The sequence below is a fragment of the Haliotis rubra genome, unplaced genomic scaffold, assembly GCF_003918875.1.
Source record: "Haliotis rubra isolate DU_JTF1 unplaced genomic scaffold, ASM391887v1 Scf123, whole genome shotgun sequence".
NCBI lineage: Eukaryota > Metazoa > Mollusca > Gastropoda > Lepetellida > Haliotidae > Haliotis > Haliotis rubra.
In genome coordinates this window covers 1381126-1453214 of record NW_025765148.1, presented here as the reverse complement: position 1 = coordinate 1453214, position 72089 = coordinate 1381126, and the positions used below count along the sequence as shown (strand labels likewise).

General features: G+C 40.7%; 3 protein-coding genes across 3 annotated transcripts; 2 read left to right on the top strand and 1 right to left on the bottom strand.

Moving 5' to 3' along the window:
- Nucleotides 1-22450: 22450 nt before the first annotated feature.
- On the bottom strand, nt 22451-51901 carry LOC124266076. The gene is given in 12 exon segments (XM_046700893.1): nt 22451-22721; nt 23342-23579; nt 27054-27185; nt 30293-30404; nt 30406-30436; nt 31622-31778; nt 33574-33588; nt 37562-37710; nt 40206-40351; nt 40521-40624; nt 40966-41176; nt 51413-51901. Coding segments are annotated over 12 exon segments (1443 nt in total). The 5' UTR covers nt 51425-51901; the 3' UTR covers nt 22451-22585.
- A 632-nt stretch (nt 51902-52533) lies between these two features.
- Nucleotides 52534-55761, top strand: LOC124266075 (bolA-like protein 2). Its single transcript, XM_046700892.1, has 3 exons — nt 52534-52674; nt 53988-54082; nt 55289-55761. Exons 1-3 carry the CDS (start codon nt 52612-52614, stop codon nt 55389-55391), a joined length of 261 nt encoding a protein of 86 aa, XP_046556848.1. The 5' UTR covers nt 52534-52611; the 3' UTR covers nt 55392-55761.
- Nucleotides 55762-55819: 58 nt separating this feature from the next.
- Nucleotides 55820-57442, top strand: LOC124266113 (tigger transposable element-derived protein 3-like). The gene has a single exon (XM_046700926.1). It carries the CDS (start codon nt 55820-55822, stop codon nt 57440-57442), a length of 1623 nt encoding a protein of 540 aa, XP_046556882.1.
- The last annotated feature ends 14647 nt before the right edge of the window (nt 57443-72089 follow it).

The following is a 72089-nucleotide window of genomic DNA, read 5'->3' as shown; positions in this document are numbered from 1 at the left end:
AGTACCTAGTTCTTCTGGGGGAGAATCTCTACTCTGTCAAGTCTGTTGGCAAATTAAATAACCCTCTCTTACTCGGTTTGCGCTCCACTCGTCTTTCACTGTTACCAATAACCTACCATTTGCAAGATGGCGTAATGAGGTTACAGGATGGCACAGCCACTGCAGGATGCCTAAACCTATGACGTAGTTTTTATGACAGTATGGCCATTTTGGAAGACTAAGACTTCTTGGCATATCGAAATTAGGGATGCACTTTGATTTGAAGAGGAAACACAATCAATTTTAAGTGTTACATAATGTCAGTGGCTGCAGCCATGTGATAGTCATGTGACGGTCATGTGCACACGCACACTTCCAATATGGATTCCCTGCAGTGCTTAGCCATTGAATGATTGCCCAACCAAAACCACATGAAGCATCATAAAATCTCCCACCTTGCCTCTGCATTGTCAGTCTGAAGATTGTGAGGTTATGGGACGTTATGGTGCTTAGTTTTAAGTCATGCATAATGTGATATCACCTTCTGAAGAGAATAGTGAGTGAGTTGGGTTTTACACCGATTTTAGCATTATTCCTGCAATATCAAGACAGGGGACACCAGAAATGGGTTTCACACATTGTACCCATGTGGGTCTAAAAAGAAGAACTGTTGAACTTAAGCAGAGGTAGTGCCAGTTTATGTGACTGAAGGCAAGATGCTCAGGCATTGGTCAGGTAGGGGAGGTAACTGGTATGGCATGACAGATGTCACATAGCATGGATATTGACGACAGTGCTGTACAAGTTCTACCAGTCCAACCCTGCTGTGTAACACTGATTTATGTCTGGCAGGATAATGAGAAAATAGCAGCTCACATCGCTCTGATAGCAGCACGGTCGGGCTGGCTCCGTGACAAGACGAGAAGTGCTGGATGTCTGGTAATGACCTTTTTGACCTAACAATATCTTTAGGAAGAGCGTGATATAAATTGATCATCTTGAACACATGATGACTGCAAATCAAGTGAAAATATTTTCAAACATAAACATTTTAAGAGAACAGTTCTGATATTTTGACCTTGACCCTGTCATGATTATTCACAGACAGCTGTCATACAGCTGGGATACACCTGAATGTATTGTTAAGCTGCTGACTAAGATTTTTGGAAAACAGAATATGTCTCTATTTTGTAATGGTAATGAGTCAGATTGACCTGTCAGCACTATTATAGTCAGTTGAAAGAGAGTGTGCTTGAAGGTAATTAGTGAGATTTTCTTCTGCCATCTCTGTACACTTGTATCGATATTTGCACCACACTGAGTGCATGATACCATGTTGTGAATTCTGTACATCATCCCCTCTTGCCGAAGCAGCAGTACGGGGAAAACAACCATCTCGAGGTCGCACTCCCAGATGCAAGCCCCAAAGCTTTTGAAATGGTGCTGTCCTACATCTACACTGACAGGATCCACCCCACAAAGAAAGGTACGTCGAGGATGTTCAGTCAGATGATCACTGTGTGTGTATGCATTTTAATGTTGATAATATAGTAGACAACAAATGAGTGAGTTTAGTTTTACGCCGCACACAGCAATATTCCAGCTATCCCAGCTATCCAGCTAATTGTCCGATCCCGTTAGTCGCCTCTTACGACAAGCATGGGATATTGAAGATCAATATTCTAACCCGGACCTTCACGGGTTGTAAAACAAATTGTTTCTGACAGTTTTTAATTCACTGATATGTTTATTGATATATGCCTTTAGAGAAAGTTATTGTTTTCTTCCTATGTGTGACTTTTCATTGTTTTACCCACAGGCCAGGAGCCACACAGTAATGAAGTGATTCTCAGCATGATGGACGTGTACAGACTCGCACTGCAGGTGAGTCATCTCACATATAAAGTGTGTCTGTATGTCTGGGGTGTCTGTTGGTGTGTGTGGGGGCGGTGGGGTAGCCTAGTGGTTAAAGCGTTGGCTCGTCACGCCGAAGGCCCGGGTTCGATTCCCCACATGGGCACAATGTGTTAAGCCCATTTCTGGTGTCCCCCGCCGTGATATTGCTGGAATATTGCTAAAAGCGGCATAAAACTAAACTCAGTCAGTCAGTTGGTGTGTGTGTGTCTGTATGTCTGGGGTGTCTGTTGGTGTGTGTGTGTCTGTATGTCTGGGGTGTCTGTTGGTGTGTGTGTCTGTATGTCTCGGGTGTCTGTTGGTGTGTGTGTCTGTATGTCTTTGGTGTGTGTCTGTATGTCTGGGGTGTCTGTTGGTGTGTGTGTCTGTATGTCTTTGGTGTGTGTCTGTATGTCTCGGGTGTCTGTTGGTGTGTGTGTCTCTATGTCTGGGGTGTCTGTTAGTGTGTGTGTCTGTATGTCTTTGGCGTTTGTGTCTGTATGTCTGGGGTGTCTGTTGGTGTGTTTGTCTGTATGTCTTTGGTGTGTGTCTGTATGTCTGGGGTGTCTGTTGGTGTGTGTGTCTGTTGGTGTGTGTGTCTGTATGTCTTTGGTGTGTGTCTGTATGTCTGGGGTGTCTGTTGGTGTGTGTGTTTCTATGTCTGGGGTGTCTGTTGGTGTGTGTGTCTGTATGTCTTTGGTGTGTGTCTATGTCTGGGGTGTCTGTTGGTGTGTGTGTGTCTGTATGTCTGGGGTGTCTGTGTGTGTGTGTGTCTGTTGGTGTGTGTGTCTGTATGTCTTTGGAGTGTGTCTGTATGTCTGGGGTGTCTGTTGGTGTGTGTGTCTGTATGTCTTTGGTGTGTGTCTATGTCTGGGGTGTCTGTTGGTGTGTGTGTCTGTATGTCTTTGGTGTGTGTCTGTATGTCTGGGGTGTCTGTTGGTGTGTGTGTTTCTATGTCTGGGGTGTCTGTTGGTGTGTGTGTCTGTATGTCTTTGGTGTGTGTCTATGTCTGGGGTGTCTGTTGGTGTGTGTGTGTCTGTATGTCTGGGGTGTCTGTGTGTGTGTGTGTGTCTGTTGGTGTGTGTGTCTGTATGCCTTTGGAGTGTGTCTGTATGTCTGGGGTGTCTGTTGGTGTGTGTGTCTGTATGTCTTTGGTGTGTGTCTGTATGTCTGGGGTGTCTGTTGGTGTGTGTGTCTGTATGTCTGGGGTGTCTGTGTGTGTGTGTCTGTATGTCTGTGTGTGTCTGTATGTCTTTGGAGTGTGTGTATGTCTGGGGTGTCTGTTGGTGTGTGTCTGTATGTCTTTGGTGTGTGTCTGTATGTCTGGGGTGTCTGTTGGTGTGTGTGTCTGTATGTCTGTTGGTGTGTGTGTCTGTATGTCTTTGGTGTGTGTCTGTATGTCTGGGGTGTCTGTTGGTGTGTGTGTCTGTATGTCTGGGGAGTCTGTTGGTGTGTGTGTCTGTATGTCTGGGGTGTCTGTTGGTGTGTGTGTTTGGACTGTCTGTGGGTGGGTGTGTCTGTGTGCCTTGGTCTGGGGCTCTCTGTGCATGTGGGTGGGAGGGTAGGTGGGTCTGGGTCTGGGTCACTCCTTGGGACCCCTCTGGAATCCATATGGGATCTCACTTGTGGAAAGTTAAAGATAATTAGTTCTCTGGCAAATATTACCAAATAGCATAAAGGCCAAGCAGAGGATGACATCATGCTTAATATAAAAGTTGATTCAGGTAGTTGCAGCGTGTCCTCTCCGTGAGGTTGTGGAGTCATGTGATACTGTCACTGTTTGGTCTGGAGTGCTGACATATAGCTGTTACACTAAAGACAGTTGTTGTGTTTGTGTCCCCAGTTCCACATGAGTCGCCTGGAGCAGCTGTGTGTCCACTATCTGGAGGCTTGTATCGGACACAGAAACGTCCTTGTAGCCCTGAGGAATGCTGCCAAACTTAATCTGGATTTCCTCAAGGTAAGACACAGGGGTAGGGATGTCACTGGGCCATTAGCCTGATGCTAGTAAACATCTAGTTGGTCTAGTTGTATTATCCTAAAATTAGGTTTCAAAACTCTCAATGGTTTCCACCTAAGCATCAGATCAATTTAGCAAAGTACACTACTTTCACTCTAAGCTCGTCATATAAACACTATCAGAGGTTTATTGTCGAGGGAGGTGTCGGACGTTTATGGTGGAGGTGTTTGTGTTCCAGGAATACTATCTGAAGTTCATTGTTGAGGTGTTTGTTTAAACAGGGGAACTGTGTGTATTGTTGAGGTCTTTGTGTTCCAGGGATAGTCCCGCTGTGATATTGCTGGAATATTGCTAAAAGTAGTGTAAAATCACACTCACTCACTCCAGGAATACTGTCTGAGGAGCTGTTTATGGGGTTCCAGAAATGTCTGATGCTTACTGATGAGGTCTTTGTGTTCCAGGAATACTGTCTGAGGTTCATCGTTAAGGAGAGCAACTACAACCAGATCGTGATGAGCAAGGAGTTTGAGACCCTGGACCAGCCTCTGATGGTGGAGATCATAACGTCGACGTCAACAACCGCACCAGCGGATGCTGGAGACCTACCAGGATCCTGTCATCAGTGAGTTCTGTCTGAACACATCATCTGGATGTGTTGTCATTTCTGAAGTCCACTGTTCTAGATCCTAGCCTAGGGGACAATTCTGTGTCTTCTTCTTCTTCTTCTCCTGTATCTGGTTTGTGCTTCTCATCATTGGCTGTCTGTCTAAAACACCTCTTCCCGAAACCACTGGGTCAGGGAGGCTGTAACTTCACATTCCCCTTCCAGCCATTAATGACCCGCTAGTTGTTTAAAGTGGATTATATCTGATTATATGGATATGCATCCTGCAGCAACAATAATGAGAGGATTATTTATGGCCATTTTTGTTCAAATTGTAATGAATTTAGTGTTTGTTTAGTTAGTTTGGGTGTGATTCATCACGTAAGTTCTGTTTTGAGGAACATTTAATATTTTGAATTTGTTTTTAACTATGCTAGTAATATCCTCTAAGAATGCACATTTGACTATGTAAGCTGGTCAGACTGAAGGAAATGATGTATCTTTCTCTGTACTTCCCTTATGCTCCTTCACTCACTCACTCACTCACCCATACATCCAGCCACTCGCTCGCTTGCTCACTCACTCAACACTCACCGACTCACTGACTCATGCTCACTGACTCACTGACTCACACACACACAGCCACTCACTCACTCACTCACTCACTCACCCAGCCACTCACTCATGCTCCCTCACTTCCTCACTTCCACACACACCCAACCACTCACTCACTCACTCGGACCGTTACGGTGACTGTTTCAGCCAACTCCCTAGAGAAGGACATGGATGTCTTCCTGAAGTCTGCAGGCCAGGAGTTCTGTGACATCACCCTGATGCTGGACGGCACCCCCATCAGGTCACACAAGGCCATCCTGGCGGCACGCTGCAGCTACTTCGAGGCCATGTTCCGCTCCTTCATGCCGGAGAACAACACCGTCACAGTGAGTGCAGACACTACGGTCAAATACCCCCGACATTTGCTGCTGCTCATAGATCACCTCATGTCGGACTACTGCTGCATGTTTAGACATAGTTGTCTTAATAGGTGTATCACTAGCCTGACCACCCAATCGATTTAGTCAGTTGTGAAGGCCAGATTAGGTTTTCCTACTTGGAGTCACTTGACCATGCACTGGTGTTTCTGGTCAAGACACCGCGAAGATCTGGGTTAGAATTTGTCTTCAGTAACCCATGCTTGTCGTAAGAGGCGACTAACGGGATCAGGTGGTCAGACTTGCTGACTAGGTTGACACATGTCATTGTATCCCAATTGCGTAGATCAATGCTCATGCCGTTGATCACTGGATTGTCTGGTCCAGACTCGATTGTTTACAGACCCCCGCGATATAGCTGGAATATTGCGGCGTTAAACAACAAACCGACCAACCAAATCTAGTTAAGACTAACAAGCACCTGTGATAGGTCACCTGTGAGAGGGCACCTGTGATAACCTGTGATAGGGCATCTGTGATAGGGCACCTGTGATAGGTCACCTGCATGAAACAACCAACGTTTACTAAGTTATGTGTTTGATGATGATAATGACACCTGTGCCAGCAGGTATACACCTATTGACAGTAGCATAACAATTGTTTGTCCGTGCAGATCATCATTGGTGAGATGGTACCGTCCCGCCAGGCGTTCGACAGCCTCCTCCGCTACATCTACTACGGCGAGGTGTCCATGCCGCCAGAAGACTCCCTCTACCTCTTCCCTGCCCCCTACTTCTACGGCTTCACAAACAACAGGTTACAGGTAGGCAACTCCTGTTATGTCGTGCCTCACGCTATTAGGCATGTCCACCAAACTGTTGTTAGAGTATTTGACGTTTCCTAAGGTAGATATTTTTAAAATGCTAATGACTGAATTCTGGTTGAAAAAGGAAAGGAATCTGGTTGCATAAGGTATACTAATTAACCACTGCACCAAACTCACACTTTAGGGATGAGAAGTCATATAGTGAAATCACTTACCGTGTTAATAGTTTGTATGAAAGTGTGATTGACAGTAGTGCCAGGACTTAGTTTGGGGGCATTGTAAGGGGCCTTAGGGTTCAAGTGGGCTGGATCTTCATGTAGAACCTGAGTTGTATTTTTATACAATGTGAGAATGATATTTTATGTTGCCTGCCTTGGCTAAAATATTCATCACAGCTGAGTGAAATCATGCTGTGTATTCACTCTTTTTGTTTAAAAGCATAGACTTTGTGTCCTTTGTCAAGCATTATGAAACTATGGTTCATGATGGAGGTAGGGGGAAAGCATTATGAAACTATGGTTCATGATGGAGGTAGGGGGAAAGCATTATGAAACTATGGTTCATGATGGAGGTAGGGAGAAAGCATTATGAAACTATGGTTAGGGGGAAAGCATTATGAAACTATGGTTCATGATGGAGGTAGGAAAGCATTATGAAACTATGGTTAGGGAAGCATTATGAAACTATGGTTCATGATGGAGGTAGGGGAAAGCATTATGAAACTATGGTTAGGGGGAAAGCATTATGAAACTATGGTTCATGATGGAGGTAGGGGGAAAGCATTGTGAAACTATGGTTCATGATGGAGGTAGGGGGAAAGCATTATGAAACTATGGTTCATGATGGAGGTAGGGGGAAAGCATTATGAAACTATGGTTCATGATGGAGGTAGAGGGAAATCATATTTGTGGTCATCAACATATTTGTGACATTTTTGTTTTTGTTTGCAGGCATTTTGCAAACACAACTTAGAGATGAATGTCTCCTTCCAAAATGTGATCCAGGTAAGTCATGTCACTAATTACGAAAATTTGATCAGGTGAGATCCCCCTAGTTTAGATTCTTACACTGGTGACTCTTAAATATTCCCATTGGGATTCCAAGTTTCAGGCCATCCAAGGCAATATATGTTCCTTGTATTATCAGGTGACTTTATGGATAGGCGTTGATTGACTCAGTTGAAAATTGAAAAGTTTTGTAAGTCCACTTCAGCAACCATGCTCGTTTTAAGACTAAAATGATTTGGTTGCCCGACTCACTGATTTTGGTCATCGTATCTCGCCTGAGTAGATAGTTGCTTATGTTGTCAATCACTGGATTGTCTGACCCAGATTCGATTTATTTACAGATGACTATTATGTAGCTGGAATACTGCTGATAATAGCATTAAAAATGAAAAAGCTGACTGTGTGATTTCACCAAGACAGCGTGATTAATAAGTTGAAAGTATCGGAATTCATAGTTAATGACCCGGTTCAGACTTTTCATCAGTGACTGAAACCGACTCCTCTTTAAGTGAATGATAATGTATCTAGCGTTTAGGGTTTGAATATATACACATTCTTTCTGGTTCCAGATCTTAGAGGCAGCAGACAAGATCCAGGCAATGGATATGAGAAAACACGCTCTCAATATCATAGTGCATTACTTCCCAAAGGTAAGCTGCTCTCAATATCATAGAGCATTACTTCCCAAAGGTAAGCAGCTCTCAGAACACAGTACAGTACTTCCGTAAAGTATATTACCCGTACTTCTCTCTGGTGGGCTTCAGGCGCTCGCCATTCTTCATTGTACTTCATATTTTCTAGTACCCGTGTAGGTCCGGGTTAGAATGAGCCTTCAGTAACCCATGCTTGTCTCCCGTGAAGGTCCGGGTTAGAATGAGCCTTCAGTAACCCATGCTTGTCTCCCGTGAAGGTCCGGGTTAGAATGAGCCTTCAGTAACCCATGCTTGTCGTAAGAGACGACTAACGGGATCGGGTGGTCAGGCTCGCTGGCTAGGTTGACACATGTCATCGGTTCCCAATTGCGCAGATCGATGCTAATGCTGTTAATCACAGTATTGTCTGATCCAGACTCGATTATTTTCAGACCGCCGCCATAAAGCTGGAATATTGCTGATTGCGGCAGAAAACTAAACTCACTCACTCATATTTTCTAGTGGAACAGCATCCTCCCGTTCCGGTTTTTGCTGGATTTTACCTGAACTAGTGTGTGTTGGTTTCAGGTTGCTCGGCTGCCACAGATGCGCCGACTCAGCAAAGAATTATTACTGGACATCGTTGACGCCCTAGCAGACGACATGAGCGAATCGCGGCTCTGCCAAGATATGTCAAGTGCCAGTCTTAGTGAATCCAGTAGCACTTTATGACTATGGTAGGATTATGGAGCACAATGGCAGTATCTGACTGGCACAGATTGGTCCCAGACGTTTCCCAGCACATTATGACTGTTGTAATGTTGGTGGAGCTGATTGGTTCAGACATTTATAGTATGGCTGTAGTGGAACCGATTGGTTCAGACATTCCTGGTCTCAGTTTCCAGAAGCACTTACTGACTAGTATAATGATGGTGGAACCGATTAGATTCAGACATTCCTGGTCTCAGTTTCCAGAAGCACTTACTGACTAGTATAATGATGGTGGAACCGATTAGATTCAGACATTCCTGGTCTCAGTTTCCAGAAGCACTTACTGACTAGTATAATGATGGTGGAACCGATTGGTTCAGACATTCCTGGTCTCAGTTTCCAGAAGCACTTACTGACTAGTATAATGATGGTGGAACCGATTGGTTCAGACATTTCTGGTCTCAGTTTCCAGAAGCACTTACTGACTAGTATAATGATGGTGGAACCGATTGGTTCAGACATTCCTGGTCTCAGTTTCCAGAAGCACTTACTGACTAGTATAATGATGGTGGAACCGATTGGTTCAGACATTTCTGGTCTCAGTTTCCAGAAGCACTTACTGACTAGTATAATGATGGTGGAACCGATTGGTTCAGACTTTTCTGGTCTCAGTTTCCAGAAGCACTTACTGACTAGTATAATGATGGTGGAACCGATTGGTTCAGACATTCCTGGTCTCAGTTTCCAGAAGCACTTACTGACTAGTATAATGATGGTGGAACCGATTGGTTCAGACATTTCTGGTCTCAGTTTCCAGAAGCACTTACTGACTAGTATAATGATGGTGGAACCCGATTGGTTCAGACTTTTCTGGTCTCAGTTTCCAGAAGCACTTACTGACTAGTATAATGATGGTGGAACCGATTGGTTCAGACATTCCTGGTCTCAGTTTCCAGAAGCACTTACTGACTAGTATAATGATGGTGGAACCGATTGGTTCAGACATTTCTGGTCTCAGTTTCCAGAAGCACTTACTGACTAGTATAATGATGGTGGAACCGATTGGTTCAGACATTCCTGGTCTCAGTTTCCAGAAGCACTTACTGACTAGTATAATGATGGTGGAACCGATTGGTTCAGACATTCCTGGTCTCAGTTTCCAGAAGCACTTACTGACTAGTATAATGATGGTGGAACCGATTGGTTCAGACATTCCTGGTCTCAGTTTCCAGAAGCACTTACTGACTAGTATAATGATGGTGGAACCGATTGGTTCAGACATTTCTGGTCTCAGTAAATCAAGAAGCAGATTATGACTGGCATAACTGAAGTTTTCCAGGGCCAGAACAGGATGAAGAACTGGATATTGGGTAAACAGGATGTACTCCAGTCAGTACGGGGATCACGACCAGGTCAAGTGCTGTCAGATAACTTGTCTTCAATGAGAAATAGTGTGGGCTCCAAGAACAGACTTTGAAGAACAATGGGCACCTCTCAGCTGCATCGTTAGTCACAGTAGCTGAAAACAGCTGCATCGTTAGTCACAGTAGCTGAAAACAGCTGCATCGTTACTCACAGTAGCTGAAATCAGCTGCACAAGCATGGGCATGTCCCCCTAATAAACCTCAGGTGTTACAAGTGCTGGACAAGTCAGCAGCCCCTACACATTACTAAACATGTGTGATAATGTGGACGGTGCTGTGTGTTGTCGCTCACATGTGACAAAAGTACTGAAGTGACGTATGGAGAAATTGTGAGTTGTATACAGGACATACAGGAAGTGATGTGGTACTGAGTGCTGCAAGATAAGGATGACTTACAGGAAGTGATGTGGTACTGAGTACTGCAAGATAAGGATGACATACAGGAAGTGATGTGGTACTGAGTGCTGCAAGATAAGGATGACATACAGGATGTGATGTGGCACTGAGTACAGCAAGATAAGGATGACATACAGGAAGTGATGTGGTACTGAGTGCTGCAAGATAAGGATGACATACAGACTTACAGGGAAGTGATGTGGTACTGAGTACAGCAAGATAAGGATGACATACAGGAAGTGATGTGGTACTGAGTACTGCAAGATAAGGATGACATACAGGAAGTGATGTGGTACTGAGTGCTGCAAGATAAGGATGACTTACAGGAAGTGATGTGGTACTGAGTACAGCAAGATAAGGATGACATACAGGAAGTGATGTGGTACTGAGTACTGCAAGATAAGGATGACATACAGGAAGTGATGTGGTACTGAGTACTGCAAGATAAGGATGACATACAGGAAGTGATGTGGTACTGAGTACTGCAAGATAAGGATGACATACAGGAAGTGATGTGGTACTGAGTACTGCAAGATAAGGATGACATACAGGAAGTGATGTGGTACTGAGTGCTGCAAGATAAGGATGACATACAGGAAGTGATGTGGTACTGAGTGCTGCAAGATAAGGATGACTTGACAGGATAAGTGATGTGGATGTGGTACTGAGTACAGCAAGATAAGGATGACATACAGGAAGTGATGTGGTACTGAGTACAGCAAGATAAGGATGACATACAGGAAGTGATGTGGCACTGAGTACAGCAAGATAAGGATGACATACAGGATGTGATGTGGTACTGAGTGCTGCAAGATAAGGATGACATACAGGAAGTGATGTGGTACTGAGTGCTGCAAGATAAGGATGACATACAGGAAGTGATGTGGTACTGAGTGCTGCAAGATAAGGATGACTTACAGGAAGTGATGTGGTACTGAGTACTGCAAGATAAGGATGACATACAGGATGTGATGTGGTACTGAGTACTGCAAGATAAGGATGACATACAGGAAGTGATGTGGTACTGAGTGCTGCAAGATAAGGATGACTTACAGGAAGTGATGTGGTACTGAGTACAGCAAGATAAGGATGACATACAGGAAGTGATGTGGTACTGAGTACAGCAAGATAAGGATGACATACAGGAAGTGATGTGGCACTGAGTACAGCAAGATAAGGATGACATACAGGATGTGATGTGGTACTGAGTGCTGCAAGATAAGGATGACATAAAGGAAGTGATATGGTTCTGAGTACTGCAAGATAAGGATGACATAAAGGAAGTGATGTGGTACTGAGTGCTGCAAGATAAGGATGACTTACAGGAAGTGATGTGGTACTGAATACTGCAAGATAAGGATGACATACAGGAAGTGATGTGGTACTGAGTGCTGCAAGATAAGGATGTGTGAACAAGGTGTGTTTATGTAGGACGTACAGGAAGTGATGTGGTACTGAGTACTGCAAGATAAGGATGACATACAGGAAGTGATGTGGTACTGAGTACTGCAAGATAAGGATGACATACAGGAAGTGATGTGGTACTGAGTGCTGCAAGATAAGGATGTGTGAACAAGGTGTGTTTATGTAAGACGTACAGGAAGTGATGTACGGAGGGCAAGATAAGGAGGAGTTAGACATGTGTTTATACAGGACAAACGGGAAGTGACGTGGTAATTAGGATAAGGAGACAAGGACAATCTACATGTTGTACAGGCATGTAATCATTTCTCGTAGGATTTTGTGGACTTCGCACTTACTCACCCTTCCCCCCAGTATGAGGGACCAACCACCATTTTCATTGAAATTTGGGATTATTGTTGAAGTCGTGATACAGACACTTTTATATCTTTCATGACTTACATCAGTAGCAATAGACAAAGATGTTGGAAGCCGAGTATATTCCATGTTTCACAGGAATTGTTTTCAGGGAGAAGAAATGAGAAGAGATATATATTGTCCACACTGATAGAATGGATACACTGTTATTCAAGGATCTCTGAAAACTCTTGCGAGGAAAGTTTCTGTTACTGCATGCACTGTTGTCAGGAACCAGAGTATTAATGGCAAATGGAACGTGACTACCCTTTCTATGGCTAGTGGGAGACAATATTCCCCTGCAGACTGTTAACAAGGGCGTGGTTCAATTCACACGACAGTGTAGACTCACACTGTTGTGTATTAGATGACTCACCGTGGTTTGGATCTCACCTCCATCCAGAGGAAACACTGCATGGTCAGTGCTTCATGGGTGACCAGTCACTGGACACACAGACGGAGTTGTGCCCCGCTGTGCCTCTGAAGTCTGAAGTAACTCAAGTGAGGAAGTTATTTAGTGCAGTGGTGACGTGATTTCTGATCATCACAGGGAATACATTAAAGAGTATAATACAGTCAAACACTGCCAAACAGTCAAACTTTGATGTGTCAAACTTACAGTTGTCTTGTCCCCATGATTTTCATATTTTGTCAGAAAAAGTGCATCGTTTGAGTCAGCCCTTAATCTCCTACACGTTTTAGTAACTTTTACTGAACTTTGAATCTCATGGTTGCTTTAACTTGTTGCTTGCAATGATTTCTTTTCCTTTTTGGAAGAAGTAGTGCTGACGTGATGTTACATTTGGACAAAAGAGTTTGAGTCTAATAACTTCTGTATATTTGGCATTTTGTGTCCAAGCACTTCCAAGACACATTGAAAATACTTTCCCAGCCTGTTGCGGCATTAACAGCTGATTGTTGAATGTTTGTCAGAGTTCTGTACGTGATAATGTAATATCCTCATGTTCATAGATCTTTTACAACCACATGTTCATATATTTCACAAAAACATACATGTGGCTTACCATGGTTACTGAGAAAATGACATGTTGAAATATTGGATATCTGTGATATTTATGTGATACATCAATGTCTCGGTGAAGTTTGTGTGATTAAAGTGTAGGGTTTTATTTCCTAGATAGTTCAGTTCAGAAAGTCAGCATTTCTTGGCAAATTTAGATTACCATTTTGAAACAATAGTTATTAGATTCACCCTGTACCAAAAGCATCTGTATGATAGAGCTGATGGGGAATAATGGGTGTTGGCAAGACTTATTATGTGTTAAAACTTAGAAGACCTCTGTTCGAGCATTATCATGATATTTCTGATTGTTTTTTTATTTATAAAGTTCAAAATATATTTTCAAAAACTGAGTGAGTTAAGATTATAGGAATATTCTGAGAATCATTATGACATCCCCAAATGGTGACAAAATGTAAATAATTACTTGAGATATCTTGCAAGTAGTAATGTTGAATACTGACAAATTTGGATAACAACTTCTTTTATTTCGTAAGTGCAACGTTTAAATACCGATTCTTGTATCGATGTCAAGCAGGAATGACAACGGTACAAGAATCGGTATCGTAACTTCGCACTCACGAAATAACAGAAGTTGATATCCATAACATCTGTCAATATTGTACGTCCCAACTTCTAAACTGCCACTCAAAGAAGTGATGTTAACTTGCACATATTCAGCGTCATGTAGGGCTGGTGGGGTAGCCTAGTTGTTAAAGCATTCACTCGTCTAGCCAAGGACCTGGGTTCGATCCCCAAAAAGGTACAATGTGTGAGGCCTATTTCTTGATGTCCCCGGACGTGATATTGCTGGAATATTGCTAAAAGCGGCGTAAAACCCAACTCACTCACTCAGCTTCATGTGAGAATGCAGGAATAGTTGACAGTCCAAGATGTTCCTTGCCTTAACAGTATGAGGTATCTCAGTGTACTTGAGAAGTTTAGTGGTACCCAGCCTGTAGAAGAGGTCACTCTGTTCAAGATACAGTATTACTGTTTTCAGGATCACATTGATACAGCTGTTAACGCCCAAAATTTATTGCCGGTCAATAAACTGATGTTACATACTCTTCATTGTTTGGTGGTTGTTTTGTTTTAAGCATCAGGTCACATGACACCTTGACAGCAGAGTTGAGAAAAGATCTCATTTGTACATGTCAGTGAAAGGTCAGATGTTGGTTGGTTGTTTATTTAATGCCACACTCAGCGATATTCCAGCTATATGTCAGCGGTCTGACAGTAAGAATGGACCAGACAGTTCAGTGATCAACAGCATGAGCATTGATCTACGCAATTGGGAAACGATGACATGTGTCATCCAAGTCAGCGAGCCTGACCACCTGATCTCGTTAGTCGCCTTTTACGACAAGCATGGGTTGCTTTAGACCAATTCTAACCCAGATCTTCATGGGTCGAAAGGGTAAAAAGTCAAGGATGATTCTTATATACAGACTTTTGTGTGAATTTCCTTGTCAATTTCACAACAGTTGACAAAGCCAAAGTGTATACCTTGGTTTACCCTCGCTGAGATCCTGTCAACACCATACCATGATCATGGGTTTTACCACAATATCAGCTCACTTCAGTGTGTATATTGTTTACTTAAGAATAACACAGCTTCATTTGGCAGGTACAATTTCTGGAAAAAAATTGTCATCTTGTATAAAAAAACAAAAACTAAGTGATACTGCTTCTGGTACACAAACAGGAACATCAGCAATATTCCAGCTACATCATATAGGCCTGTTAGGGACCGTTCATAATTTATGGCTAGGGGGGTGATGATGATTTTAAGGGGGGTCACCCATTTTGTTCTGGCAAGCTAGGGGGTAATTAATTTTGTACACACGTACTAGGCGGGGGGGCATCAATTTTGTACATAAAATTATGCTTAGAAATTATGGGTAGGGGAGGGGGGTCATTGATTTTGTACATGACATGCAGGGGGGTCACTTATTTTGAACATAAATTTTATGGGGGGTCATTCACATTGTACATGCTTCTCCACAAAAATCATCATCATCCCCCCTAGAGGACGTATCTTTTGGTGGAGATAGCGTCATGGTGTGGGGCTGCTGTTCTTTTTGATTGTAAACTGGATTTGCTAATCATACATGGGAATCTTAATTGACAGTTGTACGAAAATGAAATCCTGAATCAACATGTGGTCTCTCATTTTGACAACCATGTTATTGCCAGTTGCCCAATATTCATAGACGACAATGCCCGACCCCAATGTGCATGCACAGTTTGTCAGTTCCTTCAAGACAACGCCCGACCCCGACGTGCACGCACAGTTTGCCAGTTCCTTCAAGACAATGCCCGACCCCGAAGTGCACGCACAGTTTGCCAGTTCCTTCAAGACAATGCAAGTGAAACAATACCATGGCCATCTCGGAGCCCAGACCTGAATCCCCTAGGGCATGTATGGGACATCATGGGATGCAAGACAAACTGAGAGATCCTCACATGAACAATCTGCAAGATATATCTCAGTCTTTGTCCTCGTAACCTTCGCCACTTCTCCACCATTCAGAAGATACATCGAGAGCATGAGACTAAGTGTCAGAGACACCATTGCTGCCAGAGGGGGATACATAAGATACTGAAGAGACTACACTTTGTAAAACTGTAATGTGTCTAATGTTTGTTTGTTGCAGAAGAATTCTGCTGCCGCCATGTTAAGCCTCTGGAGGACATTACTTTTGTGTCATTTGAATCAGTGGGTGTTATGGTCATTAAATGATGCCGCTTAAAAAATTGTTGTGTCAGTTCTTTAGCAACAAATGTCCCATAAAATGCTCAAGAAAGACAAGGTCTAGGTAGATAACCCATTGTAGACACGTAGCTTATGAAAATGTTTTTCATAGTAACCTGTATGTAACGCAACCTTTTTATATAGTAGGTGGTGCATGACTTTTGCTGAGGTGTATATTCTGGAAGAAGTGTCAACATAATGAAATATCTAGACAAGTATAAATACAAAAACAGATGGGTACGAATTCATGGTGACTTAACAAGATGCAAAGAAAAGTATACTTTGTGTTCCCAACATATGCCATGTATATAACACGTAGGAAGTAAGAAGGATATATCTGATGAAAATAAAGAGTTGCAGGTATCAGTTTCTGTTTGTGTTAACAGATACATACATGCCGTGATATTCAGACAGATAAATACACTCTCCTACAATGCCTTCCCTAAACTGTACAAAACTAAAAGTAAAATTGGTGAGTGTGATTGAAAAATGTGAACTTTACCAAACGGTGCCTATTTTGAGTTGGTAGAATGTCATTAAAGGAAAATCATAAGAATAGGTTAGGACAGGCATAGTGTACGTTTTAACTTTCTTAACCTAATTTTTAGCGCTATAATACTGTTATCTCACAAACAAACTATGTCAAAAGACTCAAAAATATTGTTTGATATTTGTGTTCTAACTAATGACAAAAATATCAGATAATCAAGTACAAAACCTAAAACATATTTTTTTGTAATTTCAAAGTAAAGAATATCTTCTTATACATCCTCATTTCTCAGTTTGGCACTGTTTGGTGTATTTAAATACAATATTATAGGAATTAATTTTGTGTATCATGGAAAGATAGAGAGTATCTAGGCTATCACAGTAGAGTAGTGTATTGCACATCTACAAGCAACTTGTTTCCATAGGCAGGAAATGTTTGTGATTCTGCATCTGACAAAACATGAACACGGGTTATAGTTCTATGGATATACAAGTTCTTTATTACGATAGATGTGACAGTTCGGTGTAGATGCCTACACCATTGTCAAGCAGGTTATACTAACTTGGCAATCATGTATCCCTCATGGGCTGCTGTGTTCTCTACATCTTAATATATGGTTCTCCATAGCGAGGATGGTCAGGGCTGTGCTTCTACTAAAATAGGGTGCTTAATCACAGGCCCTCGCCTCTTTGCAAGGATTTAAGATTAAAAAAACCCTGTGATGACTCCTGACTCGAAATGCTTCACAGTACAATAAATCATGATTTATTGTACTGTGAAGCATTTCGAGTCAGGGGTCATCTCAAATTTTTTTCTCTAATTTTTAATCCCTGTAAAGATATGAGGGCCTGTGTGCTTGATACAGTAAATAGATTTCATATGAAACTTGAGAGGAGAAAACCAGATATTCTGAACATAAATAGATACATACCGGTACTTGTTCCTACATTTGTGTCCATATTTTTACATGTATAAAATCCAACATTTTCTGTTGTAAACCATCGACAAACAATTATCCCCAACAGGTCAGGTATGAATATGTACAGTGTTACACGTGATTCGGTTGTCAGATGGCGGCACAGATGTCACCTCCTGTTTCATATTTCCACCTTTGGTTATTACATTAACGAGGAAGACCAATACGTGTATTTACAAAACATATGACAATGTTCGGTCGTTGCAGCATATGCTAAGTTAGGTCACAGTTACATATCACAACACAGAGGATAGGTCACTTATAGAGGGGGGGGAAATCAGGGGAGACTTGCTCCAAAATATGACACTCTCTAGAAGAGGGTTACAAAACAATACACATCTACACATACATGGAAAAATGGAAATTTTATGATTTTATACTAAAAGACTTGGACTGTGTTATTGATATGTACAAAGACATTGGGAAGGTAAACTAAGATATGACAAGCCTTAGGGCAGGGACATTCAGTACATTGATAGTGGATGAAAAGCACCACCTATCCCACGTACATGTACCTGTCAACAGAGTCATCCATATACAATCAGGTAAACAAAAACACAACACACAAATAAATTGAACACAAGACTTCCATAAAATATTGAAATTACATAGCTACAACCTTTCTCACACTTAGGCATTCCCCAAATCTTGTTTTCCATACACTTATATATACCATTAGTCTTCTTCAGTCAATTAAAGAAAGTATAATAAGAACAAATGAGGTAGACTTTAATTACACCATATCCTACCCTGTCACTCCTTTCTTCACACCCTCTATGATGCATACACATACACTAGACAATGTTGTGTGATACAGGATATTGATTCAAACTCGTACCGACCGCATGTTTATAATTCATATAATTGTTACTGATCTCTGACTTTTGTACAGTACATTACAAAGACTGGCTGCCATGTTATAATTCATACGACACATAGAATACCTGCAAGATTGCTGATATGGCTCACACACCACACACATAAAATAGCTGCAAGATTGCTGATACGGCTCACACACTGGTTTTGTCATTGGCCAGGTGACATCATCAGTACGACTTGCACAGCTAAAACACCTTGTACCCAGCACTCCTGTCTACCCTATGTTGTAAATCCATTACACATACAATATTGGCTATAGAACAATCCAACATTAGTGGACTAAGCAAGTTCTCACGCACTGACTGGATCCCTTGTTCAAATAATTGTACCACTGATATACAACATTAACATATCACAGTGCACAGATAATCAATATGATGTTTAAAGGGCGGGTTAGCCGAGTGGTTAAAACGTTCGTTCGTCTTGCCAGAAACCCGAGTTTGATTCCTCACATTGGTACAATGTGTGAAGCCCATTTCTGGTGTCCCCCACCACGGTTTTGATGGAATATTGCTAAAAGCAGCGTAAACCTAAAACTCACTCACTGTGTCAAGGGCACCATCTGAGAGAGCTATCTTAGCACTAATACCAACACAGCTGTACATCTTAACATACACTCACTGTGTCAAGGGCACCATCTGAGAGAGCTATCTTAGCGCTTATACCAACACAGGTGTACATCTTAACATACACTCACTGTGTCAAGGGCACCATCTGAGAGAGCTATCTTAGCGCTAATACCAACACAGGTGTACATCTTAACATACACTCACTGTGTCAAGGGCACCATCTGAGAGAGCTATCTTAGCGCTAATACCAACACAGGTGTACATCTTAACATACACTCACTGTGTCAAGGGCACCATCTGAGAGAGCTATCTTAGCGCTAATACCAACATAGGTGTACATTTTAACATACACTCACGGTGTCAAGGGCACCATCTGAGAGAGCTATCTTAGCACTAATACCAACACAGGTGTACATCTTAACATACACTTATGAAAGGTGTTCTGTAGAATGGAACTCTGGGTTTCCACAAAGTTACAGACCAGAGAGGTGTACACTAGGTGTACACTGGGATAGGGTACAGGAGGGAAGCCTTCATCAGACCAGAGAGGTGTACACTAGGTGTACACTAGGTGTACATTAGGATAGGGTACAGGAGGGAAGCCTTCATCAGTACTGAGACCAGAAAAACAGAATTCTAAGCGTGTAACAATTATTTTTATCTGATCTCCCATTAGAGCATGCCAATTGGTTACAGAATTTGTGCATCTTATAAGCTGGGGTATGTGTTTCATCCGACATAACCACGGAAGACTTCATTTACTGGTCTGTTTGTGGAATAAGTTTCAGTTAGTAGTATAGACGTTCCAATCACATTATCAGATTCCAAGAACTCTGTTAAGGCTTTACATTATACTGTAGCACATGTGTGTACATGGGTATACTGGCTGTATACACACTATACATGGGTATACTGGCTGTATACACACTATACATGGGTATACTGGCTGTATACACACTATACATGGATATACTAGATGTATACACACTATACATGGGTATACTGGCTGTATACACACTATACATGGGTATACTGGCTGTATACACACTATACATGGGTATACTGGCTGTATACACACTATACATGGGTATACTGGCTGTATACACACTATACATGGGTATACTGGCTGTATACACTACATGGGTATACTGGCTGTATACACACTATACATGGGTATACTGGCTGTATACACACTACATGGGTATACTGGCTGTATACACACTATACATGGGTATACTGGCTGTATACACACTATACATGGGTATACTGGCTGTATACACACTATACATGGGTATACTGGCTGTATACACACTATACATGGGTATACTGGCTGTATACACACTATACATGGGTATACTGGCTGTATACACACTATACATGGGTATACTGGCTGTATACACACTATACATGGGTATACTGGCTGTATACACACTATACATGGATATACTAGATGTATACACACTATACATGGGTATACTGGCTGTATACACACTATACATGGGTATACTGGCTGTATACACACTATACATGGATATACTAGATGTATACACACTATACATGGGTATACTCGCTGTATACACACTATACATGGGTATACTGGCTGTATACACACTATACATGGATATACTAGATGTATACACACTATACATGGATATACTAGATGTATACACACTATACATGGGTATACTGGCTGTATACACACTATACATGGGTATACTGGCTGTATACACATTGTACATGTAATGGTTAAATATACACAATGTACTGTACATGAACAGATACACAATATTGAATATGTACAAATATACTAGAATGAAAGAGATTAAACACACACACAAACAGGCAGACACACAGGCTGATATACAGACAAAGTACAAGCTCAGTCTTCAGAAAGAGATTAAACACGCACACAAGCAGGCAGACACACAGGTTAATATACAGACGAAGTACAAGTTCAGTCTTCAGAAAGAGATTAAACACACACACAAGCAGGCAGACACACAGACAGGCTGATATACAGACAAAGTACAAGCTCAGTCTTCATCTACAATAAGGACAACTTCCGTAGTAGAGAGTCCGTCAAGTGCCACGATCAGCACATGTCCAGAAGGTCTACCAACAGAACTTGTAGTGGGCCTTCATAATTCACGTACATCGTGACTGTCTACTGGAGAATGATTGTCTCACAACAACATACTACTAAGCAAATTCAGGACAAATTTGTTGACCACTTTATCATGGGACTGTTGGCTTCCCACAAAGGAGAAACAATCCATTTCTGTGAGCTTTGATGTTAGTCACAGATGTGTTTCACAGAAATTATCTTCCAATGTAACAGAATGCTCAACTCCTTATAAGGCAACCAGGGTCACGTGATTATTTTCCATCAAAGGAGGTAGGTGATCTTCTACCCCTGCTGATGTCGTCCACAGGTGCATCTGTCAGGTCCTCATCTATTTTTGTTCATATCACACAGCAAGACATCACAAGCGTCTCTCATTGCCAGAATAGTTATTGAGATGGTACAGATCTGTCAATCACTGGAAGAGTTATAAAATCTTGTCCATCTTAATTCATCTTCTCATGTATCCACCATGGAACACACAACTGATGTTTCTCCGAAAAGTTACCTGTTTTTCCAAACAGTTTACAAATTTTCACCGGTCATAAAATGATGACAAAAACATGTGTACCATTGACACACATCGCATCCAACATAAGAAAGAGCTTCTGAAAATCACTTCCTAAAGTGGCATATAGAAGCTGGCATGGTGAAGAGGAACACTTGTTATGGAGAGACAACTTCTTTATTGCAGCGGATGCGACGTTATTGGCATCATTTGCTTGATAACGGTGCTAGGATCTACACCGAAACATCACATCCACTGCAGTAAAGAAGTTGTCTATCCATAAAAAGTGTTCCTCTTCTGAAAATCGTTTTTTCCCCTTTTTTAATAAATAAACATTTGACTTGCAGGACAATATATTACACAAGGTTTGACGATGACACAAGATGACCTACACTGCCAACACTACCACAGAGTCCTATAACATTTTGAAGAACATTCAAATTCTGTCATGTTCAAATATATTTCTATCTACTGATAAAGACAACTCACAAAAAAAACAATGTTAACCAAAAGATCAAAAACATCTGGCTGACTTCGAGATACCTGAGAAACAGTGTGTAACATCACACAGAGGAACTCAACTTAGGGAAGAGAATGTCTTGGAATCTTTCATCTTTCATCGGCCAGTCTCAGGGAAACACTACCAGGAACTACTTGGCACTAAATCAGCTGTGTGGTCCAGCTGCTCGGAATGACATTCACAATACTCACTGCCTATTACATGATGGCTGATGCAAGTTTCAGAACAGGCCATCTAAAGTAGGCAAACTCTCGGTAGATTTGGGTACCCTGTACTGGGGTGGTCAACTCTAAATAAAGTAAATAAGGAGGCACCCAGGCACCCATGGTGGTAGATAAAGAAGTACCCTGGTACAAAGGGCATGCAAAGGTATTCTTCATACATTTCTCTTCTAATTCAAACTTGAATTATCACAGATTCATGACTACAGGTAAAAATATATTTCAATCATCACATTCAATTTTAAACATAAACATGGTGTACCAAAAAATAAGGTTGTGTTGGGTTGCACTGACATGGTTGCTATGGTTACGAACTGGAACTAGTCCAAAAAGTCATGACTATTCTGCTGTCAACTGTCGGATCTCTTCGGCCAGGACGGAGGTTACATGCATTGCCTTGTCCACCTCGCTCCCGCCAATCTGCTGCAGCGTCACGGATGCCGCTTCTCTCACGTGGGATATGACGTCGTTCCTCCTGGAGGTGAGGACAGCAGTTTTAAACATTACACTAATGAAGCCATGTTTATCTCACAATTCTGAGAACATACAAGAAGAGAGTGATGTTGAAAATGACTCTTGTAATGTATGTGCGGAAAAAGTAACACTGGAAATGACAGACATTGGTTATCAAATACACTGACTGACTGACTGGTTTTACGCCGCTTTTAGCAATATTCCAGCAACATCACGGGGGGGGGGGAAGACACCAGAAATGAGCTTCACACATTGTACCCATGTGGGGAATTGAACCCGGGTATTCAGCGTGACGAGCCAACGCTTTAACCACTAGGCTACCCCACCGCCCCTATCAAATACACAATAACATAATCTGAAAACACATCATGTTTATCTCCTAAAATAAGTAATTCTCTTGCCATTATCTCACACCTCTCCTGTAATCCCGGCTAATAATCATTCCTGAACACCCCTGCATAATATGGGGGGACTATTCTGCACAAAGCAAACTTGTGGTTAGCACGCGCTGCTTTCCATTGCTGATGTGTTATTATTGTAACAAATCATAAGTGAGCTTTCTCCACTTTTGAACTATTCTCCCACAATCCATGTTGTCTTTGTTGTTATCTACCAACTCACCACATGTGCAGCAATTTCTTGACGGCGGACTGCGCCTGTAGGTGTCCGAGAGCAAGGCACCCTGCTTCCCTCACCAGCCGGTCTTTGTCATTGAGGATCTTCAGCAAGTGCTTCACGGTTTGACTGTCATTGGCCTCTGTCCGGGCCAGCGACACGGCAGCAACAGCTCGCACATTGGCGTCAGTGTCCGTCAACAAATCTCTCAGAGCATCGATGACGGCGAGACTTCGGAATCGGCCTGGAAACATGCAGGGATGAGAATGGGCATGAGTGAAAAAAAAGGAAAATGAGCCGGAGGTCTTGGGGGCCGCAGGTTTAGACAATTCACAACAATAACCCCAGCCCAATCAAATCCGCGGAAAATTCTCATCCCTGAATATGTCATGGCAGTATTATTTGTCTTCTCCGATTCAAGAATGGTTTGAAGACAAACCAATTTATGTACCAAAACAATCATTCCCACCAACATTCAAAACAAACTTACGAGCACTCAAACTTGTGACCAGTTGACCTTCAAAATCCAGTATAAGCTGGACAGAGACTTGAAAATTGAAAGCATATGTTCTCTTACCATTGTAAAACTTACTGTACATACTGCCCAAATAAAAATTACACTGTTCACAAGTATTTCAATGTGTGAAGGACCTTGCCCTTTGACCTATCTGTCTTTGACAATGCAGTTTCTGGAAACCATGACCTTGATTGATTACTTTTTGACAGGTCATTTTAGAAGTGAATGACCTTCAAATAGACCATGACTTTAGACACAACTATGGCATGTGACAGTTAGAACTAGTAACTTGTTTCCGATCACAAGAAGTCTGAAAATGCTTTGAGTCTTCATTTATTAACCAGAAACGATAGTGGTAATCACCTTCATAAGATAAGTGACACAATTAAGATGAATACATAGATTCAAGTCCTAACTACTCAAGTATACACAATGTATTATGAAAATCAACAACTGCAGCAGTAGAGCTTCAGTTTGAGCAACAACCACAAGCAGTTCACCCACTTCAAATGGCTTAATATGTCCATGATCTAGATTCTCATATACATCCCATATTCCTCTGAGTTACAGCCCTCATGGGTGCAATATGTGATGCCGATTTCTGGTGTCCCCCGCGGTGATATTGCTGGAATATTGCTAAAAGCGGCATAAAACCACACTCACTCACTCACTCACTCTGATTTACAGTCTGAACAAACTTATGAGATTCACTGAAGCTTCCACTCTGACCAAAGACTTAGCCAGATTCTCGATGGCTTCCACACTCACCACGAACTAAGCTAGATTCCTAGTGGATTCATCTCCAACCAAGGACTTACAGAGAATCAATATATGGCCTGGCTTGCTCAGGACTTGCTACGATTCCCAGTGACTTCATCTCTAACCAAGGACTTACAGAGAATCAATATATGGCCTGGCTTGCTCAGGACTTGCTACGATTCCCAGTGGTTTCATCTCTAACCAAGGACTTACAGAGAATCAATATATGGCCTGGCTTGCTCAGGACTTGCTACGATTCCCAGTGGTTTCATCTCTAACCAAGGACTTACAGAGAATCAATATATGGCCTGGCTTGCTCAGGACTTGCTCTACGATTCCCAGTGGTTTCATCTCTAACCAAGGACTTACAGAGAATCAATATATGGCCTGGCTTGCTCAGGACTTGCTACGATTCCCAGTGGTTTCATCTCTAACCAAGGACTTACAGAGAATCAATATATGGCCTGGCTTGCTCAGGACTTGCTACGATTCCCAGTGGTTTCATCTCTAACCAAGGACTTACAGAGAATCAATATATGGCCTGGCTTGCTCAGGACTTGCCACGATTCCCAGTGACTTCATCTCTAACCAAGGACTTACAGAGAATCAATATATGGCCTGGCTTGCTCAGGACTTGCCACGATTCCCAGTGACTTCATCTCTAACCAAGGACTTACAGAGAATCAATATATGGCCTGGCTTGCTCAGGACTTGCCACGATTCCCAGTGGCTTCATCTCTAACCAAGGACTTACAGAGAATCAATATATGGCCTGGCTTGCTCAGGACTTGCCACGATTCCCAGTGACTTCATCTCTAACCAAGGACTTACAGAGAATCAATATATGGCCTCGCTTGCTCAGGACTTGCCCCGATTCCCAGTGGCTTCATCTCTAACCAAGGACTTACAGAGAATCAATATATGGCCTTGCTCAGGACTTGCCACGATTCCTTGGCTTCATCTCTAACCAAGGACTTACAGAGAATCAATATATGGCCTGGCTTGCTCAGGACTTGCCACGATTCCCAGTGACTTCATCTCTAACCAAGGACTTACAGAGAATCAATATATGGCCTGGCTTGCTCAGGACTTGCCACGATTCCCAGTGACTTCATCTCTAACCAAGGACTTACAGAGAATCAATATATGGCCTGGCTTGCTCAGGACTTGCCACGATTCCCAGTGACTTCATCTCTAACCAAGGACTTACAGAGAATCAATATATGGCCTGGCTTGCTCAGGACTTGCCACGATTCCCAGTGACTTCATCTCTAACCAAGGACTTACAGAGAATCAATATATGGCCTGGCTTGCTCAGGACTTGCCACGATTCCCAGTGACTTCATCTCTAACCAAGGACTTACAGAGAATCAATATATGGCCTGGCTTGCTCAGGACTTGCCACGATTCCCAGTGACTTCATCTCTAACCAAGGACTTACAGAGAATCAATATATGGCCTGGCTTGCTCAGGACTTGCCACGATTCCCAGTGACTTCATCTCTAACCAAGGACTTACAGAGAATCAATATATGGCCTGGCTTGCTCAGGACTTGCCACGATTCCCAGTGACTTCATCTCTAACCAAGGACTTACAGAGAATCAATATATGGCCTGGCTTGCTCAGGACTTGCCACGATTCCCAGTGACTTCATCTCTAACCAAGGACTTACAGAGAATCAATATATGGCCTGGCTTGCTCAGGACTTGCCACGATTCCCAGTGACTTCATCTCTAACCAAGGACTTACATAGAATCAATATATGGCCTGGCTTGCTCAGGACTTGCCACGATTCCCAGTGACTTCATCTCTAACCAAGGACTTACAGAGAATCAATATATGGCCTGGCTTGCTCAGGACTTGCCACGATTCCCAGTGACTTCATCTCTAACCAAGGACTTACAGAGAATCAATATATGGCCTGGCTTGCTCAGGACTTGCCACGATTCCCAGTGGCTTCATCTCTAACCAAGGACTTACAGAGAATCAATATATGGCCTGGCTTGCTCAGGACTTGCCACGATTCCCAGCGGCTTCATCTCTAACCAAGGACTTACAGAGAATCAATATATGGCCTGGCTTGCTCAGGACTTGCCACGATTCCCAGTGACTTCATCTCTAACCAAGGACTTACAGAGAATCAATATATGGCCTGGCTTGCTCAGGACTTACCACGATTCCCAGCGGTTTCATCTCCAAATAATGACTTACAGAGATTCAATATATGGCCTGGCTTGCTCAGGACTTGTCACGATTCCCAGTGACTTCATCTCTAACCAAGGACTTACAGAGAATCAATATATGGCCTCGCTTGCTCAGGACTTACCACGATTCCCAGTGACTTCATCTCTAACCAAGGACCTTTCCAGATTCCCTATCACTTCCACTCTAGGAAGGTTTGACCTGTATTCCCTACGACATCCCCTCTAACAATTGACTCACCCAGATTCTCAATGGCTTCCACTCTGACAGAGGAGTCCATGTCAAACACTTCCTTCATGGCGTAGCTCTCCCTCGCCTGTTCCTCCACCCGCTTCCACAGGGGAAACTCCTCCCCATCCACAGTGCAGAACTCTGTCGACATATACAGGGGAACATTCTGTCAACACCAAAGTTACAGTCTAAAGATGCTACAATAACCATTCATCAAGCTAAATCTCCCAATCAGGAAAAAAAAATTCTGAATTCCAATTAGACATTAAAGGACAGAAGACCAGTTTAACATTCACTAAAGCAAATTATGTATGTTTCATGAAATAAATTGTAAATATGTGCATGTGAGTTTGATCTTGAAGGTTCATACCACATGTTCTCATTGTAAATATGTGCATGTGAGTTTGATCTTGAAGGTTCATACCACATGTCCTCATTGTAAATATGTGCATGTGAGTTTGATCTTGAAGGTTCATACCACATCCTCATTGTAAATATGTGCATGTGAGTTTGATCTTGAAGGTTCATACCACATGTTCTCATTGTAAATATGTGCATGTGAGATTGATCTTGAAGGTTCATACCACATGTCCTCATTGTAAATATGTGCATGTGAGATTGATCTTGAAGGTTCATACCACGTCCTCATTGTAAATATGTGCATGTGAGTTCGATCTTGAAGGTTCATACCACATGTCCTCATTGTAAATATGTGCATGTGAGTTCGATCTTGAAGGTTCATACCACAAGTCCTCAGTGTGAAGCTTCATGAAAGTACAGATTTCTGATTACTCTGGACTACTGTCTGAACCTCATTATAACCTTGGACTCCGACATGACTCCACGGTGTAAGTGTGATGTCATCTGAAGTCCAAGACGTTTCACTGTAGAGCTCTCACAAGTTCAAAATTTGGGACTCGAGTACTCGAGGCGTCAGACCCGACTCAGACCCGAGTAACCGACAATTTTGATGTTTATCTAAAACCAACATGTATATGTGAATCTAAACGTTCTTGAATAGAGCAATTGATATTCAATGTCAATAGAAGTATATATTAACTTTTTATTATTGCAAACAGAATGTGAAGGCAGCGTAAGTGTCACTGTGTCACAGTTCTACGCGATCAATAATGCGATTAATATTCATGAGCTGGGCCTGTGATATCTTATTACGCCTGTAAATGCTGTAATATGATTGGATGTGTCCGGGAAAAGAAACCAATCAATGTACTTCTCTTTTCTTTGGTTTTAAGTTTGACTACGCTTTCAAGATTATCTAAGATTAATATGTCATTGCAGTTATGACATATTAGCAACTTTTTAAACATTAACCTAGACGACAAGTCACATAATCAGTTAACCTTAATTATGGTTACCTCGTAGGGATGGGAATAACTCGAAAATCACTTGCCCTGATATTTTTTCCACTATATTGGCCATTTTCTTGTTGATTTTTTAAATAAACAACATTATTAACATTGGAAAGTCAACTGGACACCGGTACAGTGTGATGTACAAATTTGCTTGCACGACAGAAAAAAAACACTGGACTCGGACATCGGGCAATGGGTTATTTCCATCCCTGCTAAAGTATGCACGAGTGCTTGGATATGTGTGCTATATAAATATCCAATAATAATGATAATGGTTAAATTGCGGCAAAAAGCGAGCACAAGCAGGAAGACATTAGACAAGCATTCATTGATTGGTGCTGCACTGGATGTCTTGTAAACATCGATCGACTATGGAACTTAAAGAATAAAATATGTAAAACACGACTGATGTTTATTTGTGTCTCCTTATGATGAAAACGTTTTGGTTTCAAACTAAAGCATTTATTGAGTAACACTACACTGAACTTCTCCTTCTGAAACTCGGCTGAAATGGTATTTATTGTGATTAAAACTTCAACTATTTCAGGATTTAGGTCTCCAAGTGTGAATGTTATTTTTGAATGCGTATGTATGTGTTGATTGTTGAATATGTAACACTGAAATACGCTGGATAAGAACGGCTGAATATCTTTGTAGAAAACAAGTTGAACAACAAGAGTGAAGACTAATTGTATCAAATTATTTGTATAATAAAATTAATGCAAGAAGGCAAGAACACAAGGCGAAGTTTCAAAGAACATAGCTTATTATTGAAACACGATTTCTTTCATTTTTGCTTTTAGAAATTGTCGTTAAAAGTGACATAACTTTATCTTGAAACAACAAGTCAATAACACAACTTCTTGAAATTAAAATATGAATATGAGGTTTTTTTGCCACTAAATCAAGATCAAAATGCGTCCAGTCATTGCATTTTTTCTCACGATCATCCATCGTTGTGAGACGTTTAGAGTTATCTCCCCTGCGAGTCCTCGAGACCATTGAATTGGACTCGAGTCCTGCTTTACCCGACTCGGCCCCGAATACTCGAGTACTCGTGAGATCCCTATTTCACTGACATTACAAAATTCATGACACTTCACGCAAACATGACTTCTGTTTTGGCTACATTCACACATCAATAGTCTCACATGACAGAATGAATGATAGGAGTTTCCTAAAACTAATAAAAAATATTTACGTTTTCACAATTAGTAACATTTGATCAATAAAATAGGAAAATGTAAGCTTCATGCAGGTATACATGAAACATACATGAAACTACCATTTCAAAACCTGATTGAAGGCTTATAGAATCAAATGTCATAGTAATTCAAACAGACCAGATATGTTGTTCACAATTCTGTCACTAATGACGTGAAGCATTTATACTATAATAATACTTGGTGTTACTTGGAAGACTTCTTTGAGTGGCATTTTAGAAGTTGGGAAGTACAATATAGAACAAACTTTATGGATAACAACTTCTTTTTATTCGTGAGTGCGACGTTTCGATAAAGATTCTTGTACTGTTGTCAAGCATAAACTCTGCTGTATAAACATCTCATTATTATTTGTACATCATTGGCTTCCAAGCCTGTCCTTTGTCTACTCTCTGGCTTCATCAGCTTTCTGCCTAGCCAATTATGTTAATTATGTTGTTTTCTTTGTTACATTGTTACATCCAGTACATATATACTTCCCCCTTCTTCATGTTCCATTATGCTTGACAACGGTAAAAGAATCTGCATCGAAACGTCGCACTCACGAATAAAAAGAAGTTGTTATCCATAAAGTTTGTTCTATATTGTTACTTGGAAGCTGGCTCAGTCCTATGTCCTGTATAGGTCGACATCTACAATACGACTTCCCTACCTATGAAGGAGGTTTTGCTGAGCATGCCGTCGTCATCAACCTCCATCTCCCGCCTCAGGATGCTGACCAACCACGTCTGGTCGTTGGAGCTGAATGTCTGTTCCAGGGGGGTGCTTGTACAGCGACATGAAGTTATCCACAAATCTGGCAGAATATGTAAACATTCAATAGTTATAGTTTCTTGTTTTGAACATTGAACTAGAATTGGTCTTCAGTAACCCATGCTTGTCATAATAGGCAACTAACAGGATCGGGTGGTCAGGCTCGCTTGGTTGACAGATGTCATCTTATCCCAATTGCGTAGATCCATTCTTGTGCTTTTGATCACTGGATTGTCTCGTTCAGACTCGATTATTTACAAACCGCTGCCATATAGCTGGAATATTGCTGAGTGCGGCGTTAAACAACAACCAACAACATTGAACTCTCTATATGATGATAGCCTGTTGATAAACAAACCTTGACCGGACAATCCAGTGATCAATACTAGCCTGATAAAGCAGTTGATCAGGTGATGCTAACTGGAGCAGGAGCTGATATGGAAAATATGCAGTGTATGAAATAAGCCAAAACACCTGCCAGACATCAGGGCTGGTACCTTCAAAATGGTAACATTACGAAATGGATTTAACCAGACGAGATACCGAGATATTGTGAATTTACTCAGATGTATGGAACATCTGTAAATTTAGACCGTCCGTCAGAAATCTAGCCCGTCTGACTCTCAGGCGGTCGGATGGGCCTTATTTCATACACTGAAATATGGTAAGTTTTATTAAGTCGCTGAAACAATGAAGAAGGGTTTATAATGGTACTAATAACATCTGTCTGGCTACTGAATACAGGTGAGTGAGTGAGTGAGGGAGTGAAGGAGGGAAGGAGGGAAGGAGAAAGATACCTTATTTCCTTCAGTCTGGCCAGCTTATATAGTCAAATGTGCATTTTGAGAACATATTAAGAGCATGGTAAAAACCTGGTAAAAAAGTTCTAAATTTTCAGTGTCACCAAAACCATAACTTACATGATGAATGCCACTCACAACTAACTAAACAAACACTGAACATTACAATTTGAAAAGAAATGAATTAGTAATGGCCATAAAAAAAATTCCCAGCATTGTTGCTGTGGCATATCCACATAATCCGAGTTGGGTTTTACACCGCTTGAAGCAATATTCCAGCAATATCACGGCGGGCTTTACACATTGTACCTATGTGGGGAATCGAACCTGGGCCTTCAGTGTGACAAACGGAAGCTTGAACCGCTAGGCTGCCCCACCACCCCCACCACCCCCAGACAACTTGTGATGCTGCTGCCAGGTGAACCTACTTGTTCCAGACGACGGAGTCTCCCATGTAGAACTTCTTCCAGTATTCCTCAGGCATCAAGTTCAATACCTCGTCGGAGCTTTTGACACGCTCATTCTTTGCTTTCTTCCGGTTAAGATTCTGGCGAGTCTGTTGTCGCTGCAACTTTGGTCGACCTTCTGTAAGACAGAGAAATTTCATCGTCTTGAGTCTTGTTTCACATGTGTTTGTTAGATGAAGATAAGTGAGTTTGTGTGTGAACTAGGTTGGTGGTGACAAACCAGGAAACATTAACAGAATGTGGGATTCAAACCCAGGAAAGACTGAAGGAATGCAACCCACTTTAGGGAAGAAGAGGGTTAAAAACAACTGAGAATTTAGACATGGAAATTGCTGGAATACAGCTTAAGTAGAAAGACTACTGAAATGTAGAAATTGGAATTGTCTGGCTTCAGACGGATCAGTTTACTGGAAACACTTAACACAACGACAGTAGTGCTCACATATGTAATGATACATGACACAAGTTACAATGTTCTAGAAGTTTAACAAGCATGCACATCAAAATATTGAATTCGCGACTTTCTGTTGTTTAGAGGATAAACCTCATAAACACAAAATCTCAGGGACCGGTCATTTCTCATTACACAGGTGTTGTAGCGGGAAACCAAGTGAAGGTCACCGGAAAATATGGGGAAATATTACTATTTGGGAGGGTCATGAAGACATGTACATCCTCTAACAGAATCTAGAATTCATTTGCATTTGTCTTTAATGGGAGGGTCATAAAGAAATGTGCAAGGACATAGGGGAGGTCATCCAAAAATATTCCTTGCATCAAGGGAAGGTCACTTCCTTTATTGTTTGATTACATGAGAAACACACCCAACCACCCTACTCCCCATCCTGATAATGACTGGTCCCTAAAATATGTCTGCAAGCACACTGTAAAACAACACAGCCACCTCACCAACAGGTATTTTGGCAACAATTCATTTGATGCTGATCATGGTCAAATACTAAATATTTTTCTTTCATCTCCAGTATTCCCAACGCTATCCATACCATCAGGGGCAATGTAGGGGAGAAAAACATCATTAGTATATCCACTAGAAAACAAGAAACATTTAATATTAATTTCTACCACGAATTAAGAGCACATAACACACACTAAACATGTTAAGAGTTTTAAACTCCAGGAAACATGTTAATATGAAAATAATAAGTAAGAATAAGAAATACTAATTTCAACTCTTATGAGAAAGCTGGTTGGACAACAAAATCTGTTATTTCCGACACTAGCATGGCACTTGTAATGGACGCAACAGACCATATTCGCTGAAGGGCCAAGGTGATTTCTGCTCAGACACATATTTCTTGAATATATACTACAAACAAAAAGTATGGGAACATGCAATAGGCTGTTGTGTTTGGGCGTTTGAATCAAACATGGTACTGGTGTGTTTTGACAATGTTTCATTTCACTCGAACTCAACGAATACTGAATCAGTTGCTTCACTGCATGTTCCAACATGTCGTTTAAAGTGCCTATTAAGCACACAAAAAGTTGCATTTACCTTAGAGTATAAATGACCTCACGATGTTTAAGTTTATATATGACTATCAAATTTTAGAGTGTTCCCATACTTTTTTGCTTGTAGTATATACATACGACTTAGCTGTGGAGCTGCTATTTTAAAGCAATGAACCAGCCTGGCTCCTGGGAGAAGCCAGCAGGTGTTCGAACAACTGAGCTCAGGTTAAATCAACTGTTCCTCATCTGACAATGTGTACAGCAACCTGTGCTGTAGTCTTGTATCTGGCTCTCTAGAATGTTCCTACACTTGGGCTTCAGACTTACAGTTGAGGTTTATATCGTCTAAGATATCAACAGTGCACTCTCACCCAACACAGGTTATTGTCACGCTAAATGTTAGCATTAAACCACGAAACAATCAACTCACAACGTCTTACGTTTTGTCTTCTTTTCTGAAACCAAAGGCAACATAAGCAAACAATCCACCAAAGGAGGTGAGATCTGAGTGAATGAACCCCACACACCAGGGATTTACATGGAGTCCTGTATTTGATGGTCCCTGGGACTAAGGCTGACATACTCATAATTTTCAGGGGTCCTGGACAACAAAATGGGGGTCCCAGACACTTAAATATTATTATTAATACTGATATTGTTTTGTGTATCATGATCATCACATTGTTACAGTAATTAAATTGCAAATATTACCATAACCCAGCTAGAAACAAACTCAGTGATAACTTATTGTCACTTGATTGGAATTTTTACAAAAAGTGTTTGGACTTTTTCTGTGTCCCTGTGGACGTGCTAATATATTTTGTTGCATCCGTTGTCAATTTTTATGCGTATAGGATGCAGGAATTCGCATCCTGTAAATCCCTACGACACACACTATGGGACTACCCCATCATGTGCACTATAGTAGTGTAAAACAATGGTATGTTATAAACCAGACCTACCACAAATGTATAGACACACTCCAGACAAACTCCAGAGTGACCAATGACCTTCCTATAATGGGAGTAAGCTGGGTGTAACGCTGCTTGGACAGTATTTCAGTTATATCATATCTGGTCATCTTGAAATGGGAGCCCTTGCCGCCAAGTCATGAAGTTGCCATGGAAACATGATTCCTTTGTTTGTATATGGCTATAGTCAGCAAAAACCCTGCTCTAAATACAGCTGCATGTAAATAATTAACTCCATAATGGACAAACCAGACTGATGTTATCAGTAATGGCTCATCCGATGGCATGCATTGAAACAGGTCACCCAGTCTCAGACCCATTACATCTTGCCGCAAGCATAGGATACTGATGTGTTATTCCACGCCAGCATCTACACCCGGGAAGATACAGCCTCTTGAAAACATGTATAACTTCCCAGGATGTGAATAAATTTGATATTTACTGATCCCTTAGCTGAAATATCATTCTTGATGTCACAATCTGTGTAACAACACTGCATCATGCTGCACTACACGTAGTTACCTTCACATTACATCCCAAAAACTGACGGACAAACAATATATCATCCAGCATGCAAACAAAAACACACACATGCAGAAACACAGTCGCCATTACTAAAACAGTCACAAACACTGCCACACTGTCGCCAGTACTGCAACACAATCACCAACACTGCCACACTGTCGCCAGTACTGCAACAAAATCACCGACACTGTCACCATTACTGCAACACAATCACCAACACTGTCACACTGTCGCCATTACTGCAACAGTCACCAACACTGCCACACTGTCGCAATTACTGCAACACAGTCACCAACACTGCCACACTGTCGCCATTACTGCAACAGTCACCAACACTGCCACACTGTCGCCATTACTGCAACAGTCACCAACACTGCCACACTGTCGCCATTACTGCAACACAATCACCAACACTGCCACACTGTCGCCAGTACTGCAACAAAATCACCGACACTGTCACCATTACTGCAACACAATCACCAACACTGTCACACTGTCGCCATTACTGCAACAGTCACCAACACTGCCACACTGTCGCAATTACTGCAACACAGTCACCAACACTGCCACACTGTCGCCATTACTGCAACAGTCACCAACACTGCCACACTGTCGCCATTACTGCAACAGTCACCAACACTGCCAAACTGTCACCATTACTGCAACACAATCACCAACACTGCCACACTGTCGCCAGTACTGCAACACAATAGTTTTGGACTAAACATTAAAGTCACACACTGGAATGAACTGGTTCAATATTACAATTGTGCATTACACACATGCAATCCAAAGATGGGAACATGTGCAAAAACTCTGTGCTGATGGTTTCACAAGCCTTTCAGATCACCTCAAAACATCGCCTATCAACATGAACACCACACACAAGGTGAAGGTCATACCGACAGATGGCTTGACATAGGGGTTGAGTCTGACAATGTGCTGCACATTAGCTGCAACCAATAATATCATCTCCATGACAACTAGTAACAGTGAGAGAGGGAATTGTGGTCGATGTCTACAGAAACCCTAAAAGGTGGACTTTGTCCAGGTCTAGACTTTGTATTGCCCTGTATGGAACAAAGACCAATGACATCCTAATATATGCAACGACTGCCAGTCTGCTGGGTACAGTTCCTCAATATATTTGACACAATTTTACGCAATCTACCAACCACTTTTCAGTTAGTCTAGCCAAAGTATAAGGGAAAAGCAGACACACAGTAAAAGCTAGTTGTTTATATTAAACTTACAACAGTAATAGTTTGAATGTGAGAGTGAATGAGTTTTACTTTTTTAGAAAATGTCAGAATGTGTGTCAATAAGCTTTTATACTGTACAAATGAGAGTCACCCTTTCCCTGGAGGTTATCCTCAGTCTTGTAGGAGGGACTTTCTGACAATAAAAACATTGAAATTAAAAAATAATTATTTGCAAATCATTGGTCGATGATGTTTGCAAAGTAATGGTAGATAGCATTAGCACACCACAGACAGATAGTCAAAAGTGTGAGCTTCCTATTGGTCAGCGTTGTAAACTACCCATTGGTCAATGGTGATAGCAAACCAAAGCTAGGTGGTCTGGACATACCGTTGATCAAAGGTGTGCTCTTACCATTGGACAGAGTTGTCAACTAATTATTGGTCAGAACAAACCAAAGCTAGGTGGTCTGGACATACCGTTGATCAAAGGTGTGGTCTTACCATTGGTCAGAGTTGTCAACTAATTATTGGTCAGAACAAACCAAAGCTAGGTGGTCTGGACATACCGTTGATCAAAGGTTTGGTCTTACCATTGGTCAGAGTTGTCAACTAATTATTGGTCAGAACAAACCAAAGATAGATGGTCTGGACATACCGTTGATCAAAGGTGTGGTCTTACCATTGGTCAGAGTTGTCAACTAATTATTGGTCAGAACAAACCAAAGCTAGGTGGTCTGGATATACCGTTGATCAAAGGTGTGGTCTTACCATTGGTCAGAGTTGTCAACTAATTATTGGTCAGAACAAACCAAAGCTAGGTGGTCTGGACATACCGTTGATCAAAGGTGTGGTCTTACCATTGGTCAGAGTTGTCAACTAATTATTGGTCAGAACAAACCAAAGCTAGGTGGTCTGGACATACCGTTGATTAAAGGTGTGGTCTTACCATTGGTCAGAGTTGTCAACTAATTATTGGTCAGAACAAACCAAAGCTAGGTGGTCTGGACATACTGTTGATCAAAGGTGTGGTCTTACCCTTGGTCAGAGTTGTCAACTAATTATTGGTCAGAAGAAACCAAAGATAGATGGTCTGGACATACCGTTGATCAAAGGTGTGGTCTTACCATTGGTCAGTGTTGTCAACTAATTATTGGTCAGAACAAACCAAAGATAGATGGTCTGGACATACCGTTGATGTGTAGGCTTACCCTTGGTCAGTGTTGTGAACAAATTGGTCAGAACAAACCAAAAATAAATGCATTGGCAAAGACATCCAACTCAAGCTATGAAGCTTGCTACTCTAAACTGATGACTAATATATCATGAACATAAACCTCCTGGCGTCTTCAAGAAATATTCGATAAGTGAATTGAGTTCTCTTAGAAATATACATGTGTTCTCAGGCTCTGACAGCTTCCAAACAGTTCGCAGTAGTAACTTTAATACTATTTTCAAATTTCCAACGTCCAGTGTAACCATGTTAACTCATTTTAGCGTAAAAGCTATATCATGTGATATAACAAAGTAACCTTATTTATCTGAAGACTAAAGGATTTTCAATTCACTGATCAAGCACTAAGTGAACTGAAAGCTGCAACATTCTTTGTTTTCTAATAACTTGTATGGTCATTCTTTTTAATGTATCAAATTTCTCAGATTTTGAAAACATGTTTATCTAGCTTGTGAAGGAATGTTTATTCACTGATTATCTTTCTCTAAGACTGCCATACCTTTAGAGACGTCCTTCTTCTCCGTCTCTGTATCCTTGTCCTTCTCCTCCAGCGCCTCCTTCAACATCGGGATCAGTTCCGCCATCTTGGCATCAAACATGCCTTCCTCCCAGATCTCCACCCACTGATAGCCGGCCAACTGGAGCTTCCTGTAATGCATTAGTCACCATTACTGCAACTCAGTCACCGCTACTGTAACACAGTAACCATTATTACAGCAGTCACCATTATTGCAACAAAGTCACCATTATTGCAACAGTCACCATTACTGTAATACAGTCACCATTACTGTAACACAGTCACCATTACTGTAACACAGTCATCATTACTGTAACACAGTCACCATTACTGTAACACAGTCATCATTACTGTAACACAGTCATCATTACTGTAACACAGTCATCATTACTGTAACACAGTCACCATTACTGTAACACAGTCATCATTACTGTAACACAGTCACCATTATTGCAGCAGTCACCATTATTGCATCAAAGTCACCATTATTGCAACACAGTCACCATTACTGTAACACAGTCACGATGACTAACACAGTCACCATTACTGTAACAGTCACCATTACTGTAACACAGTCACCATTACTGTAACACAGTCACCATTATTGTAACACAGTCATCATTACTGTAACACAGTCATCATTACTGTAACACAGTCACCATTACTGTAACACAGTCATCTTTACTGTAACACAGTCACCATTTCTGTCACACAGTCACCATTACTGTAACACAGTCACCATGACTGTAACAGTCATCATTACTGTAACACAGTCATCATTACTGTAACAGTCACCATTACTGTAACATAGTCACCATTATTGTAACACAGTCACCATTACTGTAACAGTCACCATTTCTGTAACACAGTCACCATTACTGTAACACAGTCACCATTTCTGTAACACAGTCATCATTATTGCAACAGTCACAGTTATTGCAACACGACCATCATTACTGTAACACAGTCACCATGACTGTAACACAGTCACCATGACTGTAACACAGTCATCATTACTGTAACACAGTCACCATTACTTTAACACAGTCACCATTTCTGTAACAGTCACCATTACTGTAACACAGTCACCACTACTGTAACACAGTCACCATTCACCATTATTGCAACACAGTCACCATTACTATAACACAGTCAACATTACTGCAACACAGTCACCATTATTGTAACAGTCACCATTATTGCAACACAGTCACAGTTATTGCAACACGGCCATCATTACTGTAACACAGTCACCACTACTGTAACACAGTCACTATTATTGTAACAGTCACCATTATTGCAAGTCACCATGACTGTAACACAGTCATCATTACTGTAACAGTCACCATGACTGTAACACAGTCATCACTACTGTAACACAGTCAACATTACTGTAACACAGTCACCATTATTGTAACAGTCACCATTATTGCAACACAGTCACAGTTATTGCAACACGGCCATCATTACTGTAACACAGTCACCACTATTGTAACACAGTCACTATTATTGTAACAGTCACCATTATTGCAACAGTCACCATTATTGCAACACAGTCAGTTATTGCAGCAGTCACAATTATTGTAACACAGCCCCCATTATTGCAACACAGTCACCATTATTGCAACAGTCACCATTACTATAACAGTGAACATTACTGCAACACAGTCACCATTACTACAACAGTTACCATAACTGCAACACAGTCACCATTACTGCAACAAAGCCACCATTATTGCAACATAGTCACCATTACTGCAACACAGTCACCATTATTGCAACACAGTCACCATTACTGCAACATAGTCACCATTACTGCAACACAGTCACCATTACTGAAACAGTCACCATTACTGCAACAGTCACCATTACTGCAACAGTCACCATTACTGCAACATAGTCACCATTACTGCAACACAGTCACCATTATTGCAACACAGTCACCATTACTGCAACACAGTCACCATTACTGCAACACAGTCACCATTACTGAAACAGTCACCATTACTGCAACAGTCACCATTATTGCAACACAGTCACCATTACTGCAACACAGTCACCATTACTGCAACAGTCACCATTACTGCAACACAGTCACCATTACTGAAACAGTCATTATTACTGCAACAGTCACCATTATTGCAACTAAGTCGCCATTACTGCAACACAGTCCCCATTACTGCAACACAGTATACAACTACAACAGTCCAACAGTAACAAACAATACAACAGTCACCATTACTGCAACATACTTAACATTATTGCAACATGGTTGCCAACATTTCTACACACACAACATTACTGCAACATTAACTTCCTTACTGCAACACAGTTATCATCCATGCATTGTTGTTTAACGCCATAGTCAGCAATATTCCAGCGATGGTCTGAAGCAGACAGTCCAGTGATCAACATCATGAGCATTGATCTACTCAATTGATATACAATGACATGTCAACCAAGTCACCGAGCCTGGCCACCCGGTGCCGTTAATCGTCTTTTGCGACAATCATGGGTTGAAGACCAATTGTAACCCGTATCTTCACGGCTATAACAACCATGCAACACAGTGAGCTAGTCCAAGCCTGTAAATTACACATGACAATACAAGTACATGACAACCTACATGCCGGTGTCCATGTGTGGGTACAGCTCCCTGGGTCGGGTCAGTGTGATGGGGAATATGGCTGTGTTGGAGACGTAGGCCAGCGCCAACTCATCCTGACAGTACTTCGACTTGACACAGTTCTGGCTGAGCAGCTGGATGAACAGCTGAAACAGTAACAGAATATTGACTTACTGGTTTACTTACACTGACACTAAAACCAGGAAAGTGTAAAAAACACACCAGATACATCAACAACTTTACTTTCGGCAGAAAACTATGCAAAATAAAAAAATCATGAAATTGTGTCCAAAGCAAGACTGCTGGTTAGTTTACCTTGGCATCTATGATGGCTTGTCCAATCTTGCTGAGGAAGTCGACACCAGCATTGAGGCCAACGACGTCTACCCACACAGAGATTCCATTGGATTCCAGCACATCTGGATAACCATGTGAAACCATTACCTAAACTGACTAATATTCAAAGTGCAACATCTCAACCAATGAATTCTTAATTAATAGAGAACAAAGTTGAATACTGGGACTTACTGGCCCGGTAGAGACCTTGCAAGTGTACTAGAAAATAAGAACCATTTTTATTAACTGAACAAGTCACACCAATATGTTACTTCCAAATATGACACTGTCCGTGGGTCAAAACGACCTTGACCTTCCAAACTGTATCTACCCTCTCCTGTGGTCAAGTAATACAATGTCTACCCAGAAGGTATATCAGCTGGAAAGACCCATTTTTCTGGTTTTGACCTTGAAAATGTCCTACCTTTGACCTTGGCCATCATCTCCTTGTCAGCATGGCTGTAGCTGATCATGACGTCCTTGGCTGCCTGGCTGTCTTGGGAGGTCACCACAGGTCGGCTTGTGCTGGTGGCTTGCGGGGACCTCCCACTCCTTCCTCTCGCATCCTCTCGTCCGGAGGCTGGGTGGGGGCTGCCAACACTGCTGCCAGTTCCCATCTTCTCAGAGGACTTATACTGGAAAGTACAGGAAGTAGTCAATACAGGCAACGTCAGTACAATCTAAACCTTCCACTCAGCTGCAAGATTGGACAACCTGTTGAGAGAAGGTGCCTCAGGTTCATCATGAGGGAACTTTGACCAATGGAACTATAGATACACATGTTCTTGAACCAGCTAAATGTCAGCTCTCAAAAAGGTTTTGGCTGTATTTCTCTACACCTTTATTTTATATTACCATAACTAGTATACACAATGGTGGAACTGCATCAGGTCCTCCCCACAGGCCTTAATTTGGGAAGTCCCCGATGCAGTTCCACCCATTGTGTATACTACTACTGAAGTAGTATACACAATGGGGCTACGGGACCAGGATCCCGCCAAGGGCTCAATTTAAAAATTGAGCCCTTGGGAAGTCCCTAATCCCGTAGCCCAATTTGATGAAAATCGGTCGAATAGTTTCTGAAATATTGACTTTTAAGTGAGCATGGGGTCGGTCAGGAAAAGGCAAAACTTTTTGTCGTAATTAATTCTTAATTAATCTAATGAAGTCATCGAGAGTGTTCCCAATGCCGTTTTGCTATAGCATAACCATCTGCCGAGATGCATGCACAATTTCACGAAAATCGGTCAAATAGTTTAGGAAATTATCACTTTTTAGTGAGCATGGGGTCGGTCTGGCGAAAGACTAACATTGATCCAACGTATTGTCGTACTTGTTATATATTATCGAGGCGAGAAGTGTTTTTAGCTGAATGAAACGCAGGTCTCAGCAGTCATCACCTCGCAACCTAGTGCACATGAAAGACAGACTTCCCATGCATGTTGTGGCAACTTTTCCTTAAAAAGAAGCTGCAGACAGTGTTGAAGCCTCACAATTACCCAAACATGCCTCAGCGTAGACCATTAAACGACCACAACAGAAGCAGGGCCATTGCATGGCTAGAGGATGGTAAATCCTTAAAAAGCGTTAGTCGTCATCTTCAGGTATCCCCTTCCGTCATTCATAGGCTGAGGGAACGGTTCCAAACCACCGGCCGAGTACAAGACAGAGCTCGATCAGGAAGGCCACGAAAAACGACAAGGGCAGACGATCGATATGTTGTACCCCACGCCCTTAAGAACCGCTTCACAACTGCCAGTGCTCTACGGCTGCAGCTCAAACATGCGACCAACACAAACGTCAGCATCTCAACCATCAGAAACCGTCTCAGAGCTGCGTCGTCCAGCGGTACGTCCTCATCTCCGCCCACATCATAGAGCTACAAGACTTGCCTGGGCCAGAGCACATCTGAGATGGAATCAGCAACAGTGGTCCGGGGTACTCTTCACTGATGAGTCACGATTCTGTCTTGAGCACAACGATGGAAGGATTAGGGTTTTGAGGCGGCGTGGAGAATGTTACCATGATGCTACTGTGAGGGAGAGGAACAGATTTGGTGGTGGCTCTGTGATGGTGTGGGGAGGCTTCAGCTTACAACACCGTACTCCTCTGTACCATGTACAGGGCAATTTGACTGGATGGAGGTACCGGGATGAGATTCTGCGTCCTCTGGTTCTTCCAGCTTTGAACACCATTGGTGCCGGAGCACAGCTGCAAGATGACAATGCCAGACCACATCAAGGTCGAGTCATTAGAGACATCTTGCAACAAAATAATGTGAATGTGATGCAGTGGCCAGCTTATTCACCGGATCTGGCTCCAATTGAACATCTATGGGACATTCTTGGACGACGTGTTAGAGACAAGCATGGAATGGCACCGACTCTTCAGGTTCTTGTACAGTGGCTCCAGATGGAATGGCAGTTGATTCCCCAAGCTATCCTCCGCACCCTTGTCAGGTCCATGAGGCGCAGATGTACAGAATGCATCAATCAATGTGGACGACACACCCACCATTGACACTGTGACTTTCAGTTTTGACCCCTATCCTCTTCCGCTGCTTGTACTGGCATTGCAGTAAATGATATCTGCCCATAAATCCATTACATTGTAAGAACAAATAATGTTTTATGTACCCTTGTAATAAACCGACCCTGCCACTTTAAATTTACATTGTTATACTTTGATATTTGGGTGTTCCCATACTTATTGTCAGTAGTATACATAATATATAAACGAGATGAACCATCGACCCACCATCATGCTAGCCGATCTCGGGGACACGGAGGGATTCGATCTGCCTGGTGAGAAAAACACCTTGTACGCCATGCGCTTACAAGACAACATGTACAAACGACGAGAAGTCGTCTTCGAATCTCAGTTGAACTGGATTATTAACCTGGTCCTGACCTACCCCTATCTTATCAGATAATAATGATGGTGGTGTCTCGCTAAAAAATAACGGGATACTGCTGGGGAGGTTTGATCCTGGAAGAAGAACTTGGATGAGCGTAGCGCCATTACCAGATCAACAGTTAACATGTTAGTCCCCAATGAGAAAAAAGTAGCGTTATTTATACTAAAATATACTTATGTGCCAGACTCGTGGATCAGTGTGATACAAGGTTCTACTCCTATTATCGAAGTACTTCTTGGAGATGCCCCCACAGTAGATATAAACCTTCTGCATGGGTTAAAAATACGTTGGCATGATCGCCATCAACAAAAACGTTGACGTATTTGTATACAACCAGGAAGAACCCCCACCGCAAACCTAGATATTATAATATTTCAAAAGGATTTTATTGAACTCCAGACCATTAATATATACGAAAACTTGTACCTCATCAGCTTAAAGTATAGTCATCAAACATTGACTGAGGACCAATTAAATACTATTTTATAAAAAGAGTATATATACAGAATGGGACTGTACCCGGTCGTGGATGAAGTGGTGAAAACAACAACAGTTATGCGAAATCAAAGGACAACTAGAACAAGATCGTGACGCGCGGAGAGCATTGCATAAAAAATATCACAGAGCCGTCAATTACGTGGACGGTGTCGACACCGCCCTGATGGCAACAGGGATGGGATTAGGCACGGCGGGTTGTTGACCACCATCGTGGCCGCGCCCGTGGTGCTTGGCATCGAAATAGCGGCCGAAGTGACAGGGTTGGCGGATTGGCGCTTAAGTACGTGTCTCGCAGACTGCAATGTAAAGCGTTGAAACACGATGAAATTAGAGTTCTAGCTGAAGCGAAGCTCAACACGATAGAAGATCATATTTCCACCGCGCTCATGGACAGTAAAATCTCGGAGGAGAAGTTGCAAGGAACCCACTGAGGCAACGGTGGGATACGAACTAACAATGCATAGCTGCGCAACTACACATCCTAAGTCCACACCTCCACCGATTGCGCTACCAGGGACTTGATAGCTACATTTCAGTTTAACAGGTCTATCCTGAGATTGCATCATCCTGCTAAGCTGGGCTCCGTCTATAGGAACGCAAAGGATGTCTTGAACCCATTTTATAAGCTGAGCGCACCAGACTTGTCACAAATTCTACTTCCACTTCACAGTTTGGTGGCTTTTTACCTCCAATAAAATACAAACACGATACTCTAAGGGAGTTTTCAACACAATGAACACGACAAACACAGGTCAATGGACGCTGAAAACATTTTAAGAAACCTCAATCTATTATTGAATTGCATGTCTAAGCTGAGCTCTGTCTATAATAACACAAATCAGTCAGTTCACTTCCCCGTTCTCGCTTTGAAAATGTTAGAAGGCTTTTCATGTCAAATAAATGTCTAATAAAATACAAAAACGATGCTCGTTGGTAGTCTAAACACTGCTGAACACGATAAATGTATCGATGGATGCAGAAATTTCTTTTAGAAGCCACAATCTATGATTTTAGAATCGACGTTTATCAGCTTAGAAGGTGCATAAGCTATTTATAGTTTTAACACTGACGCTAGCAGAGCCAGTCTGCTGGTGTAGAGGATACTGAGTTCTAAACCCTCCCGTTGTCATAGAAAACATTTTTTTTTTAAAAACAAACATTTCACCCTACCAATCCCATGCTCACTTAAAAGTTCTTAATTACTAAACTATTCCACCAATTTACGTGAAATTTTGCATGCACCTCAGTAGTAGTATACACAATGGTGGAACTGCACCGGGACTTCCCGAGGCCTTAATTTGGCAGTTCCACCATTGTGTATTCTACTCCATATGAATGAAAATCCACTGAAAACACAATTTTACTTCTGAGGTTATCCCATTAATGTGTACAAACTAACCTACAACTATAAAATGATGCCTGATTCTGCATGTTTCTTCTCAGAACTGATCAGTCAACTTTGTTTGATGATATCAACATAAAGTAAGCTGACCTGAATTCTTCTAACATTCATTCCCAGAGTAGTATCAGAAAAATTAACCGGCTATCTAGGGGTTATTAAAGAACTAAAGACTTCTCTTTGGCATTTTACAAATGAATATGACATGAGTATGTGAGTTTGCATTAGAACAGATTGTACAGTATGTGAGTTTGCATTAGAACAGATTGAACTGTATGTGAGTTCTACAACAGGGTCAGATTGATGTTGGAGCAGGATTCCATCACTGGAATCATTACCACAGATATGGTCTTGGCAGTTCACGTATCTTAATATGGGCAGATTCAGTCCCTCAACCAAAGGATCCTCCTACAGCTAAGGGAGACAACTTTGAACAGGAAATTGTCGTCCCTTAACCTGTTAACTGTGTTAAACCTTGTTATTGAGGATTGTTCCATTAATGCCAATTACATTTTCAAAGTGATCTGTAACAGTCGGTTACCATGGTTACTGCAGAGATTCCTAGAGGATCAGATCAATAGTTACTGCTGCTTGGTTTCAAGCATGGATGTACAAACAATGTATCTATATATCCTGCCCCCAGTCTGCAGCAAATGTCAGTAAAATTTCTGAATGGAATTATCAACCTGGTGAAGTCATGCCTTGCTCAATACTGTTATAGGTGATGGGTAAATAAGGTTGTGACAAGTATCTGACTGTTAACAGGAACAGCTATAATGCTTACCTGTACATTACTGGTCATCAAATGCAATGTTAAAGCACCAGAGAAATTTGGAAAATACAAACTTTAAATACATTCCAATTTTGAACCCAATTACAAAATCTTCCCAATGTGGAAATGATTCCTGTGACTACTATCATCATTGGCGCCTACATCTTCTGTTTCTTATCAGCACATCAACATGCACACTCGCACTAACTGTAAATATTTTGTGTCGACTGGAGACAGTGTTCTAGAGCTTTACACATTATATAGCATGACTTTTGAATTTCTTAAAACAATTTTGACAGGACTGCCAATCTGCCTAGTCTCAGCTTCAATGTAACCATGTTAACATGTCAGCAACTTGGCAGTTATCTTCACCTGTGAGAACTTGGGGGCAATAAAATGACATAAGGTATCCCGGTTTGTTCTTGTTGTGTTTGTCATTCATTTTCAGAAATAACAATTATAAATAAAACAGATAAAAATGATAACAAATCTGTATTTCATTGACGACAAACATGGCCTTCTTTATGCAGGGTTTTACATGACGCGGGATCCTGCGTATTTGACGCAACAATTTTGTTAAAGACTCTCAAAATATTATTGTACGAGTCAAGCTTGACGCAAGTTTTATGACTGATCCTCCGAATTCAGTTCAGAGTCAATAAAATCGATTTGATAGCAAACAATGATAGTTTTTGTGAGGTCTTCATTAATTTAGATATTTCTTTCAATTCATGTTAATAACTGTATGTTACAGTGAATAAATCACAAGCCTGATTATGTGTTCAGTATACTGGAATTTGTTATGAATGAACTGAACAGTGAAAAATATACTATTTATTAACTAACATAAAAATGACAATACAACACAAAAATATAAAATCTTTGCAAAACTCTTGCTTTTTGATATACACACATAAGTATTACGCTAAAAGTTTCACAACTCCCAAATATCGAAAATGACTCAAAAATAAATACTGTGGGTCACCATGACTCTCTTTTTTCAAAGTCTGTGTAAAACCCTGTTTATGGTTGTAGCATATCTTCAGTTCCGGTTCCAATCCTAATAAGCAGCCAAATGTTGCTTGATGTGCTTCACTGTAGCATGTCTACCCTTGAAGATCTGGGTTACAATTGGTCTTCATTAAGCCATGCTTATCATAAGAGGCGACTAACAGGATCGGGTGGTCAGGCTCGCTGACTTGGTCGACACATGTCATCGCATCCCAATTTCTGAGATTGATGCTCATGTTGTTGATCACTGGATTGTCTGGTCCAGACTCGATTATTTACAAACCGCTGCCATATAGCTTGATTATTGCTGAGTGCGGCATTAAACAACAACCAACAACTGTAGCAACTATAGATAGATAGACAGTTGAAACAGAATTCACCTACTTTTTTGTATGTCCAATTTAGCATATTGTTTATAGTCCCTGAACATTCAGAATGTGGAAGAAATGATGTTTGAATGAAAATGAAATAATAAATTGATAATCTGATCCTGCTTTATATATAACTAAGAGAAAAACTGACAATGAAACAAACATAAAAATAACAAAGTGAGACTGAACTTCTTTCAAATAGTTTCAATTTGTTTCAAATGCCATTAGAAGCTTGGAGCCACTGGTTGAAACAACGTTCAGATTCTATATTGAGCTACACAATGTACATGTATAAAACAGCTTTAAACTTTGAGTTCATAACTACAGAGATCTATCTTTTAATGGTGAGGTTTTGTTATACGATTCAGTACAACATGTTAATGCAAAATTTAACACATTTTAAATTAAATTTCATAGCTTCACTTTGTTTTATATAATTGAATAAATATGCCATACAGGTTTCCTTCTACAAAAGGAAATTACCCATTTCAAGAGTGTGTCATGGATAATACCCTACATAAACTCTTGTGATCAGATAATGATTAAATGTAACAAAACAGACTTCTTATTGACAACCATGTCAATTGCTGAAAGATGGAAAGCAACTGAAAGTAGTCTATACTTACATATGGCACAGCTGACTAACAATATGAAATATATTAGCGTCTTTCTGACATTTCTACATGTTTACTCACCATTAGTCCTCTGATGTTTATTGATAATTGATCAATATAATGTTAATGATTATTGATCTCATGGATCGATGGCCAGACCCGCAGAGCAAACAGTGACACAACAGAGATATAATGACACACATTCCAGCGAGTCACTGAACCGGAAAACCAGATCCCCTAAGTTGCCTCTTACAACAAGCACAATTAGCTGGGGATCTTTCTTCCTCCCTGGAATACCCACAGGGCTGTTCTAATAAGAATGTTCAGTGTTCTGACAGTCCAGGTGTGATTTGATTCAAGTCTTGGATTCAGACAAAGAAATCCCTGTATACAATAAGTATAAAGTGTCACAAACGTTTCTCTTTTGTTTCCTAACATAAGTTTGGTCACCCTAGTAACAGATACATGTCTTGAACACCCACAATACATTACAGGATGTCAAATATGGAGACTAGGGTAAATCTCTGTGTTGTGGTCCTATTGTTGTGGACCCGTGAAGATCTGGGTTAGAATTAATCTTCAGCAACCCATGCTTGTCGTAAGAGGCGACTAACGGGATCGGGTAGTCAGGCTCGCTGATTTGGTTGACACATGCCATCGTTTCTCAATTGCGTAGAACGGTGCTCATGCTGTTGATCCCTGGATTGTCTGTTCCAGACTCGATTATTTACAGACTGTCGCCATATAGCTGGAATATTGCTGAGTGTGGTGTTAAACCAACCAACCAACCAACCAACCAACCAACCAACCAATCCTGCGGTTGTGTGAGTACAAATTATCACAAATAATCATGATCAAACAGCAATAGGTTGTCAGAAACTAAAACCGTGGAGATTAGAAAACTCACTCAAAAAGAAACTATCACTCAGATAAAACTGTGAAATTATTGTAAAATCATCAATGATCAAGATACATATTTTGCTGAGATTCCAGAACCTGTTCGCCACTCAATAGCATCTTAGAAACCAGATACATCTTAAAAAAATGTTACTGATTATCATGAAAAAAGTTTTTATGTACATACATTACATAACACATTCTTACATATTACATATAATTATATACATACATGGGTTAGTTGTGTTGAGGTTAAGGTAGGTTACCCCCAATTCTATAGCTACTGGATCCTTGAATGAAAAGAGTGGCGAGCATCTATAGCAGCTCCATTTGTCTCAGTCAATGAGTATTTACACGCTCTAAAGAAAGCTCATTTCAAGTTATTTTGGGGTATTTCATATATTTCCATTCCTTTTCAACAGGTCTTTCACACAGTGAATTCAGTCAGTGAATACCAACAATTTTGAATGAACTTTTCCAAACTCTTTCAACTGACACACAGGCAAACTGTATCCCAAATAGGGTTGCGCAACAGAGAGAAAATGACCGGTCTTCCTTATTTGCTCACATATAGGAAGAGGTCATTTTTCCCTTTGTTGCTCAACCAATATTTGCACTACAGTTTACCTGTGATTGACATTACCCCATAATGGAGATTTCCAACTATTTGAATTGCTATTTCCTCATTTCAATAATTGAACACTACGTTTCACAGTCTTATCAATGTTAAATCAACACTGGTAACAGTAACACTCATTCAGGTTCCTACCAGGTTCCCTTAGTGCTGCACTGATACCTGAAAATAAGTCACTTTGACAGGTTTTCCTGCAGAAAAAAGAAAAGTGTATTTCATTTTCCTTGTCCACTAAACTCATGAAATGGGCAGGTAACGCTATCACTAGCTGATAGCTCTGGTAAGGAATCTTGTGCTGAACTGTGATAGTTAATTTCCACCTTTCCATTTCTTAACAGGGCGGTCGGGTAGCCTAGTGGTCAAAGTGTTCGCTCGTCACGCTGAATACCTGGGTTAATTCCCCACATGGGTACTATGTGTGAAGCCCATTTCTGGTGTCCCCGCCTTGATATTGCTGGAATATTGCTGAAAGCGACGTAAAACTAAACTCATTCTCAACAATATATATGCTCTTCTTAAACCAAGACAGACAAAAACCAATATTATAGTGTGTAATATTTTATGAAATATGCTCAGAAGGCCAAACAGCAATAAAATGTATGTTTCTTGTTTGATTGGAAGGTAAAATATCTATCTTGAACAAAGGTATATTTCCAACACAGTCTCTTGCCTAAAGAAACACTACTTCTAAAATATTAAGTGTCAAGTGTGGACACAGTTCCACATTTTGGATTTTTACCTAACATATCTCAGAATACAGCACATATATGAAATACCATAGCATTATTCCTGAATGCTCTTATCTGTTACTACTTTCCTGTGTTAAATAACGTATATGTATAACAGCTTTGAAAGGCAGTACTAGCTGCTGAACAGTTATCACCGCGTAACAGTTATCGCCAATACATCAGTATCACCTGTGCACAGTTCCGGTCAATTACAATTCTGGTATTTTTCCCACGGTATTTGACAACAATAAAGGATAGAAAAAGAAAATTGTACACGATAAGTAACATAAGAGAAAAATTAAAGATAAAGTTATGAACCCTATAATCATTTTAAACTAGTTGGGGGGATGTGACACGACCTATATAATAGCAAATTCAAGTTCACAAGTCATTAATTGTTTCATTCCCTATCAATTAACAGTAAAACAAACACTCAACTAGGCACACATTCAATTATTCAAGGTTACTTTATGATATAAATATAATTATTTCATGAATGACATGAGAAATTCTGAAATGGCGATAACTGTTACACTTACAGTTAGTTGTGAGAAAAGACATATTTATACTGCCCTGATTCCCTTCCGCCTCGTTATATAAAAACATGATCGACGCCAGTGAACGGGCTGGCTACATCAGTGAATAGCTAATTAAGTATCATAATTATTTCTGTTTCATTAATTTAACGAACGATGGAGTAATTTTGTAAATACCCCTAAAATATGGCGATAATTATTCGGCAGCCAGTACTATATTATTCTTAAGTTTTATCTATTAGTCCAAATTTTGTAACAAATAAGCCACAGTGATCATTAAAATACATGTAAATCTATGTGTTCTATTTATCTGTTTTTCACTTAATGAAAACCACCCCTTCTCCACAAGTGTACACAGCTGCCTTGAACAGTTTGATATGCAAAATATATTTAAAAAAAATAGAATTGAAATTTACATGCATGACAATCTTTATAATAGACAATTTTGCCTAAGGTGCAGTGATGAGACAACTAATATACACTACTTGACTTACCTTCTTGTACATGGACTGTATTATTGATTACCAGGTCACTGTCGGGTATTTGGCAATATATCAACAATCCGGAAATTCCAAGTTGCGCAGTTGGCAACAGGACCTGCAATTTCTTGTGAAAGCTATAGGTCATATCTTGACCTGATCACATTGCCACTAAAGGAGCCCTTTACGATGACAGTGATGACAGCTTTATATTTCACCTCAGTGCGACTGAACAAAAACAAAACTCCAAAACAACGGGTATGTGTGTCACCGGGTCACTGGCCGATTTGGTGGTAGTTCGATCAGTGTGATCGATACCAAACGAGATTTTCAACTAAAATTCAACGAGAAACACGTCTATTGCGTTCACGACGCACAAAGTCACCTCCAGTTATGACAGTCCGTGAGCAAATACTGTCAGCTTAACGCGAAATTGCCTGATTATCCGCGCACATCTATGAAATGAAACCCGTGGCGTGCTTGGATACGAACTCGCTGGTGTTCACTCATGTGGGGAAATGAAAACCGGATCACGTTAACCGGGTGAATGCTTATATATTCCGTGCAGTGTAGAATCATGCATTAAATAGGAAATTAATTAGAATTTTCATTCCTTTTAAGTGAATTAATTCGATCATCTATCTACGTCTCATGCACGCAGATTTTATTACAAATTTCACAAAACATTACAATACACAGCCCCAAAACATTTACAATGTGTAGTTTATATGTTGAAGTGAACTGGCCAAACATATGTAAGAAAAAACCCAGTGAATTTTGTATGTTACAATGGAGGAAAGACAAAATGTCGAAGATGGGCATTCTGTGGTTCGGGCGATAAGTTTGGTTATTTTACGTACGTTTCATAAATATATTTGTCCGCATTTTAACAGATAGGTAAAGGGATGTGACGTAATGGTTTCTTTAAAAGTGCTATTCCATATTTAATACGGATAATGAATTAACACTATTATGAAATTGTTTTTATCACAGATAATTACTATTTCTAGTGGGATATAATTACAATTAAAGCGAAACTGATATTGTATCAGTACAAGAAAAGCATGTTTTGTTCACTCTTTTAATGCCGAATATGGATTTGACAAGCTTCGTAATTCCCAACTTTGTATAAACTGATTAACAGCCATTGTTAGCTTTTTACAAAGTAAACTTTCAATAATTTTTCTTTTGAATTTTCAATTAATTCAGATCAGATGTCTAATATTCAACAGGTCGTTGAAGAAAAGCTCAAGAAAGAACTTGCAACGACGCATTTGGTAGGTGTATCAATTAACTTAATGCCGTTTTTTCACCAAACAAGTGACAGTAACGAAACCTAGCGGCAAAACCTATAGCTTTGAACGGGCACCTGTCACCAGCGAGTCATTGGCGTTCATTAGACTCGCACGTGTCAGCCCTACCTACGATGCTTCTAACTGTTATTTCGACAATCAGAATTTTACGCTTATTTGGAAATTAATTTCTCACGGAAAAAAGCATACTAGAAAATACAACACACGACGCAAGAACATTTATTACATGTTCAAAATGACAACGATCGATATCGGCTACTGTCAAGGCTCTCTGTCATAACATACACGACATATAAGCTTTCACTATTGCCAAACCGTCCAGGAAACTGTGTTGTCAGTATTAATTAAGAAGTCACTGAAACCACACATTTCTCTGAGGAAACACAACCACAGTGTACCAATGATGGTAAATATGGGTTCCCAAACCTGAGGTCCTAATTAGCTATCCCTGTTGTTTTTTGCTTGTTGTCTAAATATCCACACAACAATATTGCAGATGTCATGACAAAGCGTGTGTGAAATTCATTAGTGTAGTAGAGGATGACACTGACTGGTGTAGTGTAAACAGTTTTGGTCTGCGTAACATTGTTATGGTGGTGTAGGTGGTTTATTTACACAAATACACTACTCATCCGGAGCTGTGATATAAAGGATGAGTTTATGGTAAATATGTTTCCATGATGATGAGTGTCTTATGGGTAAACAATACAGCAACGAAACTTATCACAAAATGTCAGTCACTTGTATTTATATCACAATATTTATGTCAGAACATTTGGAAACCTTTGAATTTTTTTATTTTTTTATAGCAGGTTTAAATGAAAAGCTGTCTAGATACTTGTTCATGTCAACTTCTTATAGTAGTGAACATGTCGGAAATTGCAAAACATTTTTCAATATCTCATCGACAAAAACACTGGGGGTGATTGAAAGAGGAGCTAGTAAATTATTTTTAGCAAGTGTATCATCTATCGTAACTGCAAAAAACATTTTGTATCATCAGTGATCCTATTGTCAGGTGGAAACTCTCAATGCAAAGGTGCATGGATGTATTGTACCTCTAATAAACCAATTCTATAATTTGATGTCAGATAAAACTCTGAATTCCTTAGTATAGGGGTGGAGGAATCAAAGCCCTGAAATATTGTTTGTCTATCTCCAAGACAGTATGTGTATGAGGATTACATATATTAAGTTTTAGGTAGAGGGGGTATGTCAGAACGTTAGGAATCAAGAGTTTTCAAACTGGTCCTTACCGGACATTTTTGTCTTTTCAGGATGTGGTGGATGAATCAGATGGGTGCGGCGCTAAGTTCCAGGCTCTCATTGTCTCACCACAATTTGAGGGAAAACCTCTCCTTCAGCGACACAGGTGAGACAGACCTTTCACTCCATTGGCGTGATTAGGCCCACTTATAAATGTTCATTTTTCTCCCAATTTCTCTCCAAATCTGAGTGAAATTAATATTGTTCTATCTTTTTAGTCATTAAGAATCTTAAACTAGTAAATATAATGTACATCATGTACATGGCAAATAAATTCTCCAAATAATATGTTTAGCCATTGACTGTTTACTGTGTCATTATTTATATGGGGTGTTGATAGTTTTCTTTGGGTAGTAGAACCATTGTACTCCCAGGGGTGTGTTTGCCCAGTGAGTGGGCATGTTAGAAGATAATGTTTTTTCAGGTTATCTATAATGTCATCAGGTTGTGAGCTGCCCCGAGTGTGTACCACTTTGCATAGACTCAGTATATATACTTCCCATCAAAAGTTTAGACTCACTATATGTTATGTGGTTACATCAGAGATTGATTTCTCCACTAACTTGGGGGAACCAACTGCAATTGCAAACCTTATGCAGATGAACTGCGCAAGGATCATGCATCAAATTGCTCAAACGCATGTGCAAATATCGTGCATGTGAACAGCTGCGCTTTGGTGTAAAGTTTTGTTATCAATTCGCCAATTTTCACTGATTTTTATCACTTATTGAACTCATGACAATGATCTTTAGAACAGTTACACGAATTGAACTCATGACAATGATCTTTAGAACAGTTGCCTGAAGTAAGTGGCTATATTTACACTAGTGTGTCTGAACTTTTGATGGGAAGTGTATATCTACTTAACAATACACAAGTTGTTTTACCTTCATTATGAATTATGTCTGTGTGCAAGATGATAAAGATACGGTTGGTTATCAAAGAGAATATTGATGTACAATTGAAATTTTCAATGCCCATTTGTACACAAGCCACTGAACATGAATTGGGTAACAGTGATTAATCATTTTTGTCTTATGCAAGGATGCAGGTTATATAGCTCTCCGTCATCCAGCGTAGCCTCTCTTGATCTGGTGTAGGTGGGGTAGCCTAGTGGATAAAGCGTTCGCTTGTCACGCCGAAGACCTGAGTTCAATTCCCCACATGATTAAAATGTGTGAAGCCTATTTCAGGTGTCCCTACCATGATATAGGTGGAATATTGCTATAAGAAGCTTAAAACCTTACTCACTCACTCACTCTCTTGATCTGATACTAATAAATGTAATACCATTTTTGTTTGTCTTTTCCAGACTTGTGAATACAGTAATTGCTGAAGAAATGAAAACCATTCATGCCTTCCAAATGAAAACTTTGACACCAGAGCAATGGGCAAAGCGACAAGAACAAAACTAAGCATCAGTTCCTGAACTTCTCTGACCTCATGACTTCTGCTGGATATCTTTACCTGATTGTCAGATATTTCATCGCCAATAGCTTCTTCTAATCTGTCCATGGATCTGGCTCTGGCTAGTCATTCCCTTTCATTATGTCCACTGCTTGAGCTTGACTTCAACCCACAATTTCATGAGTACCTTTAACTTTGAGTGATCTGCATTAGCTTTTCATTCTCTAAAACAATTCGGTGGTTCCCGCCATATAGTATGAGGAAAAAACAGTTTTAGCAAACTTCCAGAGCTACGAAGTCTTCACTTTATGAAGTCTGATCTTTTTCGCTACAGCCAAACTAATAATGAATTAGCAAATTAAATATTTCATACAGACAGTTGATTTTTGTCATTCCTGATTTGAAAGTTCTTTTTACATACATTTAATATTTAAAAATGAATATGCAGAAGAGAAAAGATTTAACTTTAGCCGATAAGGTTCGGGTTCTGGAAGCACTGAGTCAGAAAAAGTCCCAGACTTCTTTGGCGGCAGAGTTTGGTGTGTCCCAGTCTCAGATATCCAGGATTGGCAAGAACAGAGATCTCATCATGGCAAGGTACTTGCAGAGTGACAATTCTGACCGGAAGCGAAACCGAGATGGAAAGAATGTGGATGTAGAAACAGCCTTGTTTCGATGGTACGGACAAACTCAAGCCAGTTCTGCTCCCCTGAGTGGACCCATTTTGATGGACAAAGCCAATGAACTTGCCGTCAAGCTGGATGCGCGGGATTTCATCCCGACCACCGACTGGTTACAGAGGTGGAAGGAACGTCACAAGATTGGCTTAAGGAGGAGCGAAGTGAACTGTGAATCTGACGCTGACTGGGTGAATCAGATGCTGCCTGGAATCCTAAAAGAGTTCCACCCGGACGATATATACTGCTGCAAGGAAACGCTGCTGTACTACAAGACCCTGCCCCAGTCTGACTCCACAGACTCCTCCAACCCGAGAATGACCGTCCTCCTCTGCTGCAACATGTCGGGGAAGGACAGGATGGTCCCCTACATCATCGGTGTGAGGAAGGAGTATGAGAAAAGCGTCATGCCACCGTGTATCGTGAACAGCGACAATGCCCTCATGACCAGTCACCTGTTTACAAGGTGGCTGATGGACCTTGACAAGACTCTGGAAAGGGAAAATAGAACTATATGTTTGGTGTTGGAGAGGTGTGTGGTGCATGCTATAGACTTTCCTCTCAACAACATCAAGTGGTACTACACACCTGCATCTCAAGTGTTCCAGCTTCATCCTCTAAGTCTAGGCATTGTCCGAAACTTCAAGTGTCACTACCGCAAGGAACTCTTGACCGTATTCGGTCTCCTCCAGGGCAACATCAACACCACGACCAGTGAGAACTTCTTTCATAACTTCAATATGACAGCAGCAGTTGGTCTGATAGGTGATGCTTGGAGGAAGGTAACCACCTCCACCATCGTCACGTGTTTCAATATGGCTATGTTTACGTCGGAGGAAGTTGACCCTGCGGGGGTGGAATACGTCACAGCACCGGAGAATATGACAGAGGAACAGTTCTCCGCCTATGTTGATATAGATTCTCAGCTTCCATGCTTTGAGGAGCCAGAGTATATGGACAATCTTCCTATTTTATCGTGGAATGAATATGAGCATCCAAACCAGGCAGCTTCTCAGTCTCTAATTGCTAGTCTTGCCGACTCCGATCGAACACTATATGCAAGACCAGCACAAGCAATAAAACTTGACACTGATTCTAAACCTTCCATCAGGGCCAGTCTCCTTCAAGAAGTCACTCAGACTCGTCTGTCCAACGGTGTGGAGAAGAGTTTGAAGAGGCATCATGAGGTGACAACGCCGACATCAGATGCTGTTCCAAGTGCCAGTGAAGCATTAGAGGCGTGTCGGGTCCTCCGACAGTTCCTAGAACACCACGGGGTGGAAGACTTCAGTCCATTTTATGAAATCGATCTGCAGGTTCGCTCAGTCATGGCTGCAGCAAAGAGACTGAAGCTGAAATCTAGCCACTCACTCAAGTCCTGATTGTGTCATTACTCATCACACTGTTGTTCATTGCACCTAGCAGAGGGAGGCAGGAAATGGGTTGACAGGTGTAGGAAACACAGCCTCTCAGGATCTGCATGTTAATGATAAAAGTGCTTGGAAGTATCTAATCATCTCCCTCAGAAAAAGTGAAATTCTGAGCCAGGGTAACACATTGTCACAGGCATTAAATATCTAAAGTTCAGAAAAAAATGTTGAGAGCAACAATTTGTTTCTCATTTTTAAATATAACTGGGTTGGGTTTTTAAACCTGAGGATTTTTTATCGTCAAGTCCAGTAATCAGGTAGAAAATACCTCTAGTCCTATTGTCAGAACCTAGTGAAGTTCAGGCATTTCCCCATAGACTGCAGCTTTTACCATAGTAACCATGGTAACTGATGACTTTGCAGACTACAGAATATATAATCTACCATTCTGGCTGATCTACTAATAGCAAGACAAATCTCCACACTGCGTGTAATGTATTTGTTGAGGTAGTGGGAGACAGGTGTTGAACCAAACTCCTCATTACGCATGCTACAACCTATGCTGCTATTTCCTGCCTCACTCTGTGCCGCCCATGCTAAAGTCATTGTAAATAATCAATGAACTAAATATTTTTGCACTGTCATGGTTTGTTACCAAGAGGCAAAGTCACTTAAAACGTTTTAGAATTATTCGACTTTGTTTACCGTGTACTTAATTTCCATATCAAAAGCCTTTTTACGTTTTCCTGTAAGTGTGAAATCAAAACTTATTTATCAGTGGACTGATGTTTTCTGATGTGTTTTTCTGCTGTTTTTTGGTGTGAAAATATACACGGAAATATCATGTCAAACTTACATAACGTACATAAGACCATGATGTGTCATTTTGCCTGCAAAACACGGCAGGCCATTGTCAGTATGACTTTATCTGTAGATAATTCATGTAAGACGGGGGGACCACGGCAGGGCAGGTTTGTGTTAGAACTTGTTTTATGAATATTCAAAGCGACTGCTTTTGCAAAATGGAATAAATTAAAACCATAATTATTTCTCTGGAGCAAAGATGGCCCAGTTGCTATGTGCAGAGAGTGTGTAAAATGTACATCGGGACCTGAAACGCTTCAAAAATAATGATACCCTTGAAATGGTTAATCTCTGAAATTGAATATCAGTTGGAACACATTGAAAATTGCACAGAAGCATTGATAAAGTTCCTCAGAAAAGAAGGCCAATACCTCATGTGACAGACATCATGTCACTTTTCTTCAAAATCCTATTTTTGTGAATTTAGGAATCTAAAATCGAAATTGATTTCCGAAAATTTTCATTCCAAGCTTGTTTGAAGATGGCTAGGGGAGGTCATGTCCCACATAGCAAGGCAGCTGGAAATGGTTGCTGAAATTCTTTATTTTACATGCCATTATTTGGATTGGAACAGAGGCATGGTTTTTCTGGAGCATGAACTAAAATGTCCAGTACTTTCTTGCCATAGATTGTTAAGGAAAAGGATGTTGCTATTTGACATATGCCAAAAATCCTCTTTGTACAATTGCAATTCTGTCACAGACTTGTGACATCTCGCCTGTTTTCTTCTTATTTTACACTAAATGTTGGTTTGAACATTTTGCAATGTCCATTTGTATTTTCATAGGCCATGTAATGAAGAATACATTTAACCCCTGGCCATGAGTATGTAAAGATGGGGGATGACTACTGATGTAGAGTTGGGACCAGGGGTAGTATGATATCCATGCATCTTGATACATCCATACTGTTTTGGGGTAATGGTCTGATGTAGGAAAACAGGTGCTTTTTAAAGTAACGTAGTTCGAGTTGCAAAGTTCAACTCCATTCAGTCCAAACTGATCTGTGTGTCATGTCTAACTTGTGTCACAAGATGTTTCGGAAGCTAAGCAAGAACTGCCCATTAATTGTCACATCCCTCCTTGCAGTTCAGCTGAAATCAGCTGTTTGATCCATCCCTAGAGATGTAAAATATTTTACAGTGCTGGTAAAATGCTAGAATTATATTCTTTAAAGTCAGTATTAAATATTTCATCTTTAATGTCATTTTGGACATTACAGGGGTTTATGTAGGATATCAAAGCGAGGGCCAGTTTGCAGGCAACTTCGAAAAAAACGTTACTTACCTACCATGTTCAAAATTGGTTTTCTTCAGTACTTACAGTCTGAACTTTCAATCCTGTTTAAACATTACATTCAATGCAATAATTCAAAACAAACCCCTCTGTTTATTGGGTGTTAGTAAGTCTCTGAAAATCCATATCATGTATTAATTTATGCCATGGTTTGAAATTGGAGAAATTATACTGCTATTTACTGCTGAATATGGCATCTGACATGGTCAACATATATCCCTACCATGAATGTGAAATAAGGTGGTGTTAGTGTTTACTCACAACGTGTTGGTGATCAGGAATAATGACGTGTTTTTTGATAGGGACATGGGACCATGGTGTGTATATTCATGTTGTTGGTTGATCCCCAGGACCACCACTATCTTAAATGATCATGAATGAGTTAAAATATGCTTTACCATTAAGAAACGTGAGCTTTGTTTAAGTGTATATTTCTCAGAATTCCTGATTTTTATTCTTTGCTGACCAAACAATGTGTTAAATTATTGTAGTTATTTGGAAGCACACTCACTACCTCCATGTTATGTATGAAACTAGTGTTTAGTCTAGCTTGTTCCAGTAGAAGTGAATGTTGTGGAGTTATCTCCCTTTGTTGTGATGGGGCCAACACGATCAAGAGTTATCTCCCTTTGTTGCTGGTGGGGCCAACACAGCCACATGCAGGGGATTATGTATAAGTACAATTGTATACAGTTGTATTATCCTGCATGCTGTACATTTGACAAGGGTGGATGTTTATATACCTATGTTTATGCTTTTATTAATTGGGTGTTGGTAAACAGTGTAGGAACATGTCTCTGTTTATGTTTCAGTATTGCTTGCCAGGTGTTTTGAAATCCATTGTGTCAATGTTGAGCTACATGTCCTTGGCTCTGAGTATTTTATCTGAAAGGGTATTGGTTGTTGCAGTCACTTTAATTGTGCTTATATTCTTTTACCATTTAGAAATGAAAATGATTTTTACGGAACAGACTTCCATCCATCTCACTGGAATTCTATTACCTAAGACAAATCCTGATCTGCCTTAAATATGTTTGCCTGTCCCTAAATTAACACAGTCCTAGTTTTTATTCAATAGACTCAGTAGTACAGACTAAATTATTTCTGGAGTTCCTCCTTCATCATTAGTATTTGTTTTGAAGAGAACAGGTTTTGATTCAAGGACATATCATGATTATTAGAAGACAAAACATGTCTAAACCTGAACATATGCTTTCACTCAGTTTTTAGGAAAATGTTTTTGTATAAAAACAATCAAGGTAATCAGCTACCAATTATATGAGTTAAGATAATAAACAAGCCCCCATCGATGCAGATAAAGTTAATTGTTAATACCAGTAAGAAATGTTTCCATTGTCTCCTTTTTGAAGCCTAGTCAGTCACAAGGATGGAGTACCGTATTGTATCTGATAACTGTGCCATACTCATTGCAATAATGCCCTGTTCTTACCACTTCCTAAAGGACCAAGTACTTGCCTTGGTGTGTCATTTCCGGCAATATCTGGGGTCACAATGCAGTTGTAGTGCTGATGATAGTTGTGTGAAACCAGAGTCTGCAATCATGCTGGTGTATTGTTTCAAGTAATGCTGATGGGACAACTGGTTTTTTATTCTAGATATTCCTGATATTCTAGATATTCAGATCCTGTAAACAAACAATGTGGCTTCAAGTTTTGCGTACACGAAATACATTTGTCGCTTGACATGATGGATGTTATGGAAAAGAATGTTGTGAATCGGAAAGAAATGGTTGGTCTTAATCTCTCAGATAATTCTGATGAATGACTGCAGGTGCCGACGGAAAGTTATTTTTGTCATGGTCATAAACTCTAGGAATTCATCATCCACCATCTAGACTGTAGATTGGTCGTTTGAAGAAACAACTTTGAAAGTTGCCATCTTAGTCACTGTCCACACTTCCTGATGAGTTGCTAGTTATGTTGATATACTGTAATGTCATAAAATTCATGAAATATATGCATGGCCACCGTACATTCCCCCCTAAAGGTCTCATAACAGTCGACCCTTGAAGGTCTGGGTTAGAATATTGATCTTCAGTAACCCATGCTTGTCGTAAGAGGCGACGAATGGGATCAGGTGGTCAGGCTCGCTGACTTGGTTGACACGACATATCGTATCCCAATTGCGTAGATCGGTGTACATGCTGTTGATCACAGGATTGTCTGGTCCAGACTTGATTATTTACAGACCGCCGCCATATAGCTGGAATATTGCTGAGTGCGGCGTAAAACTAAACTCACTCACTCACTCACTCTCATATAAATCATGATGGAGGGATCGAGAATGTAAAAATCATGTCAAGTTTCATTTGCTGTCTGGACACAATGTCCTCAGCCTGTTACAAGGCATACTTAACTACAGCAAATCAAACTTTGTCTTTTTTTTTATGGTTTCACTGTTGTTAAACTTCGAGGACCTCGGAGAGGAGTAGATCTGTAATAAGTATTCAGCAGTGCCCGATGATGAAATTCTAGGAATAACTACAGTACTAGCCCACAGCGATGTATTCTCTGTGTGATCCCTGTGCTCCTGAAGGTAGTTTTTGTTCCCTCTGTATGCATGTAGGGAATTCTGTATACGAGCCTCCTGAAATATGGACAACCTATATATAGTTTCTTCAAACGCCTCTACAAATTGCAGAGCCAAAAGGATTTGGGTCATTACTTTCCATGACATCCAGTGAGATCATACCATGTTTTTGTTGGATTGTTAGGATAATGACAGTGTCCAGCACGATCAGCGACTGTTTTTTCGAGTGAGTAAAACTTCTGGCGAAATGTCTTTTTCCTTTATTCCAGTATTTTCCAGAATAATTGCTTTAAAGAAAAAATCCCACAACTTAAATATTGAATTATAGGTCAACTTCCAACTGTTTAATGGAGTTTGATTCAATATTTGTTTACAGTATTTTTTGCTGAGTAAGCAATAGACAGTTTCAAGTATTGTGTTACATGTCTGCATAGTCATTCTGCTGTGCCATATCTACTGCTAGAAGAGTTATTGCCCTTGTGTTTACTGTCGGAGTAGACTAGGAAGGAGAGATCTGTGTGTTGTTGTCAGTCCGTCCAAACTATTTAGATTGTGTAGATGCCATTTTATTGTATTTCATAGTATTGTGGTTGTATGTGTAGCAGAAGTTTACAGACATTTCTGTTCTCTCTTGAGGCATTATGTGGTTGATCAAATCAAAATATAAATCAAAATTTACTGTTTTTTATACAACTAGTGATATTGAATATAAAGATATAGTTTATTAGTTATTTTGTAAGGCTGGAAGTTTTAGTCAAGCTGAAACAGAATAATTGAGGGTGTAAAATCATCTGTTTGTCTAATACAATATCTCTCTTTGTGAAGATCTGACTGCCAATCCATAGAGGTGAACATGTTTTAATTGCATTGGAAACTTGTCTTAATTCATTTTTGAGATCCTGAAATTAAACAGGTCAGAATGCTTCAGAGCCTGGATTCTGATTGGCTGACTGGAAACTGTACTTGACACCATGTCTAACAAGGAGCTTGTCAGGTATTCAGACAGAGAGATGTCATATTGGAGTTAAAGATCTGACTTTACATCGAGTGATATAATCTTTTTACATACAATGTTATTATGAAAGGTCCACGTATGTCCATGTGGTTCTGGGTTATTGCTGCTGTCCACTCCTCTCTCTAGTCCCAGTGCTCCGTAAGTCTGTTTGTAGCACCTGACAGCCACGTTAGTTCATTAATGTTGGACACACGTTAAATATTGTGGTATTTGGTAACTACAAAATAACTATCTAGTCCAGTGTTGCAGTATTGCTGCTGTATTATTGAAACACTGCTAAAAGTATTGGCACAGTATTGTTGACATCTTGCTGCAGTGCAGCCTTCTTGCTGTTTTACACCAGTGTAACCAAAGTGTATTAACACACACACACACACACACACACACACACACACACACACCAAATAGTAATATTTAACCAACCAACCATCCTTTCCATTTTGATCATGGGACACAAAAATATTGTCATCAGATACATGGATACTGAGTCAAAGAATGCAATTCTCCAATATATGTAGTATGTCATCCTTTAAGGTGGATACTTCTTCAGTGGTCACAAACCGTCATATTTTATTGTGGCTCAATAAATACCAGCTGTATTCAGAATCACATGGACGTATGAGTGAGGACCTAACAATCAAACACACGTAAGAGCAGACTAATCATAACATGTGCAGGTGAGATGTGATTTTCATTGATTGTTGCTATGTTGTCCGTTGACACCGTGTACAACAGTGTAGAGTACATTCCTGTGTTTCGCTTGTATACAAGCTCACTCGGCCATGGCTCGTGGCATGGTACTTACTTTGTTGCAATGAATTTTGATGGTTATCATTATGTATTTTATAAAGTTGTTACTGTTTGGAAACAAGTTTTCATCTGATCATATTGAAACATTTCAAAAAGAGGTTGTCATTGAAGGGCAATGTGAAAAAAAGGATTTTACACATGAACATAATTGTTTAAAAGTTTTTGTAGGTATGTCCAGATTCACAGTAGTGATACTTGTGCCCTATTCATAGTATTGATACTTCTACCTATAACCTTCTATGTAAAACTTGTCAGAACTGTAGTAATTATATGTCACACAAGTGAAAGTGGTCTGACATGAGTTATGTCCCTTTGTTGTCAGGATCCCTGTTCATGGGGACAGATCCAGCTGCCAGCAACTGTTGTCTTCATGTCAGGGTTTTACTTGTGGCTGGGCAGTTTCCTCCCACATCAGGCTGACACTCCATGATACTGAGAACAAAATCTGTTGGTGAAAAATACTGTTAAGAAATCATTTTGACTCCGACATATTTCATGTCCATTTGTCTTGGATGTGTAATTTTGTAAATGAAAAAAATGACAGTCTGACAAAATTTTCAGCACTGCTTCTGTAAAGCCAGCATTCAGTCTTCTGTAATTTTGGAGTGCAAAGTATTGAAAAATTGGTCAATATGTGCAGCATTTGGGTGATTGATAACTTAGAGACGTTTAAGCAGGTTTACTTTTTCCCCACAGATGAAACTTCTTTTTGTCATTAATAGGAACAGATGACTCTGCTGATATTTTATTAAGTACAAATTTCATGCAAGTTTTTATATATCCTGAAACTCCAAGGATACAAGGATACTTAACTTTCATATTGCGATGGGGTGAAAATAGTCTACATTTTTCCCATGCCTAATTTCTTGCTGATCACATTCGGTGCTGTTCCAGGCGAAAATCAAATTGTTTTGTTCAGTTCTTTGTGAAGAGCAAGACTCCAACTAGTCATTTTTATTTGTCATTTGTTACACAATGCATGTTTTCTATGTACACAACATCTTACAGCTATATCTGCATGGCACACTAATGTAACAGACATTACTTGTGACCAATAAAATCTACTTAACAGTTTTGCCTCTGTTTGTACATTGGACAACGGTATAGCTTTTGAGGTTCCTGGTCCTGTGGTATCACCAGCATATGAAGGGATGATGTAAATCCGGCTAGGGTCCATGAAGGAAGCAAAAGTACCGCAAGTCCCCATGGTCCCTAGCATGGTGATCTACCTTCAGTTGCTGGTGATCTCCAGTCCTGTGTTTATATTGTATTGTCTATACCATTTGTCTAATTTTAAATGTTACTTGCTAGTTTTTAATCTCTAACTGTGACATTCTAGTTATTTTATTGTCATTTGTCGACAGATTTTTATAATTAAATCACGTTTATTGTTTATTTATAACTTTTTAAGTCACAATCTGGCTGAAGTATTGCCGATGTGACTATAAATCTTAACTCACTCACTTGGTCCTGTGGGGCAGGGCGGTAGCCTGGTGGTTGAAGCATTCGCTCATCACACCAGACCTGGGTTCTATTCCTCACCAGAAGTTGGCTTCACACATTACAGAATGATCCTTGGAGTCTTGACAAGTGGATGTGTTAACCATTAGGCTGGCCAACCACTCATCAACTGAAGTGGATGTGTTCACCATTAGGCTGGCCAACCACTCATCAACTGAACATCAGCATCAAGTTCACATGGACATCCTGTCCATGCGGAAATGAGAAGATTTTTATCATTCTGATCACACTTGTACTGCTTTTTCACAGTATATGTGCGATCAGAATGATAAAAATCTTCATTTTGTCAATTAAATTTACACCACCTCAAGCGGAATTGTATTTGAAAAGTTTTAAATGGTTCGTTTTGACCCTCAGAATTCATTCCATGAACATACAAGAAAAGGAGAGTTTTGTTGGTAAAAAATGTTACATTGTTACACCATTTCTGTCAAGTAATTGCAATTGCCCCTTTTCATAGAATGTTTGCGTATAATTTATCCGTTTTCAAAAGGCTACTGGAGTACTAGTTTCCTGTGTCAAATCGGAAATTGATAACATTTCTTATATTTGGGATTACACTTTCTCATTAATATACAGATTTTCGTATGTTTTCCCATCCGGAAATCGAGCCCTGACACCCACTCAGAGTCAAACACACTTCGCCAGCCTACAAAGGCTGCGATCTTACTGCAGCTTCTGACAACTGGTAGTCAGATCATGCACTTTGTGCACCCTTCTGAAATTGGCAAGGTTCCCTTGGCTGATAGCTATGGATACACAATGCCATTAAGAAAGTGGTCAAATCGAACATTTGTTATATTTTGGATTGTTTTTTCAACAAAGCACAGATCCTGCTACTTTTTCGGCTGAGTCCCATTCAGGATTCGAACCCACACACTAATCGGAAGTTGGTTTGTTGCACCACCGTTTCCTCACACTACAGTGAAACAGTTGCTATTTCACCTATTTTGGGGGGCGGTGGGGTAGCCTAGTGGTTAAAGCGTTGGCTCGTCACGCTGAAGACCAGGTTCGATTCCCCACATGGGTGCAATGTGTGAAGCCCACTAACCTACCTATTTTTAGGACGTTTACTAGCTTTACTAAACATTATATTGACTGTTTCATCTAAAGATGTCAAATCAGAATGAAATTATTTAATTGCATGCATCAGAGACATTGTGCAAACAATCTGGGTGGATTTCGGTCGAGATAGGACCCCAGCAACCTCTGCTTGTCGTGAGACGCACGTAAATGGATTTCATGTGGTCGGTTTCTGTGACTTGGTTGGAGTCCTCCAATTAGTCATACGTTTTTAAAGAACGCAAGTTATTATATTATATGTTTGAGTGAGTACACAATGCCATTTAGAAAGTGATCAAATGTAACGTTATACGTGGGATTACACTTTCTCGGTAAAGTACACATTCTAGTACTTTTGTTGGGTAGAGTCCGGGATTCGAACCAACACTCTCAGAGTCAGGCACCTAATCGCCAGCACACAAAGTCAGCCATCTAACCCACTCAGCCAGCGCAGGTTCCACAATAATGGAAGTCGGACAGGTAGGTGTTCTGGACCACAGACCTTGTGCACCCCTCTATTAAGTGTAAATTGGCGGTAAACGAAGCGCTAGGCAGCTGGACCAGGGTAGCAAGGTCGAGGTATTGGACTTACCTCCAAACTGGCTGGGGAAATAACAAAAAACATCCTTTCACTTCTGATGACAGGGCTGCGTGTCATCCTAAGTCATTTTGAATGACAGTAAGGACAAGGGATTCTAGGCAAGCTGCTGCCTTGGACTTGAGGCGACGGTAAGTTGCTATCTGGCTGTCAGGTTGTAGAGTAGACACTAGGACTGCATGGTAGTACCGGTATATCGCAATACGCTTTTCAAACGATACGTATTGCAATATTTTTTTTCTGAGAACCGGTATATTGGGTAATGAACATATATGAAGGTTTTGTGATTATCTTTATGGTTTGAATAAATATCTAGACAGACTTTCTTTCACAACAAATGTTTGCCTTCGTTCATCAATGAAAAAACGGCATTCTGTAATACTATAAATGGTATAAAAAGAAAACAGAATCCCTGACTGGGCAACCTAATTTTGAGATTTCTGTTATCAGAACCATAACATATATGTTTAAGTTCCCGATATATCGCAATACGTATCGCAATACGGGTACCTGAATCGCAATATATTGCAATACAAAGATCTGTTGCCAATACACAGATATAGTAGACCCAAGTGGATAGGTGCTGGAACCTCTTCTGGCATGAGTGATCCACAGCAGATTCCACAAAGAATTCACCGTTAATTCTCTCGGTCTATTTTTGCCAGACGGTCAGCCTCATATAGGGACTGATGAAGTGCTGGTATAAGAATGCGGCGATGCCGATAAAGCTCACTGCTGAGGCTTAAAACACATTGTTATTGTAATGTACCAGAGTCTTGTTATTCTACAAATGACTGCAATTGAACACTGAGATCTCTGTGTGCAACTATCAATCTAAAATGAATCATAGTTCTTATCGAGTGTCATATTGCCATCCCAAGTTCACATAGATAGGGTATTAACCTGGACATTTTCAGTTAAAACGCTACCGTAATTTTAAACCGGGCGATTCTCCACTTATCATATCTGATTATACAAGATTTCCAATGGTTGGGGAACTGACAAATTCATAATTATTACACCCAAGTACTGATCGTGGCGGTCGTTGAAGACAAAAGGAAGCCTGAATATATTTATTGTTTGCTTGTTTGTTGTTTTACGCCACACTCCGCAATATTCCAGCTATATAGCCGTGGTCTGCAAATAATCGTATCTGGACCAGACAATCCAGTGATCAACATCATGCGCTTCAATCTACACAATTATGATGACATGTGTCAACCAAGTCAGCGAGCCTGACCACCCGATCCAGTTAGTAGCCTCTTACAACAAGCATGGGTATATGAATCACTATGTGTAGTGATGATACCATCTGTTCACGAAAAGGCGAGCGCATCCTGCCTCACCGGTCATATATACGTATGGGAAGGCCAGTCAACTGTTCACCTGAAAAAAAAATCGGAAACAAGGCACAAAATAGGGAATTGCATCGAACATAATTTTTGTCACTGATGCATCACATTTTGAAATCTTGTACCACAAAAGGTGTGGACTGTAAACACCAAATCCTGTAGCTGTTGGCATATTGGTCGTCATGAAAGGAAAGTTGAAGTCAAATCCCTTTTGTCGTACAGCTTTGTGGAGAGTTTTATGGTTAATCGGAAGTGTTATGCACAAATCAAAATATAGAACAGTTAAAGCTGCCCCACCTGTCTCCGTAATTTCTAGTTTAGGTTTGTATATAAGTGGAAGGGAATTGGACATATGATGGTTGTTTTATCATCAATATACCTGCACTGAAGCTTACGTTAAACGTCTTGGCCACATTACGTCTTAACATTAACCTACACAGCTCTGCAGATAAATATATATCTTAATTTCATATCACCTCTCCGACTTGCGTCATCAGATGGTGAAACCTGAGGTAGCCATGACCCTCGACCACCCTAAAATATCCGTAACAAATCCTTTAATATTCTAACAAGGATATAACCGATTTCGAACCAAATATAATTTTCAATGATTCGTCTTTTTTTACGCATCCAAGGATGATGGTGAAGCCGGATCCAAGACTGTCTCCTCAAGAATACCAGGAAACAGTTCAGTCTTTACAGCTCAGTCCAAAGCTATCTCAGATCTGACAAAATATTGTTAACATCCAGTTTACTTGAGTCCTCCAATAATTCGTGGGATTATATAACGTGTGGCATGAAGCAGTGTTATTCAGTATGTAACAATGTCCCAGGTGTTTAACACTACAGTAGAGGGACACAGGTGTGCTATCCTTAGGAAGCTATGTTCATATACAGTTCTGGGAGGCACCAGGGGGTACTTCAACAGTCCGGCCTTTCAGCTGTATTCGGAGGAGGAGAACCTTCTAGAGTAATTTCCATAGGTATGTAAGGGGAGCTAACTCTTGCCTCGCATCTCACATTACGTCTCAAGTTATAAGAAGACCAACAATTGTGTGGAAATCATTTATACCCTGGGTACTCAGCCTTGCATGGCCTGTTTTGGGAACTTGGCCATTTTTACAGTGAGGTGATTATTACTATCTTCATTACTATGATCACTGCTCTTGTATTATACTACCGTTGATTTGTACTGCCACTGTAATATCTTTCTTCTGATTTACTAATTTGTAAACTGAGTTAATTAGGGCTCCTTGCCTCTAGGCAGGAGACCTATTGTAATCGTTCGGATTATGTTTTACAGATTAAAGATGAAAATGCAGCAGAGAGGGTTCGGGTGATCCTGGCACAGTCAGGCTGGAAAGGCTCATCATCAGCTCGGGACCCTCGCCCCCTCTACACGCAGCCCAGACAGCAAATGGGACTTCTCGAAGAAAACACTGCCTAGTAGAACCCACCCAGTACTTTCTGGAGAATATGTAGACTCCCCAACACGGCAGCCTTCTGCATTATCCAGAGTGTCAGAAGGGCTGTGCTCCCGGTGGAGAACCCGGGCACTCTCCTGATCTGCGCCAAGAGATCAGGAGGTACCAAACAAAGGGCACCGAGAACAATGGGGAGCCTGACGACAGTGTACTTGGGATGCAAGCGAGACATTTCAAAAGCGAGGTCCGCATATTTATCATGCTTTTCCTTAATCTTGCCAATCACATTGCTATCAAAAAAATGATATAAATAAATTCATTGGCTTTATCAAAAAGGACGAGATCAGGTTTATTGGCAGGAATTCTTCTGAGGCTATATATAGGCCTATTCCACAGTAGTTTGAAAGCATCATTTTCCATGACGCCCTGGAAATGTTCAGGGTCGTACTATGAATGGACCTCGGAGTCAAAGCCACAGGCATTGCAAAGACGGTAGTAAAAGCAACGAGCCATGCCATCATGTCGTTTCAGATATACTGTTTGTGCCAAAAGAAGGGCATCCACTGACAAGGTGTTGGACAGTCTCTGAGAATGCATTGCAAAGTCGGCATTTCATATTGATATTTTCTTTAAGAATCACATTTAGGCGATTACGAGTGGGAAGTGACTGGTCCTGAGCAGCAAAAAGGAAGCCCTCATTTTCACATTTAAGACCAGCCGACTTCATCCAGGCGAAGGAGTCGGTGGGATTGCTATTCTGTTCCACACACTGCATGTACACACGATGCAATGGCTTCTCAGAAAGCCTCTCCACAAAAGACCGACTCTGGGCAGACTTGGTGAATACCTTCACTTGGTTTACTCCCATCACTGTACCATCCAGCAGTACAACACCATCAGCAAAATCAACATCAAATTTCAGATTCTGTCCAACAACCTTGGCACGCTTAAAATAGCTGTGGAATTCCTTACTTTCATCATGAGTCTTCACATGCATCACCAGAGGATCATCCGATAAATAAATATGTGCAAATGTACACAATAAAATTCTATCATGAAGAGCCTCCACATAATTCAAACCCCGTCCTCCAGAACTGATTGGCATATATAAACGATTGAGAGAGGAACGAGGGTGGTGGGCTCTGTTATCAGACATGACATCCTTCTGGTCAGGCGGTCAAGACTCTGGATGTCTTGTTTTGTCCAATCAACTACTCCAAAGGAATAGGGAAGGACTGGCACAGCAAACGTATTGGTGGCTTTGACCTTGTTTCGAGCATTTAGCTCTGAGCTCCAGATTTTCTTTAAGCGAGATTTGTACTCTGCCCGAAGTTTGTCTTGAATTTGGGCATTCTGGAGCTTGTCTCGAACTTGCATTCAAAGATAGGTGTAGGCCTGATCTTCCACAAGATGCTCAATAACTCCTCCCCCCCTGTAACCTGACCGATCCACCATTAACTACCTTGCCACGTTTCAAATGAAGAGTATTACATTTGTCGAGTCCAAATGTCATGCCAATATCGTTAGAAAAGGACTCGACAAGGAGAACCTGCTCTTTCAGATTGGCATCTCCTTTGGCAAGGAGCTCGATGTCATCCATGTAAAGGAGATGAGTAAGCGGTGTTGGGGATCTGCGCTGAGGAGGTCCAGGATGGTAACCCTCCTCTTTATTGAGCAGAAAGCTCAAAGGATTTAGAGACAAACAAAAAAGCAAAGGACTGAAGGAGTCCTCCTGAAATATTCCCCTTCTGATTGGAATAGATTCCAAAGTCTGCACCTGCCCTTGCGAGTACATCTGAAGTTGAGTCGACCAGCAACTCATTAAAGACTTGAGTAAATCAAGTAGTCGCTCAGGGAGGTCAATACAACGGAGAGACTTCAGAATCCATTCATGAGGGACAGAGTCGTATGCTTTTTTGTAGTCAATCCAGCACATGGAGAGGCTGCAGTGATATGTTTTAGCCTCTTCCAAAATCATTTTCTGTACAAGACACCAACATCCCTTTCTCGCCCCCTTCTGGTCTCTATAAATTATATCATTTGAAGAGCAGTAAGATGACACGAGACTTGTTAAACACCCTGTGAAGATTTTATACTGAGTATTCAAACATGTGATAGGGCGGAAGTGTTTGGGATCAGTCAAGTCTCCTTTTTGGGAAGGAGTATTG

Coding starts and splice junctions, on each gene's coding strand:
- LOC124266075 (XM_046700892.1), top strand. CDS start 52,612: ATGTCTAATATTCAACAGGTCGTTGAAGAAAAGCTCAAGAAAGAACTT. Junction 52,675..53,987: donor AACTTGCAACGACGCATTTG/GTAGGTGTATCA, acceptor TTGTCTTTTCAG/GATGTGGTGGATGAATCAGA. Junction 54,083..55,288: donor CCTCTCCTTCAGCGACACAG/GTGAGACAGACC, acceptor TGTCTTTTCCAG/ACTTGTGAATACAGTAATTG.
- LOC124266113 (XM_046700926.1), top strand. CDS start 55,820: ATGAATATGCAGAAGAGAAAAGATTTAACTTTAGCCGATAAGGTTCGG.